Source organism: Benincasa hispida, chromosome 5 (assembly GCF_009727055.1).
Source record: "Benincasa hispida cultivar B227 chromosome 5, ASM972705v1, whole genome shotgun sequence".
NCBI lineage: Eukaryota > Viridiplantae > Streptophyta > Magnoliopsida > Cucurbitales > Cucurbitaceae > Benincasa > Benincasa hispida.
The window spans coordinates 16260055-16332143 of NC_052353.1; the positions used below are offsets into that span (position 1 = coordinate 16260055).

At 35.0% G+C, this 72089-nt stretch overlaps 3 protein-coding genes across 4 annotated transcripts; 1 reads left to right on the forward strand and 2 right to left on the reverse strand.

Moving 5' to 3' along the window:
- Positions 1–21494: 21494 nt before the first annotated feature.
- On the reverse strand, positions 21495–26857 carry LOC120078333 (low-temperature-induced 65 kDa protein). Of its 2 annotated transcripts, none has more exons than XM_039032574.1 (6): positions 26736–26857; positions 25841–26047; positions 25201–25509; positions 23233–23859; positions 21778–23141; positions 21495–21654 (listed from the first exon to the last, which is right to left on the reverse strand). In XM_039032574.1, the coding sequence occupies exons 1-5, from the start codon at positions 26791–26793 to the stop codon at positions 23032–23034; spliced, it is 1311 nt and encodes a 436-aa protein (XP_038888502.1). In that variant the 5' UTR covers positions 26794–26857; the 3' UTR covers positions 21495–21654; positions 21778–23031. The 2 variants fall into 2 exon arrangements, with proteins under 2 accessions (XP_038888502.1, XP_038888501.1); XM_039032573.1 differs by having other exon boundaries at positions 25201–25518.
- A 27257-nt stretch (positions 26858–54114) lies between these two features.
- On the forward strand, positions 54115–64819 carry LOC120077491 (protein SHORTAGE IN CHIASMATA 1). The gene is made up of 9 exons (XM_039031392.1): positions 54115–54474; positions 56078–56164; positions 56252–56335; positions 56431–56502; positions 57553–59552; positions 60353–60560; positions 60720–61214; positions 62021–63676; positions 63760–64819. Exons 1-9 carry the CDS (start codon positions 54157–54159, stop codon positions 63862–63864), a joined length of 5025 nt encoding a protein of 1674 aa, XP_038887320.1. The 5' UTR covers positions 54115–54156; the 3' UTR covers positions 63865–64819.
- A 148-nt stretch (positions 64820–64967) lies between these two features.
- LOC120077492 (myosin-1) lies at positions 64968–70535 on the reverse strand. Its single transcript, XM_039031393.1, has 8 exons — positions 70116–70535; positions 69711–69911; positions 69485–69607; positions 69336–69373; positions 69129–69228; positions 66730–68940; positions 65585–65670; positions 64968–65354 (listed from the first exon to the last, which is right to left on the reverse strand). The coding sequence occupies exons 1-8, from the start codon at positions 70182–70184 to the stop codon at positions 65105–65107; spliced, it is 3078 nt and encodes a 1025-aa protein (XP_038887321.1). The 5' UTR covers positions 70185–70535; the 3' UTR covers positions 64968–65104.
- Positions 70536–72089: the final 1554 nt, after the last annotated feature.

Here is a 72089-nt window from a genome sequence, read left to right on the forward strand (position 1 = left end):
TGATGCTTAGATGCTTCTGTAGTATGCATTCGTGTAGTGTGCACGTGTCACAAGTTTTCTTACGCTGAAACCAAGTATAATTACAACACAAGTTTCTCAGAGTGATCTAATGTCGAACACTAGGATTGTGATGATTAATGCGATACTGACGTGATATATGTGATCGGTAAACAAAAAGAATAATGAATTGATTTGAAAAATAAAATGTGGTAAAAGTAAAATGTGATAAAGAATAGAATGCGATGATAAATAAAGTGCGATAATAAAATGCAGTGGTAAGTAAATTTCGGTGATAAAATAAAGTGCGGTAAAGTAAATTGCGGTGATAAATAAAGTGCGGTAATAAACAAATGAATAAACAATTAAATATACAAAGTGATGACTGGCTGTGAAGATGTGCAAAAGTATCTGATGAATGCGGTGGCAAGTCTTGTGAAGTGTGTCAGAAAGAGAATGGGTTGAGGGAAAGGACATCGCAAGTTCGTCAATCTTGTTGAGGGCGCAACTAAGGTTTCTCTTTCCCTTTGCTTACACCTTTTAGTGATCGGCCACGTTCCCATACGTCTATGGTGAAACAGGAATGAACGTGGGGAATGCAAGGTTGTTTCTATCTCTAGAAATACTTCTCGCTTTAGTTAACGCATTCTTCTAACCTTCTTTTGAGAGGCAGAATAACATCTTCACTTCTACTCTCACAGGTGAAGATTCCGTTGAGCATGCTTTAGCTAAACTCAGTCGATTTATTCAACAAGGATTAACTTACTCACTTAATCCTTCCCTTTTACCCTGGGGGATTAGTTACACATGGTGAAAGAAATGGATGATGAATGTATGGTGAAGAACAGAGAGATGATGATGAATACAATAATGACATTGAAATCTAAATATAAGCGTTTGTTACAGATAATGAATGAAAGATTAGAGATGAACACAGTAAATGAATAGAAAATGAGAACAAATACGAAAAGAGTGTCAATGTCTTGACACGGATCCCGATCGGAAACGATTTACTTGCCCGCGTGTGGTAGGAATGGAGTGGAGAACTTCCCTCTCAGGCTTGTTTTCCAAGTAGAAGTGACCTTTTGCACAGAGCTTCTTCTTCGAGAATGGAAATAATTGCTTGCTCCAGAGACTTACCTTTTGGTCTTGTCTCGTCTTTCTCCCTAGATTTTCTCTAAGTTGTCTCTTTAAACCAACCTCCTTTCTTTTAATTTGATGAAGCTATTTATAGACCTTGGCACCTTCTGCATCAGTGGTCCCGCTCTAAAAAGCTGATTTTTCTTGCCATGGCTTAGTGGAAATGTCCGCTCTGCTCCACATTCAATTTTTCAGAATCATACAATAGAAAAGCTGTACAATTTTAGAAGTCCTTGCGAATGCGTCGCTCTTTACATCTACGATCGATCACTGCATGCGGTGTAATTGTTTTGATCTTTTATCGATTGCTGCATGCAGTACAAATGCGTTGATCGTTTGAGTCCATGATCGATCGTCGCATGCGCTGCAATTGCGTTGTTCTTTTTCGTTCTCGATTGCTTGCCGCATGCAGTGTGAATGCATTGTTCATTTTTGTCCTCGAGTAGTTGTTGCATGTAGTGACCTGTTTCCTGCAAAACAAAGACTTGGACATTCCATTTTGCCATCGCAATGGGGTTAGCGGGTGTGTTTATGACACTTTACAATTTTTGCATTTCTAAGCAATTTCTATACGGTCGACGCAAATTTTCCTTCTTTTTTCCGCATAATCTAAATAAAATGAGTGCTACGTTTTGGTAGAAAAGGAAAACTAAGTTCGAGATATATAGGACTGTATGAAATCTTGGAATGCATAGGACCATCAACTTACCATTTCGCATTGCCAATGAAGCTTTCCAGGATACATGATGTGTTCCATATATCGATGTTATGTAAATATATTCCAAACCCATCACAACCACTACAACTTAAGAAAAATCTTTCCTCTTAGGAAAAACTTATACAGATCTTAGACAAGAAAGAACAGGTTTTGAGAAACAAGAAGATTCCTCTAGTAAAAGTTTTGTGGAGAAATCATTCAGTGGAAGAAGCAACCTGGGAAAGTGAAGAACAAATGAGAGCCAAATAGTTATTCTCCTCATAACTTCTAACTGAATTTCGAGGAAAAAATTCACAAAGAGAGGGTACTGACTTGTAAGCCCTTGTTCTTTTTCCTCTTTTTTATGCTTAGGATTAGCCTAAATAAATGAGCTTAGAATGTACTTAAATGAATAACTTAGATTATATGACCTAAGAAAGTTTTGATGCTAAGTGTTGAAATTAAAAGTTGGAAATTACTTAACAAATGCAAGTTTTTTTTAGAAACTTATTAATATTTGTTATTGTTGGAGTAATTTATCATGATTGGGCACTTGAATAATGAATGTGAGTTGTAATTGGCTAAGTGTTACAAGGAAAGAAAGAACAAAATTTTGTAGGACATACAAGTTGGCTGAGAGAGGTGTTGGACTTGTTTGGTTTGGAAAATCATTTTTGGATTAATTTCTTAAAATATAAAATTAATTTAACTTGATAAATCATCTAAAACTACAAAGGATAAGGAAAAATGAATAAAAGCCACGTATAGGTCAAGAAAGCAGCTGGTTGGATGGTTTTGATTGGAGGAAAAAATGAGTATCTTCACCTAGAAAATTGGGGTCTGAAGAAGACTATGGTTCTCTCAAACCACTCGTGCAAAAACTGCCATTTTTTAACATAATTAAAGCTTACAAATTGATTAAAGTGAATTCAGGGTTTTCTCAAACATGCCACCCATCTTGCATGCTCATCAGTGCCCCTGCCACCCACCTTGCACGCCTAGTGTCATGGTCATACTTCTCCAACTCTACGGCATAATGATTCACCCGTGATCATGGTTAGCCTTAAGAGATGCTTAAGTCCCAATTCACTTTTTGTTCAACTCTTTGAAGTTTTGCCAGACCTTAGGCAAGGTTATTCCATTCTCAATCGAACTGAACTCATGCGAAATTGAACTTCATTCGGCCATACACATCGCCCGTACGTGTATTTTCCCTCATATGTGACTGCAGCCGACTTGCCTCTACTTTAGGCCAAGTCTTGAGCCTCAACCTTGCCCATATATGAGGCTAAGGTCATCATAATGCAACGCGCATCTCTCTTCGTCATCTTGGTTCCTAACAACACATCCTCCACACTTCTACATCGCTTCGAAAAATTTCACCTAGATGATTTCTGAGCCTTCGCTAGGCCAAAACAGGCTTATAACCTTTTATTGTGGCTTACCGGGTGATACAAAAACTTATCGATGTTTTTTGAGACATAATAATGCTTATTGGGCTCCGACCTACTTCAACGCCTATCGGGCTTTTACCGGCCTAGTGATCGCCTATCAGGCTTTACCAGGCCATTACAATACTTATCGAGTGTCGAGATGTCATCAGTTTTCTCTCTCTTATTCAGGCACGCTTATTAAGAACCATCATCAACCGACCCATGGGCAAAAATCCAACTCGAAACTTCTCGGACATCCATCCATCCAGATATAATTGAGACTTAGACCCTTCCAAGTTCCTTGTCGAATCAAAATGGCATACTAAGTGCTACGTCGAACCTCTGGCCCATGGGAAGGGGCGCAATGCCAGCACACTCGTGTCGTCTGACACTGTACATGAGATCCCATTCTCGATGGAAGACGTCCAGGACACTTATTTTGTAACGTTCGCCCACCCCATGACACGCATGTGCCATGGGGTAGCTCACTTAGGCAATAGGGCACAGGGGTGGTAGAGAGTTGACACCATGCCTCCCCCTATAGTGCATTTTGAACATTTCCCTCTTCGCCTTCCATGCATATGAAATGTGGCGAACAGTCACTCACCAACGTAGAGCACCCATCTGAACTCCGATTGACATGAAATTCGACATGCTTGCATATCTTATCAATATGCATCTAACTCTAGATTCGTTCGTCAACTCGCAATGGAACCCATCTTCCGAGGTCACAGGCTGGGGCCGCATCTGGCCCCCACTAAGTTTGTCATTGACACCACCGATGACATGGTTGCTTGTCTTTCTACTTAGTATTCAACATGGCATGCTTGCCCACTTATGTTGGTGTGTTGGATGATGCACTGTTGACATAAAAGAATGAATTTGTTGATGATGATATGCGATACTACTTCTAGATGTATGTGTTATTAATGAAATGCTTGTAGTATGCTATGCGTTGTCACAAGTTTCCTTGCATTGAAACCAAGTATAATTTCACTGCAAGTTTCTCGGAATGAACCGAGGTCGAACACAGGGATTGCGTAAATAATGTGTTATGTTCATGTTATATGCGACCGGGGGTTTTTCAATTAATAAAAGATTGGTTTATACAGGTATCTAAAATTGCGGTAAAGTAAAATATGCGGTAAAGTAAAGTTTTGGTAATAAAATAAAATGCGACAAAAGTAAACCTAAGCTATTACGATACAAGATACAGGATACTAAGATTGAGACTGACAGCAAAGATTATACAAATGTCATGGTATGCGGTGGAAAGTCTTTATGTATGAAACAGAGATAGAGAGGATAATTAATATAAACATCGCAAGTTCATTAATTGCATTGAAGATATAACTACGGTTCTGCTTTCCCTTGGCATACACCTCTCGGTGATTGACCGTGTTCCCACATCTCTATGGTCAAACAGGGATGAACGTAATGAAAGCAAGGTTTCTTCCATCTCTGGAAGTACTTCTCGCTTTAGTTAATGCATTCTTCTAACCTTCTCTCGACAGGCAAAATGACATCTTCACTTCTGTTCTCACAGGTGAGGATTCCGTCTAGCATGCTTTAGCTAAATATATTTATTTCCTTAGCACGGATTAATTTACTTGTTTAATTCATTCTAATTACCAACGGATTAAGAAAACATCATGGAGAAAACGATTAGTGGAGAAACGAAAATAGATAGAAAGATGGAGATGAAAATGATCATGACATTCAATACTAATATTTAGCGTCTGATACAAGGTGGGAATGATAGAGATTAAGAAGATGAATACAATTGATGATAAGAGATAGAAAAAAATACAGAAAAGTGCCAACGTCTTGACACAGATCTGGACGGTGGATTTGCTTGCCGGTGAGCGGAGTGAATGGAAGGAAGAGCTTCCCTCTTACGCTTGCTCGTCTGATAGGAGTGACCTTCGTATAGAGCTTGATAGCGGAGATTGAAAGGATTTGCCCTGAGACTCATCTCTTGGCCTTGTCTCTTAAATCGTCTCGGATCTTCTCCGATCAGCACTCAGACCAGTTTCTCTCTCAATATACAAATATCAAAATATGCCCGTATCAAGTATATCTTCCAATAGAATTTCAGAGGCTATTTATAGGCTCGACTTTTTGACTCTCTTTAGTATGGACCCCACTTTATTATTAAGACAATTCCAGAAATGGTGGAGTGAATATTCCTTTTGGTACGCGATCAATCCTATCAGAAATGCACAACAGTCAGCTGTACACGTGTTTCAATCCTCCGCAATTGCATTGCTCTTTTGCATCTTCGATCGTTTGCCCGCATGCGGTGTTGTTTTTTATTACCATATGCGGTTGAAGTTACGTTGATCACAAAGCTCTTAATCGATTGTCGCACGTGCCATCATTATGTTGATCGTCTATTCATTCCTGAATGATGGTCACAATGCGACGTAGATGCATTGATCTTTTCTCTTGAGCCATGAACGCATACGGTGACTTGATTTCCTGCAAAACAGACTTGAAATATTCTCTTCTACCATCGCAATGGTGTCAGTGGGTGTATTGGCAACAACTTATAATTCTTGTATTTCTTAGCTAATTTCTCTACAATTGACGCAACTTTTCTCTCTTTTAACCGCAATATCTAAATAAAGCAGTATAAATAACTTGTATTTCTACAAGTTATCATGCACCGTCCTCCACGGTCGCATCATGGCACTTCTCTTGGCCCTCTATCTTTGCCAGATGTGTCGACACTCACTTATCATCATTTCACTGTTTGCACAAATACGTTCACAATCTACTATATCAAAGTTAGATTGTGAAACTCTCCCCCCACTTAAACTGTCATCGTCCGTATTGACAAACTTGGGAGTGCAATCCAGTTTCATTCTCATTGGATTGCAACACTCTCCCCCACTTAAACTCGGCATCGTCCCTATGACGATCTAAACTTGGGTTTGCTGCATAACGGACCCGCTGAAAGGATGTGTGCCAGAACGAATATGGAAACTGCACACTACTTATGAGTTATCCCACCAACAGACCTACCTTGGCCAACTTTAAGACTCGGTCCCAAAACTCGCAACATACACACGACAAAAAGGCTAATGGTTGTGGGCTCGCCCCTCAAGGACCTTTTTGCACCCAACCCTAGGACTTATCTCGGGGCTCACCAAACAAACCATGGCAACGCTTCGGCACACTCTTACCTTGGCAATAGGGTTTTGCCCCACCCCACTGGGGCTTCAGCCTACTCAACGGCCATAACGCATATTCTCTGAGCAACACGTAATGGTGCACCTCTCTAGGTAAGGCTCGCAAGCCTACCACGAAATTGTCTCATCGTGACACCTACCCACACAATTGAAAGTCTGAAAGCGAGAACACAACCCTCTTCTTGTTGGCCCTACCCTTTAGGCAAATAACTAGCCACCTCATGTGGCGACGTTACGAAGATGCTTTTCTTTCTCTTGATGCAGCTTATTCTCTTTCTCTAAACTACCAGACTGTTGGTCATCTCCAACACACACTGGCCCCAAGAACTATAAAGCCACCCCACTTAGGCATGTGGAATAACATAAGGGACACACTTGCTCCATATAAAGGGAGAATTCTCATGAGACAACAACCCATTCTTGCGAGTTGCTTCCCAAGCACTTCGCTCTACTAGCCATGATGTTCGTCCATACAGATTCTTGATGCACAAAAACACTTGACCGATGTTTGGAGCTAAGTAGGTGTCGTTAGTTCTACCTAACTTAAAACAAATAATATTTGTAAAGCTCGAACAACAACCTACACTAACTCGTAGTTAAAGTGGAAGTAAGAGGTCGATCCATAGAGAAATGTTATTTAATCTTTCCTTAACCAAGTTTAACTATGAAAACTATAAAATGTGGGTTTTTATTAAGACAAGAAACATGCTAAAAATCAAAAAACAAAGGATAGTTGTAACCAAACTTAGAACAAACTTGCTTCTAATACAAGTTAGACGTTCAATGCAATTCTTATCATTGAATTCTGAAAATTTAATTCACAATTGAATTAAGTTCGTAAATACTTACTTAAGTAGATTAAATAAGTCTCTACAAAGGCGAACAACTAGTATAACCTAGTCAAGAAAGTGTCCTAATCAACAGTTAAGTAGGATAGCCCTAACCCTAATCAATCTACATGCTTCTACCTCTATTGGGTTCGATAGCAGCCATATAGAAGAGAAAACACACGCATTAAGTTCTAGGATTCAATTGAACCGATTAATTGTTAAGATAGCTTATTCAATTAACTGAATTTTCTTCAAATCTAGTAATTAGTGCATCCTAGGATAGCCATTAAACATACAATTACTATTGCCTCTTGTAGATCTTGGCTAGACATTCTATCGAACACATTAAAAGCAATGCATTCAATCATGAGTGTGACAAAACCAAGCATCTAGACTAAACATGTTCAAGATATAGATCATTCAACATGCTTCAAGAATTAAAAATGGATTCAAGAATGCTAAAATCATCTTGCAAATGATAAAGACAAGTAGAAAATTCAAAAGAATTTTCAAGAACTCTTAGAATAGAAACAAGATTCAATACTTCACAAATCCATAGACAAATTCATGAAGAATTACAAGTTATTGATTACAATTCAAATAGAAATCAAAATCTAAACTCAGTACGAAACAAAATTGCCATAGAGACTAATTGATACAAAGAAAAATTTCAGCCTCCATTGAGTGCTTCCTCCATCAGCAAAAATGAAAAAAAAACTATTTATACTTGTAGGGTTGTGTCGCAATGCTAAGGCTCATGTTTCAATGCTAAATTGAAAAAATCCAAGAAACATTGCACTTGAGACGTAACGCTGGCCTTGACGCTACATTGCGTGAGGCGCACACATGCAAACAATCGCGTCAAAATCTGGAGTGTTATAACGCTGCACTGTTTTGCAGCAAAAGTGAGCTTTTTGTCTTCAAGCATTGCTTGACACTTTTCCTAGGGACATGGTGTTGAAGCTCGATGGCATTTTGTTAAATTATCTTATTCTCTTCAATTTTGCTTACTTTCTTGGTTATTATTATTTTTTTTTTATCTTGTTGGCCTAATTTTCTCGGAATGACTCCTAATCGCCTTGGGGACTGTTTTAACTACAAAATGAGCATTAAAAGCAAATAATCAACACAATTTTTGGGGAATTAACATAGAAAATATATGTCTTTTAAGGACCCAACAACCGAAGCATGTCTCCCTGACCCTCAGTTCTTCTGCTTGCAACCATTAGCACTATTCCTCTGGTGGTAATGGTTCTTTCAAAGGAACCCTACCTAGTACACCTTCCACTTCTTCTTGCCAATAAAACGCCCATATTCTTGGCAAATGAGCTTGGTTCTTACTTCCTGACAGGACAGATTTCCCTCAATGAAGAAATCTGGCTTCAACCCACACACTATCTCTAATAATGACTCACATCTGCCCTACCAAACTGGCACTCTTTACTCAACTATGAATTTTTCAATTCACCCTCGAGTTTCTTTCTCTATGTCTTGTCCAACTCCACTAAAAAAGAGTGGCTCTAATAACAACTATCATGGTCATACTTCTCCAACCGTGCGGCACCATGATTCACCCATGATCATGGTCAGCCTTAAGGGATGCTTGTAAGGATACAAATGGAGTGTTATACTGTGTTATGTTTTGTATCGCTTATACACATTACTGATGGATGAATGTGATACATACAAGCTCATGTTTCCATAAACTTGATGAATAAATTTTATAATATTTATCTTTATCCAACTGTAACTCAGGGCTTGTGACTAAAATGAATGATGTGCTATATGCATTCAAGTGATTTGCGATAAAGACATTTTATGCGATACTACGTTCTAAGTGTATGCGTTGATAGTGATATACTCATAGTATGTGATGAAGTAGTGCGTGTCACAAGTTTTCTTGCAGTGAAACCAAGTATAATTCCAACGCAGATTTCTCATAATGATCCGAGGTCGAATACGGGGATTGTTGTCATTAAATGCGATACTTATGTGATACATGCGACCAATTTTAGTAATGAATAAAGAATTTTGGTTTGTACAGAAATGTAAATTGCATTGAAGTAAAAATGTGTTGATAAAGTAAAATGCGTTGTAAAGTAAAAATGCGTTGATAAAGTAGATTCCTAAACTACTATGATACATGATACATGATACGTGATGCGTTGATGGCAAGTCTTATGGATGAAGCAGAAAGAGAAAGAGTAAAAAGTAAAAATATTGCAAGTTCGTCAATCGCGTTAAGGACGTAACTAAGGTTTCACTTTCCCTTGGCTTACACCTCTCGGTGATCGGTCGCATTCCCATATGTCTATGGTGAAACAGAGATGAACCTGATGAACGCAAGGTTGTTTCCATCTCTGGAAATACTTCTTACTTTAGTTAACGCATTCTTCCAACCTTCTCTCGATAGGCGAAATAACATCTTCACTTCTGCTCTCGCAGATGAAGATGCCGTCGAGCATGCTTTAGCTAAACTTAATTGATTCCTTGACACAGATTAACTCACTCACTTAATTCTTGCTATTTACCCTTGGGATTTGAATACATCATGGAGAAAATGGATGATAAATGTATGGAAAGAGATCGAGATGATAATGATGACGATGATAACATTTAATTCTAAAATTAAGCATTTGATACATGTTTATGAATGAGAGATTAAAGAAGATGAACACAGAAGATGAATTAGATAATAGAAACAAATACGGAAAGAGTGTCAATGTCTTAACACAGATCCCGATCGGAGACTTATGCTTGCTGGCGTATGGATGTGGTGGAGAGGAAAGCTTCCCTCTCAGGCTTTCTTTCCCGATAGAATTGATCTTTTGCATAGAGCTTCAGCTTCGGGAATCGAAAGAATTCTTTGCTCGGAGACTCACCTCTTGGCCTTGTCTCGTCATTCTCCCAGATTTACTATGTAAGTCGATTCAGACCAGCCTCTCTCTCCTTTCAGTATATCTCTGTATGTATATATCTCAGAATCTATATCTGTATATGTATCATGGAGTTTAAGGAAGCTATTTATAGGCAAGACCTTGGCTCTTTGAATTTGTGGTCCCCACTGTCTAATTATGGTAGTTCCTGCAATGGCGGAATGGAAAATTCCTTTTTGTTTCACGATCAATCCTTCAGAATTGCACAACTAAAAGCTGTACAATTGTCAGAATCGCCCGCGAATGCATTGCTCTTCACATCTTCGATCTATCACCGCATGCAGTGTTGTTTTTTATTACCACATGTGTTGAAATGCATTGATTGCTAAAGCTCTTGATCGATTATCGCATGCGTCGTCATTGCGTTAATCATCTCTTCGTTCTTGATTGATGGGCGCATGCGATGTAGATGCGTTGTACATTTTGTCTTCGAGCCATTAACGCATGTGGTGACCTATTTCCTACAAAACAGAGACTGAACTATTCTATTTCGCCATCGCAATGGTGTTAGTGGGTGTGTTTACGACATTTCATAATTTTCGTATTTCTTAGTCAATTCTTATACTATTGACACAACTTTCCTTTCTTTTTGCCGCAATGTCTAAATAAAACAGCATAAATAACTTGTATTTCTACAAGTTAGTTATCAATGCTCAAGTCTAAATTCCCTTTTTTCTCGACTCTTTGAAACTTTGTTAGACCTTAGGCGAGGTTATTCTATCCTCAACCGAGTAGAACTCATGCGAAATTGAACTTTATTCAGCCATACACATTGCCCCTACGTGTATTTTCCCTGATGTGCGACTCTAGCGGACTTGCCTCTACTCTAGGCTAAGTCTTGAGGCTCGACCTTGCCCATATATGAGGCTAAGGTCATCACAATGCAATGTCGCATCTCTCTTCGTCATCTTGGTTTCCAACAACATGTCCATCATACTTCTACATCGCTTTGAAACTTCATCGGGATGAGTTTTGACCCTTCGTTGGGCCAAAACAGGCTTTACCGTGGCTTACTAGGTGATTCGAACACTTATCAAGGCTTTCTAAGACATAATAATGCCTTTCGGGCTCTATCGGCCTACTTTGGCGCGTACCAGACTTCTACCAAGCTAATGGTTGCCTATCAGGCTTTATCGAACCATTACAATGTTTATCAGGACAACTTATACAAGTATCGGGCCAACTGGGAACTATCGAGTCCCACTGATGCTTTAGGATGTCATCCCGAAGTGTCGGGATGTCATCAACTTTCTCTCTCCTATTCTCACTTACCGCAGGAATCTGAACGTAGTCCCACATTTAGTAGCATTAAACCCACAAACCAATAAACTAACATCTAAGGTTATCTTCTATAGCTTAAACATGTATGTAGAGACACATAGGTGGATCATGTTTAATTGATAACCTAAATGGTCTATAGTAGATGGATAAGGTTGGATACCTTATCCTGGTGACACTACGAGTATGACCCGCTTTATAGATGTTACAATTGTTGTAAAGTGCTTCAAATGATATGATCCTGATAATTCATGTGAAGACATGTGAGCAGGAGTATTTATACAACAGAGTTTGTATAAGATCAGACCACGAAATGACTAGTCTCATTATATAACATTGTTCATAATAGAGACTTACATTTCACCAAGATGACCATATGTGACATGACCTGAATCTTGAGTGAGTAGTAAACTCCTTCTGCCAATGAGGGTCGTCCTTTGATTTTTATGGGTGAGAGTTGCTAGATCGATGACTCAATAAAACCTACCATTTTAGGGATTCGTCTGATTAAAGAGCTGGGAACATAGCTATACAAGAGGGAATTCACTCCTTCTCCAAGGTCGGGGTAAGTAGATAATTTCTCTCTTAAGAGCTGATTCTAGGGCTTGAATAATGTGGCCCCACACACTTTCCTGGCTTGAGAGGGGTTTGGTCATAGTTGGATTATGATTTATTGTTCATTAGACGAATAAATGATACTTAAGAAGTTAGATAAACTACAAGGGAAAAACAGTAATTTTGGCCTAGCTATACTTACGAACAGTTTGTGAAAGATCATCAAATTGTTGACTGGTTATATCCAATGGACACAAAAATATATCTATAATGCGAAGAGTGTTAACTGTCGTTCTTTAGTGGAGTTCCCGACAATTAATGGATGTTGAATAATATAATTAAAGAAGTTTAATTAACTATTCAAGTGTCATTGGAGTTTGAAGCTACAAGTCCATGAGGTCCCCTCTGTAGACCAATGAGGATTAAATGAGAATCAATTTTGGATTAATTTGAAATTTTCAAATTAATTGAGGGAATTAATTATATATGATATAATTGCTATAATGTATTTGATACATTATAATATAATGTTTATTTGAGAGGAAATAAATATTTGAACATGATTCAAATATTAATTATGTGAATTTGATTCATACAATTAAATTTAATATAAATGAGAGTTATATTAAATATCGTTGATGAGGGAATTAAAACTGTAGGTTATATTGTATGTGATACAATATTAAACCATAGGTTATATGTTACATATGACATAATATATATTAAAATTAAATTTATTTTTTATTTTAATATTTGAAATTAAGTGAGGGAAATAACTTCCCTCCCATATTCTCTCTCAACCCACGTATTGTATGGGTGGTTGGATGAGGGAGATTTTCTTCTTCTTCGTTTTGGTAGAGGGAGTATTACAGAAAGGTTCTAAAATCTTAGTCTTCCTAATCTTCTCTCCTTTCATCTCTAATTCTCATTCCCTCTTCGAAATCACAGAGCCCACAAAATTCCTGGATTCTCATCCCAGAGATTACAAAGTAAACCAAGTAGTGGTGGCCATTTAGGGTCTTGAGCACGTTGCAGTTCATGACAATTTTGGAGAAAAGGATTCATAGGAAGAAGATTTGATCTACAAGGGTTAGTTTTCCTTCTCCTTCTCCTTATTCTCTTTTCTCTTATTTTATAGCATGCTGTAACTTTTATTTTCAGATGCATAATGGTTTTGTATATTTTCTGTAAAATTGGAAATTTTGTAAAACTTGGGATTTGGGTCCGATCCCCGTTTCCGCTCAAAGACCTTCATCAATTCCTTCACCTACAGATTAGAAACTCCAATGAAATGAGACTAATTAATTAAACTAATCAACTTTCATTAACTGTGAATCACTTCACTAAAGACCCACAACTCTTTACTCGTCGATATATTTATTTGTCTATGGATATAACTAATCGATAGTAAGTCAACTCTTCACAAATTGCTTATAACTACAACTATGTCAAATTATCGTTTTACCCCTATAATTACATCTAACTCCTTAAGTACCATTGATCCCTCTAATGAACAAACAGTTTATAGCCCAACTATAAACTAACCTTTTTTGAGCCAATGAGAGAGTGAGACCTTATTGTTCAAGACACAGAATCGACTATTAAGGGAGTAATTTATCTACTTTTCCTAAAGATGGAAAGAAGTGAGTTCCATCTTGTGGAAATACGTTCCCAGCCCCCTACTCGGACAAATCCCCAAAACAGTAGGCTTATTGAGTTGGAAAAACTGGCCACTCTCACCCATACAGATCAAAGGATTGCTCTCATAGGCTGGAGTTCACAACTCACTCAGGAATAAGACGAAGTCACCTATAGTCATCTTAGTGAAATGTTAGTCTCTTCAAATAATGACGTTATAAAGAGAAATCAATCATTTCACAGTTCGGTCTTATACAAACTCTTTATAGGATACCCCCACTCACATGTCTCCACATGAATGGTACGAATCAAATTGTTTGTAATGCTTATAAAGTGGGTCGTTACCACAGTATCACCAAGATAAGGTACCTAAACTTATCCATATACTGCAGACATTTTAAGTTATTACTTGAACACGATCCACTTGTATGTCTATTACATACAGTTCAAGCTACTTTGAATAACCTTGCAATCTAAATGTCGAATAAAATACTTCTTATTTTATTAAATAGATAATTTATATTTACAAATTAAAACTACAAGATCCACGAGATTGAAGACACTAAATCAAATAGCTACACCCTAAAGTGATTGTTATATAAATATTTGCACCACAAAGTTGTGTCACCAACTCGATTTTTATATAAAGATTTTTAGCCTCTTAGGGTTAGAAAAAAAATTTTAGCCTCTTCGGGTTAGAAGTTCTGATTGCAACCGATTTTCTACATTTTTTAAAAAATTTTCACCACAAAATCGTGTCACCAGCTTAATTTTTTTATAAAGATTTTTAGCTGCCTAAGGTTAGAAGTTCCGATTACAACCGGTTTTCTACACTTCTCTCTTTTTTTTCTTCTGCTGAGCATGAATGTATCTGTTGGGCTTGAGAAGGAAAAATGGGCTGAATATACACACTGCACATAATCTTTTTTGGGCTTAATAAAACTCAGGCCCTATTCTGAATACCGCTTACCACCTTTGATAATCACACAAACACAAAATAATGTACTAAAAGCACAATCCGTTTGATAATCTCCACCCTACACCTTGATGGCTGAGATTAGAGAAGGGCATTGTTGTTGATTGTAGAACTCTAATGTCTATTCTTATCTTTTCTTTGTTGCAGAGAAAATAGAGAGAAAAGAAAAGAGAGAACCGGAGGGAAATGCTATCGGAAATTGCCTGGACGATGAGGCTGCAATCGTCTAGCCGATTGGAGGTAAAGCAGGAAGTCGTCTAGACGATGAAGGCTTTACTGAAGATCGTCTAGACAATGGGGTTCAAGACGACGACGGTCTACATGATAAGAGTGCCGAGGTAAATGATCGATGGTTAAAAGCTTCACGATCGTTGGTTAAATGCTACACGATCGATAGCTCAAAGGAATATGATAGAACAAGACAATCGGAGAAGAACATGAACACGATGGTTTACGTGGTTCGGCCAAGGATAGCCTACGTCCACAGAGAAGCTAGCGGGAGTTTTTATTAGGGAATATTACAAGATCACTACAAGATAAATCTCAAGCATTCTTGCACACTCTGTACAATATTTCTCTCTTACTCTTACAATTAGTTACAAAGTGTATATAAAGGTAGCTTGAATGTAATAGATTTGTAACAACTTTGAAGTTTTTTTCACCTTTTTGTATTAACAATCTCCACCTTGAAATAAACTTCAAGTTTTCTTTAGATTCTCTGATCTGACTGTCTTCTTCTTTAACTTTTGTCTCTCAGCTCAAACCCTATAATATCAAGGCACTTCTGAAGTTTGAGCTGAGTGACTGTCTTTGTCAACATGTCGGAGGCATTCTCTGAGGTATGTACTTTCAGAACTTCAATCTGTTTTGCTTCTATCTGCTCTCGAATGAAATGTATTTAACATCAATATGTTTAGTTCTGTTATGGTATTGAGGATGCTTAGATAAATGTATGGTGCTCTGATTGTCACAAAATATCTTCACTGTATTCTGTTTGATTCTGAAGTCACATAGGAGACCCTTTAGCCATAGGCCTTCCATTACTTCCTCTGAAAGGGCAATAAACTCTGCTTCAGTAGTAGAAAGGGCTACTACTGATTGTAAAGTAGCCTTCTAGCTTAGGACACACCTTCCATATAGGAAGATATACCCTGATAATGATCTTCTCTTGTCTAGATCTCCGGCATAATCTGAGTCAACATACCCAATCAGCTCCGGTTCACTGTCTGGAAGCTGTTGGTACATAAGTTTAGCATTAGAAGTACCCTTAAGATACCTCATTATCCATTTTGTTGCCTCCTAGTGCCTCTTACCCGGATTATTCATATATCAACTCACCAGGCTAGTAGCATAGGCAATGTCAGGTCTTCTAGACACCATTAGATAAATTAAGCTTCCCGCAACTTGGGAATAGGGGACTGTTGACATTATCTTCTGATGATCAATATTTGATTCTTTGGGTGAATTCTCTGTTGAGAGTTTGAAATAGTTAGCTATAAGAGTAGATACTTATTTGGCCTTTTTCATTTGATACTTCTTTAACAATTTATTGCAATATTGTAACTGATCAATGCTTAAAATACTAGTTTTTTTTTTTTTTTCTAATAATGTCAATGCCTAGTATTCTTGTTGCATTACTCATGTCTTTCATTTCGAACTCTGACTTGAGTAAATCTTTTACTTTATTAACTCTTTCATAGTTTCTCCTGATAAAAGCATGTCATCCACATATAGTAACAAGTAGATAGGATGAGTGTAAGAATCTATGTTTATGTAAACACAACTATCATAGGATCTTTTATAAAAGCCATTATTTTGTACAAAATCACTAAACCTTTTGTTCCAGCATCTAGGGGACTGTTTGAGGCCGTAGATAGACCTTTTAAGTAGGCATACATAGTCTTCTTTCCTTCTGACCTTATACCCCTTAGGTTGGCTCATATAGATAACTTCCTCTAGGAAGCCAAGTAGAAAAGCTGTTTTAACATCTAGTTACTCCAGCTTTAGGTTATTTTGAGCCACAATAGACAACAACAATCTGATAGAAGTCTGGTTGACCACTGGAGAAAAAATCTCATTGAAGTCAACACTCGGCCTCTGTGTAAAACCTTTAGCTACAAACCTAGCTTTATATCTAGGTCCTTGATTATTAGGGAAACCCTCCTTCAACTTGTACACCCGTTTTGATGCAACTGGCTTGCATCCTTTTGGCAAAGGGGTCAACTCCCAAGTGTTGTTTCTCACTAGTGAATCAATCTTTTCATTCATTGCTTCTATCCACATCTTAGCTTTAGGACAACTCACTGCTTCTTCAAAAGGTTGAGGGTTCTAAATCATTAGATAAATCAAAAGCATTCAAAGCTAAGTAGTCTTCATACCTTGAAGGTGGCACAATGGTTCTTCTCTGCCAATCTCTAACTAGGTTGTACCCTCTCAAATCTGGTTCTTCTTGCTCGGGATCAGTAGTGACATCTTCTACTTCTTCTTCTAGATGAGGTAGTTGATCAAAAAATGATTCAGAGCTTGAAGGATCAGAAGTAGGGACTAGAACTTGCTCCACCTCAATTTTATCATTCTTCATTTGAGGTGCTGAAACATTAGGATTAGATCTTTGCATATATATTTCATCTTCTCTAAAAACAACATCTTTGCTGGTGATACATCTCTTCTCAGTAGGGTGCCACATTCTAAAGCCCTTAACATCTTATGTGAAGCCCAAAAACATACACTTCACAGCTCTCGCATCCAATTTCCCTTTACTCTGATGAACAAAACAAGGGCAACCAAACACCCTTAGGTTATTCAGGTTAGAAGGTTGTTTGGTCCACCATTCTTCAGGGGTTAGAAGGTTAAGAGATGCGTGAGGGCATCTGTTCAGTGTATAGATAGTGTATGAGGTTGCTTCTGCCCAAAATTTTTCAGGAAGTATTGCATCAGACAATAGGCTTCTTACTCTCTCCATTATTGTTCTGTTCAATCTCTCTGCCACCCCATTTTGCCGAGGTGTATACCTAACTGTCTTGTGTCTAGGTATACCATGTTGTCTATAAAAAACATTAAACTCTTTTGCATAGTACTCAAGCCCATTTTTAGTTCTTAGACACTTAATTTGACAATTAGACAATTTTTCAACCATGATCTTCCATTCTTTGAACTTTTCAAAAACTAAATCCTTAGATTTAAGGAAATAGATCCAACTTTTTCTAGAATAGTCATCAACAAAGGTTAAGAAATACCTGGCTCCACTTAAGGACTGAAAAGGTGAAAGACCCCATTAGTCCGAATGCACATAGTCAAGGATGGCCTTGGTTGTGTGTTGAGTCTTCACAAAACTCTGCCTAGTAGCCTTCCCTTCACACAATGTTTACAAAAGGATAGGCTCTGATGAACTCCCTTAGGTAGAATTCCTTGGTTGGCAAGAGCTTGTAGACCTTTGGCACTAATGTGTGAGAGTCTTTTGTGCCAAAGATCTCCTTCAGTAGGCTGCTTCTGAGTCACAATAAAAGCTAAGTGAACTTTATGAACTCCTTGAATAACATACACTCCATTAATCTTCACCCCTCTATGGATAGGCTTACTGTTCTTCAAGACTTCACATTAACCTTTCTTGCCTCTATATTCACAACCAATAGAATCAAGCATGCCTAGTGAAATTAGATTTCTTTTCAGCTTAGCCACATGTCTGACATTCCTCAATAGCTTGATTATTCCATCTTCAAGTTTTAGTGAGAATGAGCCAATCTCAACCACTGGACATGAGTTATTGTTTCCCATTTAGACAGATCCTCCATCCAACTCTCTGCAGTTACTAAACCAGTCTTTATGAGGTGTCATGTGGAAAGAACACCCTGAATCTAGAACACAATCTAGGTTCTTATTAGCTTCTTCTTCTGCCTTACAATTAGAGGTAGCCAAAGCATCTGAATAGAAGTAAAAGTCCTCACAAACTGAGGCTTCACCTGACTGATTACGTTGGACTTTCGGTTGTGTGTCTGATTGCTTGTTTTTCTGCTAATTCTTCCACTTCAAAGTTCTGCAATCCTTGATTAGATGTCCAAGTTTTTTACAATATTTACATTTAACATTGGACTTTTCTTTTCCTTCTTCAGTTGAGCTTTGTTTTCCTTTTTCCTTATTGTTTTGTTTTGGCTTGTCCTTTACAAATAAGCCCTCTACACTAGGTTTGTCTTCCTTGCTAATTATAAGCTCAATTTCTCTGATTTTGAGAGCAGAAATAATGATGTTAGTAGTTAGGGAATTTCTCTCATATTTTAGGGCAGTCTTCACATCTTTATAGGAATCCGACAATGAGTTGAGAAGCACAAAAGCTTCATTATCTACCCTAGTCTCTTCTCCTTGAGTCTTGAATTCAATTGTTATCCTCTTGAAATCATCTAGATTCTCTGTTAAGGATTTAGAAGCACTCATCTTGAAGGTAAAGAACCTTTCCCTTAGGAAAAATTTGTTGGGCAGATTTTTAGTCTTATATAGCTCATTCAATTTGCTCCACATCTTAAGAGTTCTCTTAATCGATCACTTGTCTTAGGACACTATCAGACAAGTTTAAAACCAGTGTTCCATGAGCAATTAGCTCCATGTTTTCTTTTTCTTCTTTTGTTGCAGTGCTTGGCAGCTTGGCTAGATCCTCTAGGGCCTTATGTGCCCTTTGTTATCCCAAGATAGCCTTGATTTTGGCTTTCCACAAACCAAAATCGCCTCTCCCATAAAATTTTTCAATGTCATACCTTGCTATTGCCATATCTGTTTCAAATTTTAACTGAAAAGCTCCAAGATTTTGCTTCTTTAGAATCTTGACTAATCTTGAAGCTTTCTTGCAAGCTCTGATACCACTTGTTGGGCTTGAGAAGGAAAAATGGGTTGAATATACACACTACACTTGATCGTTTTTTGACATAATAAAACTCAGACCCTATTCTGAATACCGGATACCACCTTTGATAATCACACAAACACAAAACAATGTGCTAAAAGCACAATCCGTGTGATGAGAAATCTCCACCCTACACCTTGATGGCTGAGATTAGAGAAGAGCACTGCTGTTGATTGTAGAACTCTAATGTCTATTCTTTTCTTTTCTTTTTTGCAGAGAAAATAGAGAAAAAAGAAAAGAGAGAACCAGAGGGAAATGCTGTAGGAAATCGCCTAGACAATGAGGCTGCAATCTTCTAGCGGATTGGTGGTAAAGCAGGAAGTCGTCTAGACGATAAGGGAAGAGTCGTCTAGACGATGAAGGCTTTACTGAAGATCGTCTAGACGATGGGGTTCAAGACGACAACAGTCTACACGATAGGAGTGTCGATGTAAATGATCGATGGCTAAAAACTACACGATCGTTGGCTAAATGCTACACGATCAATGGCTCAAAGGTACACAATAGAACAAGATGATCGGAGAAGAAGATGAACACGATGGTTTACGTGGTTCGGCCAAGGATAGCCTACCTCCACGGAAAAGCTGACGGGAGTTTTTATCAGAGAATATTACAAGATCACTACAAGATAAGTCTCAAGCTTTCTTGCACACTCTGTACAATATTTCTCTCTTATTCTTACAATTAGTTACGAAGTGTATATAAAAGTAGCTTTAATGTAACAGATTTGTAACAACTTTGAAGTTGTTTTCATCTTTCTGTATTAACAATATCTATATCCTACCTCACTAGTCTCCATGAAGTCGATTTATTTATATTTGTTGATTTCAATTCTGATTTAACATAATTATCATGATTGTCAATTGTATGATTACCAAATGTAATTATATGTCAATTTGCAAGACACAATAGATTAGATTAACCTGTAAATAACGATAAACATTGCTGATTAAATTTAACGAATATTTAACTAAACACTTGCAAATTGAATACTCAACTTAACATTGTCTTAGATCTTAATGTGATTTAGACGATTTAAATTCACATGCTTTTTATCAACTATTGAGTGCAAACAAATACAATTGGAAAAAGTCGTTGAACGAATAAACTTAATAGAAAAATTCCAGAATAACCTAAGCTAGATCTTTTTCATTGATTATCACAACTTTCCAATCACTCTCTTCCTTTTATGCCTTTAAATTTACTTACAATTAATCTCAATTCCCAGTTACCACGGACTGTGTTTAATAGAGACATTCAACAGGTTCGAACTATAGAAACAATTAATCGAAATTAGGACAAAATTCCATCACTACAAGAAATAACATATACGATAGCTAACGAAAAAAGCTATAATAGACTTTTTATAGCCTTTTTCGAAAGTCCTGACAGTCCGTGTTATTAAAAGTCTGAGACTTTTTATAGCGTTTTTCTAAAGCTATAATGGATGTTCTTATAAAATATGAAGATACAGCTTATATACGATGCTATAAAAATATATGATAGCACTTTTTATTAAAGCTATAATATGTTTATATAGCTAAAATAATGTGCTATCTTTAACAAATAATAGCCTTTTTCCAATGCTATAGTATAGTATTTATAGTTGTAATTGTATGCTATAGTAATGTTATTTAATCCTTTCCAATTATTATAATTATTATAATAACCTTTTAATAACATTTCATTTTTTTAATATAAATCTTTCTATAGCTTTAACTCATGGCTATAAAAGAGGTAATTTGTTTTTTTCAAAAATAATTTTTTAATTAATTAGATTTTGATTAATTTTAGCTCAAGTACTCAATTTTAGTTAAAATTTACGCACATAATATACTTCTTAACATAATAAATACTAATAACTTCCATTCATAATCTCTTAACATTACAAAATAAAATATTCGATAATTTTCTAGAATAAAGTGGTGTCTAAATGATACAAGCTAGATAAAGAATTTAGTAACCACACAAACAACATAAGTTAGCTCTCAAAATGCAAAGTGTTCAAAATTCACCAAGTGTTCAAAATATGTAGTTGAGCTATCATTGTTGGTTCTCTTTTCCTCTGGTAAGGCATCATTTCATTCACCTACGTAAATTTATAAAATCTATATCAATGTACGATTTTGTATACACCAACAATAGTGAATATTAAATTAATATAAAATATCTTTTAATAAATGTAGATAAATAAGCTTAGAAAATAGCATACCAATAATCACTTTATCAGATGACCATGCAACTGTACTGCCCAAAGCTTCTTCAATACATGTCATCTCAAATGAAGGCCTCCATAAATATGCATCGAGTTTCTTTGATACATCAACTCATACTCTAACTGCATGTGGACCAATAGGAATGTGATGAACAAGAGCAGCTAGATCATTAGAAAACCATCATCCTTCTGCAATAATCTCTCCTGAGTCATACCAATCTAATAACTTGAGATAAATCAAGAAGTCGAAGTCGAGTGCAAAAAGTCGAAAAATCGATCAAGAAGAGTCTGAGCGAGGAAACTAGATGTCGATCGAGGAAACTCTAAACGAGAACTCGATGGAGGTTGATCAAGGATAGTCTAAGCGAGGAGAACTCAATGTCGATTAAGAAGAATCTGAACGAGAAGAACTCGATCGAAGAGAACCCGATATCTAAGCACGGGGAGAACTCGAAGGTCTTGAGTGAGGAAAACTCGATAACTGAACGAAGAGAACTCGATTGAGAGTCTGAGCAAGAGAAATGGAGCCGAGACAACAGAGGCAGAAAGCTTGGACCGTGAAGTGCTTCAGAATCAAAGAAGATTAATAAATATGTAAATTTGGGAGAAAAACCAGAATAGTAGAGAAATGAAAAAAAAAAATTATATTTTAAACCCTAAATGACACTTTCTAAAATTAAATTTGAAGCTCGCGTCTTGCACCTTTTTCCTTTTTAATGAATTTTGATCTTCTACCTTTTTCCTCCTTTTTTTTAATAGCTGTTTTCGTAGCGAAATTGTTATGCATCCCACTTGACCTCCCATTCCAATGAATGGGGTATGCATCCTAAGAAGAGGAGTTTGAGCCAAATGATGCCAAAACTAACCAGTTTGGCTGAGGCAGAGCATGTTAAAGTGTTTCCCAACTCATTTGAGTTATGAGTCAAATTAATCTAGAATGATCTAGAATGCTCTAAAAATGATGACTTTGAACCAAGTTAACGACTCATATCGGCTAAATTATTCAACTACGACAATTTAGCACTTAATTATCTAATTATAATTTACTATTTGATAGACTTTTTTACTTCTTCCTTTTACCTTTTTATTACAAAAACCAAAGACGTACCAAAAGTTACCACGAAAAAACCATCTTCAAAACAAAGTACCGAATTAACATTTAAAAAAAAAAAAAAAAAGTAAAAAACAAAAAAAAACTTTCGACTTTGTGGCTGTGTCGTAAGAACATGCTGAAATCTGTGTGCAACTGCTTTAATTCGCTGAATCCTGAAGTATCCGAACGTCTGGCTCCGTCCCAGCATGCTCCTGCTGGCGCCGTCTCCCTTCCCCAACTGATGAAGAATCCACAAAACCCTCCACACCTTTTCAAATTCCAACAAATAAAATAACACAAATAAAACCAAAACCTCCATAAATCAACAGTTATAACCCTTAATTGGACACTCAATTTACCTTGTGAAATACCAAGGGATTGTTGCGACGGCGCTGATTGCTCTCCAGCTTTTCCCAGCCACGACCCCACCGTGTCTTTCACCATACCCACCACACTCCTCCCTGTCGCTGCCGTTGCACCCGCAACAGAGGATTTCTCCGTCGCTTCCTTATCCTCTTTCCCAAGCCGTCGTGTCAGCTCCTCCGACTCCGTCACCTCCCCTTTGGACAACAGGGACTGATGTCGTCCAAAAGCACTTTCTCCAACTTTGACTAACTCGTATTTCCTTCTGCTCAAAGCCTCTGAAATTACTTCTGACAGTGCTTTGTCTTCTTCCCCTGGCTTTAACTTCTCTGTCACTGTTAATGCTATCTTCTTTCCGTACTCTAATGGCGAAGACGAATTGTTGATAGTTTCCTCTGTTGTTTCCACATACCCAAGCTTTGATGCCACAAAATCCTTCGCTGCCACTGCTTTTTCACTCACTGCCGAACCAACGGCTGAGACTTTCTGCCCATAATTGGTTTGATCTTCTCCTCCTCGGTCTATTCTACTAGCTAAACTGGGTCGATTCGGTTCGTATTCATCGTTGACTTTCATTTTTGCAAATGAATCGAAAACTTGAGACTTCCCTGCTTCTTCACTCCCTGTTGCAGGCGGAATAATGAGAAAAAACGCTCAAAAAATTACAATATTTCGAAATGTGCCTCAACTTTTACCTTCTTTTTTAATATTGAAAAAATAGACAAATATTCATTTATACCCCCTTACCCTTAGTTGGATTGTTTCATAAATATATCTATTTAAATCCTAAATAAGATTTAAATTGATAGGATTACGGAACTAACCGAGATTTAAATTAAATGTTCAAAATTTAAATTAATTGTTAGTATAAATTGATATTGATTAAAAAAATTATAAATTGATACTATGATTATGAAACTTCAAGATTTAATTAAGATTTAAATTAAATGTTCAAAGTTTAAATTAATAATTATTTAAGTGTCGAAAGTTTAAATTATTATCAATTTGAATTGATTGTATAAATTGATATTGATTAAAAAATTATTGATACAATTATGAAACTTCGAGATTTAATCAAGATTTAAATTAAATGTTCAAAGTAAAAATTAATAATTATTTAAGTGTCGAAAGTTTAAATTATTATTAATTTGAACTCATAGTATAAATTGATATTGATTTTAAAAAAAATTAAATTAATAATTATCAATTTGTTATTTAAGTTAAATCAAGTGTCCAAAGTTTAAATTAATAATTATCAATTTGAATTGATAGTATAAATTGCTATTTGCTTAAAAAAAAATTATTAATTTAATAAATCTTAAATTAAATCTCTCTCTAATAAAAGTTGCCTGTTTTTACCTTCTGTACTTTTAAGAAATTTTAAATTAATATTATTTATTGAAAGAATAGATATTAAAATTAAATAAACTTCAAAATATAATGACATAAATAAACGTGACTCGAATTTTTAGGTTAAAGATGAATGTTTAAGTTAATCATAAAAGTCAAATTAATTTGTCCTATACATTCATCCTTTCTTTTTTAAGGATACATTCATCTAATTTTATACCAACCTCGATCTTCAAATTTTATTATGTTTTTAGAAAATTATTTATATTTATTTTTAAACTGATATATTTTGTAAGGTTATATGTATTATTTCTAAGATTAGTAGTAAATTTAATGGAAATTAAAAATAGGTCAAAATTCGCAACTGATGTTTATTTGATAAGCTGTAAAAGATAGGTTTCATTGGAAATTGAAAGACACTTGCTTTGAGAAGGCTTTAAAACATTAGAAAAATGTCTATATAATCTACACATAATTTCATGTTCTCTCTTTTTTTTTTGGGTTAAAAAAAAGTTGAAAAATTATTACCTCATGACAATTTTTAATTAAGTAGTTGTGTGTTAAAAGTTTAAAATAATAATGTGAAGAAAAATTTAATCTATGAATTAAATTACCTCTGTTAGCAGGGTCGTGAACTTTGACCTGGGAATTATGAGGAGTGTGAGGGCCATGAGGATCCTCCTCCAATTTCCATGGAGACAGAGACATGGTCGTGTTTGGGGCAACAGCGGAGTCCTCTACTTTATCCGCTCCTTTATTTGTTGTTGGATTATCAACGGATGTAAAGCCAGTGTCAAAAGCAGAGGGACGACTTGTCGTTTCTCTTGGACCTCGGGAAGGCTCATTGTGCATCCCTGTCGTCATTCCAATTCCGACATCTTGATGCTGCCCTTGTCCAGCTACCGCGCTCCTCATTGCAGCACCTTCATATACTGCCATTTCATTTGTATCAACTTCTTTTTTTTTTTTTTTTTCTAATTTTTCATGTATTCAAACAGATGTATTTACATTTTTCAGATGGGTGTTACATATTTGATTAGAAAAGTAAGAATTTAGTCTCGAATTGAATGAATTTAGTCCATATGAACTAAATTTTAGTTTGGAAACAAACTGAGGATGTATTTGTATTTAAATACAAGTGTTCAATTTAAAAAATGAATTATTTCAGAATAAAACAGTCCTAGATATTATCTAGGAAGAATCTTCTAATTTAAGCGATTTTTGTTTTATAATTATGAAATAGGGAGTATATACATGGAGCTCCCTGGATTTCAGGGTCTTCTATGACTTCATCATCCTCATCTTCATCATCCTCATCTTCATAGTCATGATGATCATGATCATGGCCATGGCCATGCTTTGTAATAGTGTCTTTAATCTTCTTAGCTTTTGCCTTCACTTTCTTCAGCACTGATTTCTTCTCATGAAGCTGCCCATCTTCTTCTTCTTTTCCTTCAACACCTACAAAGCTAAGTCCCTTATTTTCTTGTACACACAAACAAAATCTTTGAAGTTTCGTACATAATTTTTCTTAATCTAATAAATAAAGTAAATAAAAGGTGAGGCAAGCCTACACCAACCATACTCAAAAGACTTGTAGGGAAAAATGTATATATATATATATATATATACTATAATGTTTTGAATAATTTAAAAAAAGTTATCCATTACCTTTTTCATATAATTTTTAAAAAACATATATTACACAGCAAAATTAAATTAGTTTTCCAAAATTTATTTTTGTTTTTGAGAAGAAAATAGATCTAATTTTAAAAATCGAAATAAGATACGAAAGGGTTATGAAAGATAGTCTAAATTGTTAATTATTTAGGAAAAAAAAAGGTAAAAAGGTAAAAATCTGAAGAGCTGAACCCTCGGTAAAGAGTTGATAAGATTTGATGGTTTTTGTCTTGGGACACATATCCTTTCATGATGTTCGATAATCATATCCTAATTAATAAAAATAACCAAAACTATTAAGACTAAATTTGAATTACAAATATCAAGATTAAATTCTAATTATAAACTATATCTAAAATGAATAATAAACTATAATCAGACTAAATGCTAAATTTCTCTAAAGTTATACTAAAATTTAAATTTAGGAGTACATAAATAAAAATAAAATGGAGTAAAAAAAGAGACATACTTTGATGAAGGGCAAGGGGGTGATGCAGATGGTGATGAGGGGCGATTTGTGAGTCCATGATGAAAGGAAAATGGACGAAATTGGTGAGAGAGAGAGAGAGACTTGGAATGTTATAAGATAAGTATGAGACAAAAAGAAGAGTTTAGGATTGAATGATAATTATAGGAAACGAAGAGGGTTATTGGGCAGCTTTGCATGGATATGTGGCCCTTCAAGAAGAATACACGAAAATAACTACTTAAGGATAATGCACACGTATAATACAACGTGGCATTTCAGGATTTTTACCAACCCAAATACCTTCTTTTATTTTGGTGACAATATTCTCCATTTCAGTATTTAAAGTACTTTTTTTTTTTTTTTTTTTTTTTTCTCACCCTTTTTTGTAATGAATTTTGAATATAAAAATCATTTTTTAATTGATCCAGGAAACCTATCATTGAACTGATCGTAAAAAGTACTAAGATATCTAATGATGCCATAAAACTTTAATAAACAACATCAATTTATACTTTTAGGTTATCAATTTATATCCTTTATTATATGTTCCATCTCAAAATACATTTGTGGGATTTTATAATTGGATCAATTAAGTTTACTATACTTTCATAGGTAATTCTTGCGTCATTTTTACACCAGGAAGATTTGCAAGTGAAATGTTAAGTTATGATATAGTGATTGAATTCGAGTTATTGTCTACCAGATTGAACCATTAATTTAATTAATTCTACTATTGTTAAGGGGAGGCAATAATTGGAGAATATTGAAAGAAAAAAAAAACAAAATTATTTAAGTGATGGAGCTTTTTATTGAAGAGAGAAAGAATAAAATATGGACACTAATACTCAATCTTCTATTGATTTCTTTTTCAACATTGTATTGGCAAAGATTACAATACCACTATATATAATGTGTCTCCCTAAATTTCTTCAATAAATCACTAATAAAAGCAAATGAAAGAGATTACAATAATTAAGACAGAATTTCAAAAGTTACAGTAATTCTTGACCCTTTATTACTTAAACTGTCATAACTTTTCATAGAAAACATCAGAAAGTACACATTCGGGGCATCAAAATTTATAGGTCACAAATTTAATTCGGACATCATTTGACCTTCCAAATGCCTGCTAAAAACTACCCAAAAACCCGACAATTTGAGTTGAATGTTCCACAAATATTTTAAAAATTTTAATGCAATGAAATACCAATTGACCAATTAAATAACTCAAATTTACCATGCAATCAAATCATAAGTACTCAAAAAGGTAAAAGTATTTAAAAGGCTCGCTCGAGCACAATTGATTCTTATACGTAGAGTTAGAACCCAGCTAACGACCTTTAAATAAAACTAGTAAAACTAGGAAAATTTTTATCCAAATCTCGAAATCGGCCTCAAAACTCTGATGGGTAAAATTTTTTGTTCCCCCCTCCTCCCATTTCAACGAAATTTTGAGAAATTTTTTTATTTTGTTTTCTCATTTCAACGAAATTTCAAGAAAATTTTCGATTTTTTTAAATTAGCTAAGTTAGCTCAGTTCAATTTTTTCAGCTTTATAGTTATGATTATACACACAATTGTATAGTTTCACTTGTCGAAGGACGAAGCTTTTTCAATGTGCTACTTTTTTTAATTTCCAACTTTTCTCATTTTTCAACTTTATTTACAATTTGAAACTTTTATTTTCAAAGAAATTGAATTTTAAAAAATCACAAAAAGTGATTATATTTATTTTTAAGCTCATTCGAACTTTTTCTATTAAATTTTTATATAATTTCACCTCAAAATTGAATTTATGTGAGTTTTTTCTTTTACCATCCAAAACTTTCATTTTCACACTATGTCACATCAATGATTTTTCCATTTCTCTTTTTCAAATTTTTTTCTCTCGTATTGATATTTACACAGATATTTACAATATATATCTTACTCTTGTTTTATTTTTTAGAAATGAAGATTAAAAATGATCACGTACAGCTAGTTAAACAGCAATCAAAGTTTCATTGATTAATTATAACAATTTCCATAAATCCCAAAATTTCTATTGATATCAATATATTGCCATAAAAACGGGACCTCAATATTTCCATGGGCATTGATATTTTGAACTTTGCATATAGTTGTTGTAGAAATAAAGGTTATCTAACACACAACGAAACTTGTTACACACGATGCTACATTAATTTCAAGAACATCAAAGATAAACACAGAATAATACAGCAAAAACAAAACACAAAGTTTTGTAACCTAGTTTGATGCAATACAAAGTTAATTGATTATAATATTGTATTTATCTGTAAATGAACGACAATTATAGTGATACATGAATAGCCTAACTTAGTGTATGATCACTTATGCTCCCCCTAAATGTGAGACTCCCTCTCAATGAATCTTAAATTCTCCCTAATTAAAGCGTGAGACTCCCTCTCACTGAGAAATTTTATCTTTCCGCCTTTCAAATGAAGACGACTCCACTTGATGAACTTATATTCCCCTTAAGTTCCCAAGTCGATAGATGTAAATTCAAAGGAAATAATTTGAATTGGATTACCTTTTGATCGAGAAGCAAGAGATAAGAAGAACTAGTTCCCTACTCCAAGTTTGAACACTCCACAAGAAAGATGATCAGATTTACTTGAATTTTCATGGCATGCAACCCTGTCTCAAGAATTGCAAAAGGATGATGACGAGACTTTGTCATTTACCAGAGAATTTTCATTTAAGAAAAACTCTAAAAACTCAAAACATATAAAAAAAATGACGTACTTTTTCCCCTTCTGTAAGCCCTTGAACTCTTCCATTTAAGAAATATTGAAACTCAAGAAAAAAAATTCCTAAGTGTCGAGATCATGTCATTGAGATTAAACACAAAGTGTTGTGTACAAATAGTGAAGGAAAGTTGGGAGCATAGTAGGTTGAAGCTAAAATTTTGACTAAGTATGTAAACTATGCTAACTCATAGCATAGTAAAGAATGAAGAATTTTGACTAAGTGTTCAAACATTTCTATGAGAAACCATGTGTTGAGTGAATGTACCATGCATTGAGCTGAGGCTGTCTATGCGTTGAGTGAGGGTTGTCTATGCGTTGAACTGATGTACCATGCATTGAGTTGAGGTTGTCTATGTATTAAGTTGACGCTGTCTATGTGTTGGGAAGAAGTTGCCCTACGTCCACAACTGTTTTTGCTAATCCAAAGGTTTAATTTCAGTCTTTTAGGGTTGGTAAGCTAGGTTTAGGGTTAAGGAGATATTCTATGATTATTTTTAATCTTAAACATGGGATTTTAAATTGATTATTGGATTAATATAGGCTTGGGATTCATGAGGAAAAAAGAAACCAGGGAACTTGAAAAACCCTTACCGGTGTGAAGGATCTCTTATCAAAGAGAACCCATGAGCAGAAGCAAGATCATTCCAAATTCATTGTGACAGAATTACAAGCATTCACAAACATACAAAATAGTTATGCATATTTTAACAAATTATGACATGCTTTAGAAATTAAAAACAAAAGACACGAGAGACATACCTTTGAAGAACTTTTCTTCCACCGACCTCTCGCTCTCATGAAGACTTTGGACAGCAAAATCTCGCTCTCACCTTGATCGTCTACCCAGTCGTCCGGTAGTCACGAATAAATTTCTCCACGAACAAGTAACCTTTCGGACACCACCACTTAGTAACCTTGGTATTCTCAGAGTGAGAATCTAGGAGGTGTGGGCTCTGTTGGATTTTGTAGAGGGAAGGAGGAAACAACGATCACATTATATGACCAAGCAAGTGGGAGAAGGATGTTGTCTATCATATAGACTGTAGTGCTTGATCGTTTAGTAAAGGTACATGATTGTTTAGTAAAACAGGTTTGATCGTTTACACGATCATTTAAAGAAACTCGCTAGCCACGCGATCGTTTGTAAAATGCTACACGATCTTGGCATGTGTACATGATCGTTTAGATAATGGCACATGTACACGATCGTTTAGACAAATACTTGAAGCTATCGTCTAGTCTCTCATGAGCTAAACAATTGGTAGTATACTTAATGAAGCGATTCAACGATACCCTTCCAAATTGAAAACATTTTTCATTTTATCTTTCAATTATGAAAACTGAAATAAAACCTCCCACTTTCACACACGGTTAAAGGAAAAACCACCCACAATTATCTCATAATTGTTTTAAATATAAATAAATATAATAACTAACTTATCATATTATATTTATAACCTATAGTTTTAATATCACATCATATGTAACATTTAAACCATAGTCCTTTTCTCTTTTACTTAATATAAATCATATTTATATCATTTTTCTCCAATTAATGTATCTCATACATCATGTCAACTATATCATATATAATTGAACCAGTTTAATCATATCATATATAATCAAACTCCCTCTTGTCAATTTAAACATTTCAAACTGACCCAAAAACTGATTCTCAACTTGAATACATTGAGCTACCAAGGGGACCTTATGGACCTGTAGCTTGAAGCTCCAACTGTACGTGAATAGTTGACTAAACTCTTTAGTCAAGAGATCCACCATCCGTTAACTACTGGGCATTCTACTAAAGACCGACAACTGCACTCTTCTCACCATATATATATTTCTATGTCCATTGGATATAATCAGTCAATAGTACGATAACCCTTCACAAATCTCATAAGTACAGTTGGGCCAATTTACCATTTTCCCCCTGTAGTTACATCTAACTCTTTAAATACCATTGATCCCTCTAATGAACAATATATCATAGTCCTACTATGAGTGGACATCTCTCGGGCCATGAGAAGATGTATGGTGCCACATCGTTCAAGCCCCAGAATCAACCCTTAAGGGAGCAATCTATCTACTTACACCCATGCTTCGGGGAAGGAGTGAATTCCATCTTGTGTAGTTGAGTTCCCAACTCCCCAATAAAACGAATCCTCAAAGTGGTAGGTTTGAGTCGGCAATCTGGCAACTTGCACCCATGTAAATCAAAGAACCGCCCTCAAAGGCAAGAGTTCCCAACTCACTCAAGATTAAGGTCATGTTACCTATGGTCATCCTAGTGAAATGAAGTATCTTCATGAACAACGTTATATAACAAAACTATACCCTTCGTGGTTTGATCTTATACAAACTTCTTTGTATAGGACACCCCCGCTCGCATTTCTCCACATGAATGATCAGGATCAAACCATCTGTAGCACGTCACAACACTTGTAACTATCTACAAAGCGAGCCACATTCGTAGTGTCACCCGGATAAGGTTTCCCTCCTATATCCATATACTACAAATCATTTTGGTTATCACTTAAGGCATGATCCACTTTTATGTCTCCACATATATGCTTAAGTTACAACGACAACCAGGGATCTTAGTTTATTGGTTTGTGGTAAATGCAAATAAAACATCTCATATTTCATAAAGAACAGCGAATAAAATATCTCATATTATTACATCACAAACGTTTGTTCAATACAAGTGTTTACAAACTACAGGACGTAAAGAGAGTTTAGGGCATCAACCCCAACACGGTGAACTGTTAGTGGTTTGTTTTCAAATGTTTTGGTTAAATTTACATACAGATATGATAGTATATATATATGTATGGTTTGGAAATTTTGGCATGATCAGAAAATGTGATCTCTTGGAAATTAATTACTGGTTTTCTATTGTTTTAATTGAATGACTGTTTTGACCATAGATTTTCTTAGAAGCATGTATTATTTGATTTTTCTAGAAACTAGAATTGTAACATGAAAATGTTAGCAGATCTCGAGGACATTTGACTGAGATTGTCAATATGATTTGGCTGGAATTGTCAACGTACCTGAGTATATCTAGTAGGAATTGTCGACATGTGCACATTAGATAGGTTATTTTGGATACTAGGATTGTTTCCTTGGACCTATATCTGATTAAGAAGGATTTGAATTGCCTATGTAAAATTTTTGTTATTTTGAAAGTTATATTGTATTATGTTTGAATGATTGATTGCTACTAAATGCTTTCAAAATGAATTTCAAAAACCAAAAGTATGTTTTATAAAAGATCTCACTCATTGGAATTCCCAGCTCATGTTTTCCAAATGTTTTGCTCCCCCAGGTAGCAGAAAAAATCGTTCCAGGAACACCATCTATCATCAAGGTCTATCACATCAGTAGCATTAGCTTTAAGTCTCTTCTTGTAGATAGTTTCAAGTTGTAATTGTAATAAACCCAGAGGAGCATAAACGGAATTTTGTTAAACAATATTAAAAATAATTATTTTCCAGTTAATTGTTATATCTATATAAAATTGCTCAATATGAAATGTTGAACGGGCAGTAGGCATCACAAAAGAGTGATATTTGTTGTCTTCACGCTATCTTTCTGGGTGAATGAGGAAAAGCTCGGGAGGGGGTGTGACAAGTTTGTGTAAGAGCAAAGGTTCTAAAAACCCTAGAAAGTATGTTAGGAAAATTAATAGGCTCAGGAAGCTTAAAGATTTGGATTCAGGAAAACTTGAGGGTTGTACGATAAAAAGTCAAGTCTATAGAGTTAGGAAAAATCCTAAGAAGTCTGAAAGAGCAAAGGTTTACATAAAATCAGAAAAGGATAGGAATGATTGAGTTAAGGATTTGTGGAAACCTGAAAGAATTTAGTAAGGTTAGACTCAAAGGGGTTGTTGAAACATGAATGTGGAAAGTAGTACGAATTCTGGGTTCCTTGGAACTAAGATAAGTGATTGTCATAATCTCAAGCTGATTTTATTATAGGAAACATGTATCTCAGTGGCAGACTAGGGTGGCAACCTTAAACTGGAACAAGTAATGCTACCTTTGCCATGACAGCTAGAGAAACCAAAGAAAACACGGGAATCAACTGTTTCTATATAGATCATAATTTAAGGGATTAGTTCAGACGTTTAGTCTTGTAGCCTGAGTGTCCAGAATGTGTTGAAGATCATAGAGGTCCTTACTTAATGAAATCAGGAACCTATTACGAATGTGGTCAAGAAGGCCACCTTATGAAAAATTGTGGTTATTTCGAACGAAAAGCTAAAGCTAAATAGGTATCTAGAACCCGTCAGTTACAAAAGGATACATCTTTGAGTAGCAGTTACGACAAGTTCTAGATTGAGGAAATGCCTAGTGGAAGTATGGAAAGGATGCATACATCATAAAGCTCTAGTCGTTCGAAGGATACCGTTAAACTGTTAAATGTTGATGCTCTTTATAAAATAAATACCGAAGATAATAGGAAAATTTCACACGAAGAAGATACTAAAACTTTCGAAAAAATTTTGTTTCTTTTGTCTATAGCAAGGAATTACCTAGAAGAGTGTCCTTGGAAATCAGAGAAAGAATCTAACTAATCGTAAAAGAAAAAGAAAAGGATTGGAAGATGACAAGAAATGTGAATTTGTAAACAAAAAAAAAAAACTAAGAATAATCTCTAACGTAAATTACTCGAGAAACTTGCCTTATAAATAAATAACAAAGATTTGTAAAAGGTTGTTTGTTGAATGATGAAATTTATAGTGCTTGACATGTATCGTGATTACTTGTAGAATCATGTTCAAAAGTGGTAGATGAAGGAATCAGTCCAGCATATACAGGTCAGGTGAAGGAAGTGATGATGAACTAAATTATCCTCAAGAATAGATTATGATGGAAGACAATACTTAGACAGATTTTTCCAGCGGCTAACCGAGAGTCTAGAAACAACAGTTAAACCTTTAGAAGAAATTTGGAATCGAACGACTCAAGTCATTAGAAGCAATTACTTTTAAAGGAACTACAAATCTAGCCGATGTTGAAACTTGGATCAACCAAATCGAAAAATGCTTTAAAATAATTAGATGTCCGAAAGACTAGAAGGTAATTCTTGAGACTTTCATGTTGCAAAGAAAGGCAAAGGATTGGTGAAGAGTAGTAGAAAGTAAGAGAATGGAAGGAAATGAATTAACGTGGAAATAATTTTGAGAAACTTTTTATGAGAAATTCTATCCACGATCATTTCGTGATTCAAAACGGAATGTATTCCTGCAACTCGTACAAGGGAACATGACGGTAGCAGAATATGAACAAAAATATACCAAACTTTCAAGATACACCCTAAACATTATTGAGGACAAGATCAAGCGCTACAGGAGGTTTAAGGTTGGATTAAGGCAAGAGATCCGAATCCCCGTGACAACTAGTGCTGCGTGAGTGGGAGGAATTTTTGAAATTGGTAGAAGCAGTTATGGGAGTAGAAATGAGTCTGATAACTAAAGGACAAAGGAAGGAACGTAGTCCATCAACAGAACAAAAGAGTAAAGAAGGAAGTGGAAGGTTTGTTCCTAAAGTAAATAAAGGATCATTTAAGTATAAGAGTACCTCAAAAGCTAGGGGAGTAGGTCAACCAAAAAGATCTCATGGGAAACGCTACTCAGAATATCCAAGAGAATCGGTTGCTAGCTATAATAGTAGACCCTGGTGCCCAAGCTGTAACGGGTATCATTGGGGTAACAAATATTCTGAGAAGGTAAATACCTATTATAATGGTGAAAAAGTTGGAGATTTTAAAAGAGAATGCCCATAATTAACATCTAGAGATGGAAGAACCACTTCCCAAAAAATTAGTCATGGAATAGGACCATCAGCTATAGGTGGAGGACGACGAAGCGGGTTAAAACAAAAGAGGGTAGTAGAATAAGCTCGACATCTAGGGAGACTGTATGCCATGACTCAACTGGGGGAAGAACCAGGAAATGAGTATAACCATAGAAATGTATTACTTAAGCATGTGTATCAAATAATGCTAAGAAATTTGTATTTTTATCAATAAAATCGATTCGCTTGAGTTGTAAAAGTTTTGGTTATAGATGGAATTTTGAGGATGAAATTCTTTAAGGGGGTAGTAATTTGTAAACCCTCGAACTCTTCCATTCAAGAAATATGGAAACTCGAGGAAAAAAATCCTAAGTGTCGAGATCATGTGGTTGAGATTAGCGGGACAAAGTGTTGTGTACAAATAGTGAAGGAAAAGTTGGGAGCATAGTAGGTTGAAGCTAAAATTTTGACTAAGTATGTAAATTGTTGGGTAATGAATTGTTTTTTTAATTGTCATGTGTTGATGGTCATGCATTCATATGAAGAATATGCACTATGCATTAATCTTGTATGCGATGACCATGCATCCTGTTACAAGTTTTCTTACTCTCTCATCAAGTATAACGAGATCGCAAGTTTCTCAGGATGATCCGAGGTCGAACACAGGGATATGCAACTAAATGATATTTGTGAAGTCATGTGTTTGAGGCGGTGAAAAAAAAATAAAAAGAAAGAAGTTGATTACTATGCGCTACTCCTACTCCTAACTAAACAGATTGAGCACTGGAAGTTCGACAATGAGAATTGGTAGAGATGCGGAAACTGTTAACACGTAATAAGATGCATGGAGAAGTAGAATCGTGGAGAGGATAAATTTAACCAAGTTATTAAGTTTGGTTGCAAGGGTAATCCCAGCTCGCCACACTAACACAATGCACACCTCTTAGTGGTCAGCCACATGCTTATATCTCTATAACGCATGGATGCGTTGAGCATAAGATTATTCCTATCTCTAGGAACACTGCTTACTTTGCTTAGTGAATTCCACTACTTACCCTCTCGGGTAGTTGGTTATAGCCACTTAGCTCATAGACAAGTATTGCAATAGTCTCGCACTAAGCAAAGAAGATTGGTTCACTATACTCGCATAACACACATCTCTTGGTGGTTTGCTACATGCGTCATATCTCTATACTGCATGATCGAGTATGCGATAACTTTTGCAATCAACACTTAACTAATAGCGATGAAAACGAAAGATGATAAAAAAGAAGAAGATGATGAAAATGGTGTTGAAAGAGCTAACGAGATGTATTGATTACAAAATGTATTAATGTCTTAAACCAAAATGTAATACAATATAGAGTTGAGAAGAGAGGTGGAAAGATAGATGTAGGCAATCTCTTGCTTCCATCAGATGTGTGTCAAGGATGTCGGTGATGCCATGGATGGGTGGTGGAGTAGTCCCTCTTGAGTTCTATCTCCGACGAAGCTCCGATCATCACTCAAAAAGGGTTGTGAAAATGAAGAACTCTCAAAGACTGTCTGCTATGCTCTCATCTGTGATCACAAGAATCTGCCTAAGGCAGAGACTCGGATGCCTTGAATTTGGACTTCAAAGCTCTATTTATAGAGCTCAAACGCCGATAACATTAGTAGTTCCGCTCTGATCAGCTACCATCACTGATGTGGTAGGTGAGAATGTCAGCATTGCATCATGGTCAACAATTAGGAAGCACATTAGAATATCTACTGTAAGATTTCAGAAATCTCGAGGCACGCGTTCATATTCGTTTCTCATGAAGGATCAATGCATTCTACCCACTATTTGAGATCATACTTCTATCATGATTATCACTCTGTAATTGCGGAATGTCATGCGACGAACTTATCTTCATGAAGATCAGTGCATGCTCTCGATTCCTGTGATAACTACAAAAATAGACATTTGACGCAAAATAACGCATGATATAGGGTTAGCGAGAATTTTTAGTACTGATCGACGCAATCTCATTATTCCACATGAATCCTTAGTAATATTAACGCATACTTTGCTCATCAACCCTCATAATTCTAAGTAAAAGACTACAATAGGTTGTATTTCTACAAGCTATCATAAACTATGCTATGAACTCACAACATAGTAAAGAATGAAGAAATTTGACTAAGTGTTCAAATCATGCTATAAGAAACCATGCGTTAAGCTAGTGTACCATGCATTGAGCTGAGGCTATCTATGCTTGAGCTGAGGCTGTCTATGCATTGAGCCGGTGTACCATGCATTAAGTTTAGGCTGTCTATACATTGAGAAGAAGCTGCTATGCATCCATAACTATTTTTGCTAATCTAAAGGTTTAGTTTAGGCTTTTTATGGTTGGTAAGAAAGGTTTAGGGTTAAGGAGATATTCTAAGATTATTTTTAACCGTAAACATGGGATTCTAAATTGATTACTAGATTAATACAGGCTCGGGGTTCAGGAGGAAACAAAAAACCAAGGAACCTGGAAAACCCTTACGGGTAAACTGTTAGTGGTTTATTTTCAAATGTTTTGGTTAAATCTATATACTTATATAATATTATATATATGTATTGTCACACTCCTTCCAAGAATCCATTTCTATCCTAGGAGAAGATATGAAGATAGCAGATGTAAACCCTCTTATGACATCTACGGCCTATCTTAACTCTCATAACCTGTTCTTTATAGCCTTAAGCACCTGATGATAAATTATAAACATTCATTTTCTCAGACATTACACAACCAAAATAAATAAAATAGGTGCATAAGCTTATACATACATAACAAGATATTTACACAGATATAAAACAGTAGGTCCCATCTCTAAACTACCTTTAGTCCCTAATATGTACATGATGAACAACTTTTAAGCAAGACAAACTTAACAACCTAATTTTCTCTTCCTCTTGCTTTCACTTGAAACTCGCACTTTGAGTGGCAGACTAGCAGAACAACTATCCTTTGGGGAGTTGACCACTACCTGGGGGAAAAGGAAATATTGAAAAGAGTGAGCTACTAACCTAGTGAGTGACTTACCTTTAAAACATTCTTATTAAGCATTAAATAGAACATCAACTTCATAAATACATGCATCTCTAAAATTCAGGGTTTAGAAACAATTGAAATCATAAGTATGTAAAACATGTAAAATATTTCAAACTCTGAAAACTCAAACATCAACATTTTCCTTGAAAATCATCATCATCTAGCCTTAGTTGAGAGAGAACTGCTTTTGTTGGATCCCTCAACATGGAATTCTTGGCTGATGTAGAGTAATCTCAATACAATCAGGATCAATAGTATAGTACCTACGTGCACATGGTAATGCCTTGCGTACTGTCATACCTTTGGTATCAGGGGACCTAGATACCTTCATAACTTCAGTATCGGGTTTCCTCATTACATCATCATAAAACTTCATTTGGATAAGAAACTCAACTCTGAAACATTAAGCATTCTAGTAAAAATAAGTCATAAGCATATTCATCATGATAAAATAGCATAACTTAAGGAATGCTAGCTAACGCATGCTTGCAATCATCAAAACTCAAGTATGCTTCGTAAATCTCAATGCTTTGGAAAATATTGGACTATGCATCCACACATCAACCCTCAAACTAAAGCATGCGTTGGAGTAATACTTACAGAAATCATGCTTCACAATGGAAAACTCATCGCAAGGCTAATAGCTCATGCGTGGAACATTGTTAAGAAAGCATCATTAAAATTATGAATTCACTTATAAATCATGTTGTGAAACCACTTAAAAGAAAACATTTATAAACTTTGTCATTCACTGTCTTAGGCTACTTCCTCAAAGGATGGTAGGTTATTTGCGTTTGTCCTGTGACATCAATAAACATCTTTGGTTAATGCCACTAGCTCCCTTTTGAGCTTAACTTTAACATTTAAGTTTAACATCAAACTTAAACATCCTTCACAACTCATCATCGCATAGCCTATCTCAACGCATCATCGCACTTAGTCAAAATTTTATCTTACACTCAATTGGTAAGTGACAGCACGTTCACAATGCTCAATTAGGCCTAAGACACACCCATCATATCTATGCGTCGAGCACTTGCCTACGCTTCCCTTAGCGCGCCTCAACCAATGGCCTCTTTCTCCCTGCAACCTTGGACTCACCTCATGCGTACATCACAGCCAGCACTTGCGCTTATCCACACATGTCCTTGCGCATTCGTCCACGCACAGCCTCAACCGTGCTTGCTTGTCTCTTGGATACAGCTGCCTACTTATTCATTCATCAAATTTCAAGATTCAACTTCCAGCCTAAATAACTTAAATTCTAGGCATTATCTCATAATATTTCCTTCTAATAACTTGCTTCTAATCATCTTAACTCTTTTACCTTAAAATTTAAGCCTCTAATTCCACTTAACAAGCTCATATTTTTCAATCTTTGTAATCTGCCCGAGCAACCTGAGAGCTTGTAACACTTAGGAAAATCTTCAATTTCCAACTCAAAATTCATGGGAATTTCTTCTTGGCAGCCTAAGATCGTCCTTAGCACTGATCAACCTTAATTTTTGCAACAGCTCCTCCTAATTAGCATGAGTGAAAATGGCAAACCGAGTGCTTCTTCTTAAACTTCCTTTATACTAGTGTATGCATGATTAGATGGCTTATTAGGGTGACACCTAGGCCATTAATTATTGCTACATGGGCCACTAACCCAATAATTAAGCTGAGCACTTCTACCTCACACTAACGCATAGGTTAAATACCAATGCATAGGTTGGTACTCATTGCATAGACCCCACTCTCTCGGCCATTGCCTTACCAACCATCGTCTCCTGCGTCGTGCCTTGGGCACTTGCATTGAGACTTGCCACTCGTCAATGCCTCCAATAACCTCTATGGCACACTTCACTGCCCCTCAAGCCAATGCCTATTCCTTTGGTCATCTTCATCAACCTGACCTCCATGTCCTCATTCAGTGCATACCTTGTGCCCTGTGGCCCGCCTAGCCTTTACCTCAACGCCTCTCATGCGCTCATCTAGGCAAGTTTGGTTGTACACACGCCACTTGCCTTGGCCTTTACTAACCTCTGGTGAGGCCAACATATCCTTGACAGCCAATCCCTTAGTAGGCTTAGCTAACCTCTTTACAGCCCTCAATGCAAGCCTCACATTTAGCCATTTTTCCTTTTTGAAACCTTGGTCGCATGGCATAGAAAGACTATTCCAAAGTTCTTTTATTCCTTTTAAGTACCAATCATACATTCTTCACTCGAGAGCCTAAATTCCTATACTTAAGAAATTTACCTCACACTTAAATCTAGTTCATGCATAGGTTCCTTCTTGCTTCTTCTCCCAAAATCTCACTAAGTATGGTTATTCACTCTTCCTACCCGAGATCACTCTTTCCCATACTTAGAGTAATTTTTTTTCAAAACTCTTAAGCCCTTTTTATCTACAAACAACATACATACAATTAAATTAGTCATACAAACATCATATTACCACCTAACCCAGAAAGAGGTGTGAAGATGCTAAACATCACCTTCTCCGATGACATTTAGCATCCAACTAACCAACTCAACCTATACTTGAACCTGAACAGTTACACAATGATCATTACATTTAATCTTCATTTGACATAATCCATAACATGACATGTACAACCAGATTGCATGGCTTTCCACCTCCTGTTATATACAAACATCAACAAGTATATGTACAACATAACACTTTTTATGACTATACAATCAAACAACTATCTTTGTCCCACACTCCTAAAACTCAAATACATATGGTTCATTATGCAATCTATTTACAGTAGGACTTTAAAAAATGTAAACCTACCATGTAGTAGGAGACCCTCGTCATGTGGTAGTAGACAACTCAGCTTGGATCCAGAACTTACTCGCTACCTGGGGGGAAACATAAAATATGGAAAACGTAAACTAAAGCCTAGTGAGTGGTAATTTAATATGAACATATTCTTTCTCTTTAGAAAATCATCAATGAAAATCAATAAAAAATTTAAAACATTAATAGGTTTTCATGTCAACAGTCATTCAGTAATGTCATAAACATAGAACTCATTCATGAACCCATCATCAACACATAACACAGTAAACAACATTTTGATCATCATTGACCCTTGAAACATATAAACTTTTATAGTGGTACAATCTATACATCTCAACATAATAACTAGTCAACCAACACATGCCACTTACTAATAGTCACATCCAATCTATCCTTATATATTTTATCCTCTATTAAGTCATACGTGCACATAGAGTTTCTCACGATTTGTAGATTAAGCCATATTTTAGCCCTAGAACCCAACATATCAAACTGACTCCAAGTTAAGCCATCTTTCAGCCTCGGAGCAACATTACGACCTCTTGGTTAAGCCGTATTTCAGCTCTAGAGAAAGGTTGTGTCTTCTGGGTTAATCCATATTTCAGCCTCAAAATGTAATAGACATCCGACTCCGAGTTAAGCCATATTTCAGCCCCAGAGCCCTATCATTCCCTCTCCCTCTCCGAGTTAAGCCATCTTTCAGGCTCGGATCAGAAGATATGTCTAACTTCGAGTGAAGCCATCTTTCAGCCTCAAAGTTAGACCTCTCTCCAAGATAAGTCACCTTTCAACCTTGGAGTTTCATCAATCAAATAAAGATGTTCTTAATTCTAGTAAGTCAGTGAAATGCATAGGAAACATTCATACACAACTCATCACCTCAAGCTTAGATTCCTTTCTAGCCACACTAGCTCATGGAGATCCCTTACTAGCCAGGTCTAGGGTTTTTAACCTTTTTCCACAAACTTGTACAAATCAAGAAAGCATTTCACACATTTCTCATTATTTTATCAAATTCAATGACAATAGGGTCATTTATAAACCATTACCCTCAATCACCACATCCTGTGGTGCAAAACCACATTTCCAGCAATCATTGCAACATCTTTCTCTCACAACACACATTTTATTCTATATTCTTTATCAAGTTCAATATTAAAACTATGTTTAAATTGATAAGCGCCCGTGATGCTTGTTGGATGCAAAGCTAGAGGTCCTTCTAGGATCCTTGCAAACACTCATGAAGAAAGCTACTTAGATGAACTTAGAATCTATGATGGTCATTTTTAGATCCTAAGACAACTCACTCCAGAATTAGCTTGATTAAGACTAATCTAATGAATTGATTTAAATATCAAATCTAAAGCAAGATTTGAAAGAAAAAGACAACACCAAAGGGTTGAATAAGCACAAGCTTTTTACATCAATAATCTGAGTTTTGAAGAAAATTAAAAGCCATTTTATAGGACAAATGGTCGTGGATAGACTAAGAAACTCAAAAGTCATTCAAATACAGTTAATTGCAAATTGTAGAAAATAACACCTAAAAACTTGAAACTTAATTGTATACTAAATTATAAGTCAAAATTCAAAACTAGGAATGTTGAAAGTCTTCAAATTACCTTAAATATCTCCTCTAGAAGGCGGCAAAGTAGATATGCATGTTTGACAAGGTTTGACATCACATTTTCCCATGCAGTGCACACTTGACAGCATTTTCTTCATAAAATCGGCACACTTTTTTTTGGTCACCGTGTCATCTTCCAAACTATAGGACTTTTCCCATGCCATCTTCATACCATTCTCTTCTTGACTCATTGAACTAACATTATATAAAACTTTGGTCTCAAAATTATTTGTCGGTTCTTGTGAATTTGCTAGTTTTTTAAGATGTAGTGTGAATGCCTCTTGAATCTTCTTTGCCTTGCTTCTTGTAATTGATCCTTTAGGTACATACAATGGTTCAATGGTTGAATTCACATCATCCCCCCTTTCTTTAAAAGGATTTTTCTGCAAATCAGAGCCAGCCATCCTTAGTAGAACCACCAATAAGGGAATTGAAGACCCTGTCGAATCACCTAAAGTACGCATTTTTAGGGCAGAATGAGAAGTTGTCAGTCATTATTTCCTCTGAACTTAATGAAGACCAGGAGAATGCGCTGATGAGCATTCTGAGGAAACATGTGCGAGCAATTGGCTGGACGCTCGTAGACATTCAAGGAATTAGCCCAGCATACTGTATGCACCGAATTCGTCTCGAAGAAAACCACAAGGCAATGATCGAACATTAGTGCAGGCTCAACCCTGCGATGAAAGAGGTCGTTAAAAAGGAGATCATTAAGTGGTTAGATTCGGGCATTATTTATCCGATAGCAGATAGCACGTGGGTCGGCCCCGTGTAGTGCGTGCCAAAAAAGGGCAACATGACGGTAGTCCCCAATAAAAATAATGAGTTGATACCCCAAAGGACCGTCACGGGGTGGCGTATTTGCATGGACTAACACAAGCTGAATGTGGCAACGAAGAAAGATCATTTCTCTCTATCGTTCATCGACCAAAGGCTAGATCGTCTAGCCGGAAATGACTTTTACTACTTTTTGGATGGGTATGCCGGCTATAATCAAATTATGATTGCTCCAGAAGATCAGGACAAGACCACATTCACTTGCCCATATGGGACTTTTGCTTTTCGCGCTTGCCGTTCAGCCTCTGCAATGCGCCGAGCACATTCCAACAGTTCATGATGGCCATCATCTCAGAATATCTTGAGGACTCTGTTGAAATCTTCATGGACAATTTTTCTGTCTATGGGCATACCTATGAAGTCTGTCTGGCCAACCTGGAGAAGATACTGTAAAAAATGCGAGGAGACGAATCTCATTCTTAACTGGGAAAAATGTCATTTTATGGTGAAGGAGGGCATTGTGTTGGGGCACAAGGTATCGTGGGATAGGTTGGAGGTGGATAAAGAAAAAATAGAAGCAATCGAAAAACTCCAACCTCCAACAAGTGTAAAGGTTGTACGGAGTTTCTTGGGGCATGCTAGATTCTACATACACTTTGTCAAAGACTTTTCGAAAATAGCATGACCACTGAATGCGTTGATGGAGGCTGACAGAAAATTTGATATTGACGACAATTGCCTCACGCATTCAGGATTTTGAAGGATGCACTAACTACCACACCCGTGTTAATCGCACCTGATTGGACACTTCCTGTTGAATTAATGTGCGATGCAAGCGAGTATGCGATGGGAGCGACTCTGGCATAGAAGAGAAAAACAATATTGCATCCCATCGCATATGCGAGTAAGACGTTGAATCCTGCTCAGACTAACTACACCACCACAGAAAAAGAGCTTATTGCGGTAATTTTTATGTTGGAAAAATTTAGAGCATATTTGCTAGGAACAAAAGTATTCATCCATATTGATCATTCGGCAATAAAGTATTTAATGACAAAGAAAGATGCGAAGCTGAGGTTGATCAGATTGGTTCTCCTCCTCCAAGAATTTGACATAGAAATAATTGATTGCAAGGGGACAGAGAACCAAGTTGCGGATTACTTGTCCAGATTAGAAAATCCTGAGGTTGACCGCAACGAGTCAGAAGTGAGTGCGGTATTCCCAAACTAGCAGCTGTTTCAAATTGAAGAATTGCCTTGGTATGCTGACATAGTCAATTATCTGGTTTGCAAGCAATTCCCAAAAAATTATACTGACCACCAGAAGAGGAGGCTCAAGTACGAATGCAGATCATATTTTTGGGATGAGCTGAATTTGTATAAAAGGGGGCAGACCAGGTTCTGCGACCAGGTTCTCAAACTCATTAATCAAATATGTTTGTACAAAAATAAACAAATAGGCAATCGTTGGTTTGATAGATTTATGAAAAAAAATCCGTCTCATAGCTCATAACATATAATAAAATGAACAATATTCACCTATCTAAATTATTTGACAATATAATCCTAGTATTCAACTACACTAATGGTGCCTTAGTGCCCTTCAAGACCAAAAAATAAAGCATATATACTACAACAAAGAGCATAACACTAGTGAATGGAAAAATTTTGTATCCAAACCTAAAGAGAAATATCTACATAAAAGACATGTTTCTAGGAAGAGTCACTAACAAAACTTTTAACCAACAACATGAAGAAGAAAAAAAAAAAAAAAAAAAAAAAAAACTACCATTCATCATGTAATCTTATCACAAGAATTAGTACAAATCATCTTACAACTAATTGTTTTCCAAATATACAAATTACCAATCAAGGGATGATTAGATCACTTACTGACATAAATCTTCTTTCTAGTGGACAAAAATGAAAGCCACAAATTTTATCTAAACCAGAATGATATTTCACTGCATATGTATGTGCAATTTGAAAGATTGAAATCCATCAAACCTATCAAAAAATGCAAGAAACTGTGTGGCTAAACTTTCCAGCAACCAACTTTGACAGTACTTATTTCTTTTATTGCAACTCATTTTGTACCTTTCAATTCCATGTTTATTACACATCATTTCAAAAACCCAAACTCAATTTGAACCACCCCTTCAATAAAATCCAAAAAACTCCAAACAAAAAACATGTTTAAGTCCAAAAGCTACACAATTGCACTCATGTCCAAAAAAACGTGTTAATATTTAATTTTACACTTTTAAATACAATTTTCGTATCATCAAAATTAGCTTTGAATGATTAAAAGCATGTTTAAGAACAATTCTTAAGTGATTTTAAGTATTTTAGAATCTCTCTCAAATATGTCATTCCTAAAGCTCAATAAAAGAACAAAAGAATTGTTGTAAATTAAAGATCGTATGGGTGCAAACATCAATGTGAAAGAAAATGAATGTGCCACTTGGAAGCAACGTTGACAATGAGCAGGACTTTACCCTAAGGTAGATATCATATTTTCCTTTCAATATCCACAAATCTTCCCAAATGCTTGTCCTCATTGGTGATGCAAATTCATGAACGCCACAATTGAGGAACGTTTCTTTCATAAGCCCTTACCTACAAAAGTGGTGTGGGAAAAAATGCCCAAAAACACCTCTAGACTCTCCAATCTCAAACTTTTTAAACGTATCCATCACCTCCATTGGGAATTAAAAAAAAAATTGTACACAAATATATGTCATTTACTTCTACATATGTTTTAAAACTAGATAGAGCATTAAACAACTATAGGGAATGAACAATCAAATTTAATATGTTTTTCCCATTAGTGTACTTTAGCAAAATCCTAACAAGAACCTTCACAAATGGAGCCCCTAATGCACTAATTACCAAACCATATCAAGAACAAACAACTTTAAGAATAATCTACAAAAACAGAGAACGAGAACATGTTCTAAAATCTAGATAATTGTTCTCAATTAATAAAAATAAGTGTAATGGTTAATAAAACCATCATAGATAACCTTCCTATCAAACTGTTCAAGCCTACCAAGGAGTATGTCACCTACATACATGGTCACTGCATCACACAGTACTTCATCCGTGTATCTCCCTATGGCAAAAGGAATCTTCACCTGCTTATTGACCATGAGTTTCCCACAATCATTAAGCCATTATAGTTTGTATGGTCATGGATAGGGTGTATCCAAGCTTAATCGTGAGATCAAACTAGAATTGACAACATTCGTATAACTCCCATTATCGATCACTACATTACATATTATAGTTTGTACAAAGCAACATGTATGAAAAATATTATCTCTCTGATGTTCCAAATCATCCTCCTTCATATGTGCACTTAAGGCCCTCCTAGTGACTATGATAACTGTGCAGTATCTTCCACTTCTTCCTCCTCCTCTTGGTCACTAATTAGCCTTTCAGTTTTTGGATAATCTCACTCACATCAATATTTGTCTCTCCTTCTCTAATGATCATTGTCCTTCTATTAAGGCATTCTCGACTTATGTGTCCTACTCCTTGACATTTTCAACATTTAAGGTCTCTATTTCTACTTGTAAGTGCCTTGACCTTTAGGTTTTCTTTTGATGAGAACTCCACCTTATCTTTAGGTTTAACACATTCTACCTTGGCTTTAAATTTAGATTCTACAGGTTTGTTACTCTGTCTCCAAAAGTTGAATTAGAAAAATTTTTAGAAGTGTACCTTGATTTGTGCCTCTAAAGTTGCTTCTTTCACTACCAGGTGCACGAGCTAACCTTCATATCCTCATACACTTGAAATTCAACACATTAAGTCACATCAATATTTAAGTCAGGAAGAAATCTCGCCAAAGCTTTATTTTCTTTGTGAACTTCTATTGGCAAGGAGAATATAAAGCCATGTTTGTGATGTGAATTCTCCAAAGAAAGTGTGGAACACACTTGAGAGGTTTTTCACTCAGAAGAACATAACGAGATTACAGTGTTTGGAGAATGAACTAGATGGAATTACTCAAGATAATTTTTTGGTTTCAGAATATTTTCTGCAAAATTAAGATTTTGTGTTCTGAAATTTCAGAATTAGACAAAGAGAATATTATTAGCAATGCTTGTTTACATTGTTATCTTATTCTTGGGCTATGGAAGGAGTTTATGCCATTTATTTCTTTGATACAAGATTGAGTAAATCAACCTTCTATCGTTGAGTTGGAAAATTTAATCTCAAAGCATTGATGAAACAAATGTTTGGAATCAACAAGCAATCTTATCTCAATGTGGAAGGTGTTCTTGATGCAAAAAACAAGGGAAGAGTAAATTATTCTTCAAATCATTATTCAAAATGAGAGCAATGATTCCAAGATTGAAGGACAGTCCAAGGACAAAATGAAAGGATGTTTTAGGTGCGACAAGTCGGGACACATCAAGCTTGATTATGGGTGAAAGTGGTGTGTCATCGTTGTAAAAAATTAGATCATATTTGACCTAATTCTTATATGGATCTCAAATACGCAAAAAGTAAATGTTTAAAGGTTCAAAGTAACAAATTTTAGCAGATTAAATCAGAACATTGCTTCAATTGAAGCTACTGATCAACCCATTAATTTGAATGCTAATGTTTTACAAATCTCAATACATATTGGATTATTGATTTCGGTTTTTCTCATCGTGCAACTAGAAATGTTTCTCTTCTCTTTGATGTATGTGCTCACCAAGGTGGAAGAGTAACTGTGACAGCTGACAATTATTTACATCTTTTTATTGAAGAAAGGCACGTTAATGTTGAAAATGGTAGTGTTTCTCTTATAGATGTTTATCATATTCCAGGTTTAAAAAAGAATTTGATTTCAATCTCTTAAATTGCTGACTCAGGGAGGTATGTTCCTTTTGGTCTAATTAATGTAAAAATTATTTCTGATATTAAGAAATTTGAAGGTGATGTTTTGTTCATTAGAAAGAGGAAAGATTCTCTCTATGTTTTGTCTACAAGTGATGTGTATGTCTAAAAGACAGATCAGAATGAATGTGTAACACTTTGGCATGCTCAGCTAGGTCATGTTGGTTACCAGTTATTGGAAAGAATTTTTACGAAGAAGCTTTTTTATGGTATTCCCCTCTTTAAAGAAATACACCATGATGTGGTTTGTCATGATTGTCAATTTGAGAATCTCGTCATTTTCCTTTCCTAAATTCAAATAACAGATCTACTGGTACATTGCAGTTAGTTCATTTAGATTTGATTGGACCAACTAAAACACCTAGCTATTTTGGTTATCGTTATGTTATGGTCATTGTGGACGATTTTTCTCATTCACTTGGATGTATTTTTTAGAAGCTAAAAGTGAGACTTTCTCCAAGTTTATCTAGTTCAAGGAGCAAGTGGAGAAGGAAGTTACGTTGCCAATAAAGTGTCTTTACACAAATAATGGGGGAGAATATATATGTCTGATCAGTTTTAGAATTACTACAAAGGGCATGAGATTTAGTGCCAAATAACGTGTCCTGTCACTCCACAACAGAATGGAGTTGCTAAATAATCTTCCAAGGGAACTATGATCATAAACTATTTAGTCAGCTTGTCATGTCATAAATCGCTTACCTCCATAGGTAGAGTTGAATCTATCTCCTTTTAAGGTACTATATCATCATAAATCCAATGTGAGTTATCTTCGAGTTTTTGGGTCAATTTTTTATGTTCATATTTCAAAGAGTAAATGTACTATTAGATACAAATGATAAACGTTGTCTTTTTGTTGGATATGATACTCACAAGAAAAGATGGAAATGTATGAATCTAAAGACAAGAGAAGTTTTTTGTTTCTCGAGATGTAGTGTTTGAAGAAGTTTTGTCATACTAAATGGATGCAAATTCAAAGAAAGAAGACATTGTTGATGTATCACTTTTCTTTACTAATGATATATCGAATGAAAAGGGGATTAACGTTAATCCTGGAGAAAATCTTGAGGTAGATGAAGATACTGGAATTGTTTTTCATGAAAGGGTTGAATACTGCAGCAAAAGCGAGTGATCGTTTTGCTTTCAATTTTATTTAGAATTTTCAATATAGCATAGAAAACACAACATGCATTCATAATGCAGTAAAGGTTAAGCATGAAATAAAAAGTTAATTTTTACAGAGAAGAAGAAAGAACTCACCTTTGAAGAACCTTTTCTTCAAAAAAAAATTTGCATATTAATGAACCAATCTTCCACAAACAAAATCACGATGCCACCATTGGGTCTTCCCTGCTATTCTCTTAGCAAGGATCAGTTTGTGGGAACCGACTTTTTTGAAAGAGATAAAAGGGAATTGAATTTTAGAGATCTTCTACAATAACCAAATCTCTAAGAAAAAAAGCTTTTCCATTCTCCCTTTATTTAAAATATGAAGCGAGATTAAAACGTAACTCTCACTTCCTATTATTTAATTTAAACTAAAATGAAATACAATTCATTAACCTAAATTAACCAATATTTTAATTAATGATCTCATATTTAATTAAATGTACATTTGAATCACATTCAAATGCACATCTCTCTCATAACATATAGTTTTAATATGAATCTCATTCATATTAAATTTTAACCTATAGTTTTAATATGAATCTAATTCATATTATTTTAATATTTGAATCATATTCAAATATATTAAATCTCTCTTTATTATAAGGTTTAATTTTGAATCTTTTCAAACTTAACTTTATATTATAATGTACCTATATACATTATATTAATTGTATCATATACAATTGATATTATTCCCTTTAATAATTTGAACAATTCAAATTCTTCTAAAACTATTAGTCCCTGTTTATCTATTGTGAGCTAGCAGGAGGACCATATAGACCTAAAAATTAGAAGCTCCAATAATTCAAAATTAGCTAATTAAACTCTTTAATTATGATAATCAACATTCATTAACTATGGGTAATTTCACTAAAGACCCATAACTGCACTCTTCGCTTTGTAGAACATTTTGTGCCCATGAATTTAAACATTACAATTATATCGATCCTTCACGAGTTGTTTGTTATTACAATGGGGTCAAATTATCGTGTTACCCTTGTAATTATCTTTTACTTCTTAAGTACCATTGATCTTCTAATGAACAATCTATTTATGATCCTACCATTAACCAAGTCCCTCACGGGCCATTGAGATGGCAGGTACCCTTTCTTCAAGACCCGTAATCAACACTTAAGGGAACAACTCATATACTTACACTAAAGGCGGGAAAAAGTGAATTCTATCTTGTGTAACTATGTTCCCAGCTCCTTACTTCGATATGTTCCCAAAATGGTAGATTTATTAAGTCAGTGGCCTAGACCACTTTCACCATACAAATCAAAGAACAACCCTCATACACAGGAGTCCATAACTCACTCAGGATTGAGATCGAGTTACATGGTTATCCTATAAAATATTAATTCCTTCAGTCAATGGTGTTACAAAGAGAGATTAAGTATTTCGTGGTCTGGTTTTATACAATCTCATTATATAGGATACCTCAACTCGCATGTCTCCACATGAATGATTTGAATCATATCGTTTGTAACACTTATAACATTTGTAAATACTTACAAAATGGGTCGTGTCCATATTGTTACAAGGATAAGAACCCAACCTTATCCATATACTATAGACCCTTTAAGTTATTACTTGAACATGATCCACCTATATGTTCACTACATACTGTTCAATTTCTCATGAAATAACCATGGATTTTTCCCATATGGATAACTCATTGTTGCATATTTAAAATAATCAACTATTATATATATAAAAAAATTAACTACGAGGCTTTAGGGCATTAATCCCAACAGCTCGTAGGTCTTCTAGACCGAGAACACGACCTAGTTATTCTTCTGATTATGAGGTAAGCTAAATAACTGTTCATTTGTATCTTGTCTTTTAATTAGTCGTATTTTTTAAGATGAACCCCAGTCTTATAACGAAGTTAAAGGCGTTATTGAATGGGAAGAAGCAACGAAGGAGGAAATCTTGGCTCTAAACAAGAATGACACATGGGAACTTGTTCCAAAGCCAAAGAATGTCCAGTTAGTTACATGTAAATGGGTTTACAAGTTAAAGAAAAAGCCCGATGGTACTATTGACAAGTATAAAGCTCATCTTGTAACTCGTGGTTTGTCACAGCAATATGGTTTAGACTATGAAGAGACATTCATTGTCTATTGCTAAAATGGTAACTATCAGGACAATTATTTCATTAGTTTTTTGCATATATTGGAAACTATGTCAGTTCGATGTGAAAGAATGCTTTCCTATATGGAGAGTTGGATCGAGACATTTTCATGGAACAACCTCATAGTTTTATTTCTAAGGAGTTTTCTAATTTTGTGTGTCGACTCAAGAAGGCTTTGTATGTCTTAAGCTAGCTCCTCGTACTTGGTATGGTAAGATTGCTCAGTATCTTGAATTTTGTGGGTTGATTCAAGTCTATTTATTAAAAAGACAACTTCATGATGTACAATGCTACTACTCTATGTTGATGACAAGATCATAACAGTGATGATAAAGTTGAAATTAATTGTCTTTGAGATGTTTTGTCTATTCGTTTTGAAATGAAAAGTTTGGGTGAAGCAAGATGTTTTCCTGGCTTGGAGGCTAAAAGTTTAGATGGATACTTTGGTATGCAGTGAGTTTATTAGATTGTTTTGACATGAGTCAGTCAAAACCAATGACTACTCCTAAGGAGCCATCCTTGAAGTTAATTAAGGAATAAGGAAAACAATTAGCTGATGCAACACTATTTCGACAACTTGTTGGCAGTTTAATTTATTTAACTATCAAGACCTGTCATTTCTTACTATTTTGGTATTGTTACTCAGTTTATGGATAAACCATGTGAAGCTAATTTAATTGCAGCAAAGAAGATTCTACAATATGTGTAGTGCACCCTATGTTTTGAATTGTTGTATAAATAAATTACATCTTTTGTTTTAAGTGGTTTTGTTGATACAGATTGGGCTGGTAATTTAAATGAAAAACGTTCCATAACAAGGTACTATTTCAATATAGGTTCAGGAGCTATTTCATGGTGCTATAAGAAACAATCTTTTGTTGCTCTTTCAAGTTGTGAAGCAGAATATGTAGCAGCTACTATGGCTACCAAGGAGTATATTTGGCTGAAAAGGCTTATGGGAGAAATCTTTCTAGTTTAAACTACATGGTTTCCTTTTTCTTTTTTTTTTTTTTTTGTGATGATGAAATTGTAATCAAGCTTGCAGGAAATCCATTATTTCATGCTCGTACAAAGTACATTGAAACACATTTTCACTTTATTCAAGAAAAAGTCTTGACGCAAAACATCCAATTGGAGAAGATACATCCAAAGGAGCAAATTTGTTGATGTATTTACCAAGGCTCTTGGTAAAATCAAGTTTCCATTTTCTCTTTCTTCGCACCTTAATTTCAATCCTCGCTTCTAATGTAAGTTAGAATTGAAGGTTATTGTCTTTTTGTAATTTGGCAGGTGCACATTATGAAGAATAATTTATAATTATTTTGGGTAATTATTTTAAATGACAAAACAACTTAAAATATTTTTAAATATAACAAATGTATCTGTCTATCAGTAATAGACAGTAATAAGCATTGACATACTGCTATATTTATAAATAAATTGACTCATTTTATTATATTTGAAAAAAAATCCCATTTTGTATTCAAATATTCTACGATGCAAATTAATTTTGTAATTATAAATATTTGATATTATTTTATAATTATTTTTCCATTTATTTTTTAAATTTCTGTTGCATTGACATTTATACAAACATTTACAATATACATCCAAATGTTATCTTATTTTATAGAAATGATGATTAAAAATGGTCATTTAGAGTCTAATTAAGCCACAATGAAGTTTTATTGACTAATTATACATTTTTCATCCATTTTCATTCATTTCTATAAAGTTTTCTGAAATTTATCATTACTATCAATATTTCCATAAAATCAAGACTTCGATATTTCGAACGTTATGTATAACTAACCAATCTATCAAATATAAAATACATAAGTGGTCTGATATATAGTATAAAATATATCAATTGATTCACCAAACCTAAAGTATTTTAGATATATTATTAAAATACATATAGATACACAAAAGAGGGTAAAATTGGAAAAATACAAAAAAAATAAAGTTATAATATATATGTATGTCTGTGTATATGTGTGTGTATGTATGTTGAAAAACCTATCACTAAATAATGTTTTTATTTTTGCTTTTTTTAAGGAGTTTAAATTTTTGAAAAATTATTTTAAATGACAAAACTATTGAAAATATTTATAAATAATGGAAAAATATCATCCTTTATCTACCTAACTATGTCTATCATAATAATCTATCGTACTTTATCGCAAACGGACAATAAAATTTTACTATATTTATAAATATTTTGATTTAGTTTTTTATATTTGAAACCAACACTTTATTTTTGCTATGACCCAATTTAAAATTGGGAATATATAACACCACCATTTGAAGCGCCAAATTCAGTTTATCGTCACTGTGACCGTTGTCTCTCTTTCTATCATCTCTCGTTCTCAGTCGCTGAAAATGCGAACTCGGTTTCTCGACATTGATTACTTCGCTCCAGAAAACGATTCCTTCCACCGTTTCCCTGTCCCTCACGTTGCTTCGAAGCCACTTTCCACCGTCGGCGACCTCCTACACTTCGATTTTGTCCCTCAAGTCTCTCTTGGAATCGATAGGTTAACAATCGACTCTGCTCTCACCAAGTTCTTTGACGACGTTATTCCTCGGAGAATCGACGATGATAATGATTATCGCGATGCTTGTGATTGGTCTTCGAGACTCCATGGTTCCAGGGACAGGATTTTCTCTTCGGGAAGTGTTGAAACTCGATTTCTGGAGGTAAAATTTTTTGCTCAATCAATGTTATTCGATTTCATTTCAGATCTCGAGTTAATGCAGTTTACTGTTTGCGGCTGTTAATTTTTTTCTGTTCATAGGAGTTTGTATGAAGTTTGTGTTTAATAACACTGCAAACTAAGCTTGATTAAGTCGAGGAGTACTCTTTAGCTCAATTTCTGCGATTTTTAAGGTTATCAAAGATAATATTCTTCAGAGGTCCTAATTTCTGCCTTAATTAATTATATAATTATTTTTACGTGAAGCCAGAGCGGTGATCGAACTCAAGAATCACATCATTGTTAGGGAAAATTTGTGATCTGGAGGTTTTTTAATTAAGAACATGAAACGATTTCCTATAAACACTTTTATTCATGCTTTTCATGTATATCCAATTCGAGAGTTTTTTGGATGAACCGTTTTTGATATATATATATATATATATATTTCTGTCTTCCAGTCTAACTTTTTCATGGAAATGCATCTTCAAAGTGAAATATAATCTATAAAGTACAAAATAACTGCTAGAGAAGATTTCTCATAGGGAATCACAAAGCTTGGTGTCTAGGAGAATGACTTCTTCCTTCCTCCCATAGTTATTTGAAGTTGATTCGAATGCAAAATAGCACGCATGCTGACTAGGAAGTAATAATTAAAATTTCTGTTGTCTGCAGCTTCTCTATATTTAACGAACCTAACCTATCAATATTGTGACTAGTTGAACTGGGACCAAATAACTCTTATAGTAATAGTTGATTCTTAAAGTACATTTTGATTCTATTGTTTCTTTATTTAACAAATATGAAAATAATAATATACAAAGATGAAAATATATTAATCTTTATCATGATTATTAACATTTTCTTTTCTTCTTCTTCAATAATAATAATAATACAATTTATATTTATTATAGATTTCTCAGCAATGCTATTCAAATGCCTCATCTTTGGAAAACCTTTAAAATTACAATCTTACATCTGAAAACACCGCTACTATCCTAATACAATTTTTTAAAAATATATAATTAAGTTTGATTAGAATTGTAATTAACAAGCCCTTAAGACAATCTTTAAAATTAGTACAACATTGGTTTAGAAATAACAGCTCTTGAGGTTCTCATATTGATTTACCTATAATGGGTATTCAGATTATGGGAACTCTTCAGTGTATTCTTTTGATTCTCAAAGGTATATCTTGGAAGTTCTCGTAATTTATGCTTTGTTTGGTCATACAAATGTTTCTCCATCGAAGGAAAATGCAGTTAATGATTTAATAGTCGGGTATAGATTAGATTAAGCTAGATAGAGTAATGTCGCAGAACACCTGTCATTCTAACTAAGGAACTAACCTTAATGATTTATTTTGCAACCTGCAATAGGAGAACTAGCTAGAATGAATCATGACATATTATTTTAAACCATTTCTTTTTTTACCTTCTTTGGGCAAGTCTTCGTTTGTGTGTTTCCCCAAATAAAAGAATCGTGATTATGCTTTTCAATTCTTCTTGAACTTTTAGATACTTTCTTTAGTACATTCTAGGTTGAACTTCCATCACTTTTTCAGGATTTCCTCTTTCCTTTGAGTAATTCATCTCTATGGATTGCAGGAAGAAGCCAAGGGTAAATACGAAGAAAATATGGAGGGGGGCTGGAAGAATTTTGGTTCTGAAACTTCAGAGATTGAATTTGTAAAAGTGCAGTTCTGGCTATCTTGAGCTAAGTTACTTTGTTGCATTTGTTATGGTATGATGACGATTTGAATGTTAAAATATTTATGGCAGAAGGATATTGGGACTGATACAAGGAATAGAAACCTTGCATATGATATGATCCAATTTGAAACGCCTCAGCTTGATGCATCCGTGGTAGGGTGTATGCCTATTGGAAGTGAAGATTTTAAAGGAATTCTTGTTTATTCTACTTGACTGATTCTTATTTATTGTTTTTCTGATATCTGCAGGAAAATGCTTTCTTGTTTGAGAAGGAGGAGGTACAAATTCTTACGGTATTGTCAGAGGTCGAATTTGATCTTGTAAGTGGAATATCCTTGTAAACAATTTCCATAATTGATGGGAAGAGCCAGAGTTTCTTTCATCTTAATATGCATAAACATAACAGGAATAAGCAATGTTTCATCTTAATATGAAAATCCTCACTTCCGACATTTTGCCATATCTTACGATTCTGATGGACAATGGAATATGCAATGATGAAATCTGGTTTAGAAGAAATTGTTTAAGTACAAGGAAAATGATCAAGTTACTATAATTGTGGAGTAAGCAGTTACAGATGCTGGTTTAGGCGGCTTATTTTAGAACAAGGAAGATGATAAAGTGATTGTAATATAGATAATGGAATCAGAAGTAAGGAAATCTAGTTTGGAAGACATTATCTTAGAATAAAGAAGACAATAAAATTATTATAATTAGACAGGTGCAAAATTTTCTGCAAGTCTTTGCACCTTATCTGAAGTGAGGATTTTGCTTGGAAGAAGATAATGATTTCTCTCTCTCTCTGAGATTTTAGAGGATTGAAAACTTAAAACTTAGAAATAATGATTAATTCATTTAGCTATCTGTTACTAACATTATTGGAGGTACATTGAAAATCACACTAAGAGTATGAGTTACTCACTTTATTTTCAGTTTCCTATAACTCAATCTGCATAATGGATTAAATATTTGTGGGTTATGGAGAAAATATACGTTTGCAACAGAATAATAAAATTATGGTTTTTCCTTAAATTTGAATAATGTATTATGTCCTCTAGTCAGCTTTTTATATTCTGCACTCATTTTTCTGAAGTCATTTTCTTCAAATATCCTGTAAATCCTTCCAAAATTGTATATATGTTTACTAATGCTAGTGATGATACTTTAAACCTAACTGTCGTTAGGTTTTCTTGTAACCAACTCTTTCTATTCAAGATCTCACTGCTATTTCTTTCACATGCATGAATTTTATATTTTTCCAACTTCCGTTTCTTCTTGTAGAACTTTATTTTATTTTATTTTTATTGTGTTTTTTTTTTCAAGGTTTCTAGTTATGGATAAAATGATGATAATCTGAGTAGTTCTTGCAGAAGACACTGAATCAAGGCCTTCTTAAGTACTCTTCGGAGGTGAAGGAATCAGTTTATGCTGTTGAAGGCATTACCTCAGAATATCTCTTGGACCAAAGATCTTTCTCGTTTGAAGACGATTTTTCTCAGGACCGGAGCCTATCGAATCAATTGACTTTTCCCTTCTTAGAAGTAGACGAGATGGTTCTTGAAACTTTGGCATTCTTATCCTTGCAGGATGAACTTTTTTATATTCTTGATAATACTGAACCTCACAGGATACAAGATGATAATTTACTTGTCAGCAATGAAGAATATTTGTGCTCCATGAAGTGTGACATTGAAGAGTTTCTTTCGGATCATATTTTAAGGCCATGTGCAGTTTCTGAGATGGTATCTCTTGACATTTTGGGAGGATCAGAGTTAATGAGCTTGATAGAAACTTTGGAGATTCCAGCAAGCTCTGCAGTTCACACAAAATCAAGTTTTGATTTTCCTTTAGGACCTGCTAGTTTTGAAGAATTCCAGCTGTTGGACATATACTTGGATCAACCTTTTGGAATCTTCTTTGATTTGGAATTATCAGCCTTGTCAGAAATTGGCGACTGTATATCCATGGAAAGCACGAATTTCAAGAGTTTCAATGAATTGATTGTTTGTCATGAACTTGCTCTTGTAGATGACACGTTCAAGTCATTACCTGTACCTATCCTATCTAGTCAGGGATCTGAAAGACCACTGCTTGCCTTCATAGAGGATGTATTAGCAAACCTAAATGCACAATCATTATCTGCTTCTGATGACATATATTTGGATTGGTATCTATTGGAGGAAAATAGCTGCAGCTCTGGAATTTATTCGTCGTATCAGAATATTTTGGAAGAAATTAATTTGAAACCCATAGAATTTGATCAGGAACCTTGTGGAAATGATAGTACATTCTATACATATGTTTTCTCAGATGAAGCTTTAGTCAGAGAAACAACAGGAGACAAGGATGAATTAAAGGAGTCTTTTCCTGATGGTATTTCTATGCCTCCTAGTGAAACCGTTTTTGTTGCTTCAAGAAAATTGTTGAATGATAGATGTCATCAAAAAGGAAGGCAAGATCTTGCAGCTGATGGAAATACCAAGAAGGCTTTATCGTCATGGAAATCAAAATCAGAGTCCAACGATCCCAACTTGTTCTTGAATTCTCAGAAACCTGCTGGTGTGGGAAAAAATGAATCTGTATTTAGTGCAATTAACACCAATATTATGTTCCCCAAGGTTCCATGTGATGGAAAATTGAGTAATGAGCCTTCTGTGTCCAGTGTTGATTGTAGTCTGAAACAATTGTCCACTGCTGATGGTAGACTGAAACAACTGAATGTTGTATTACATCAAGTTTTTCTGTCTGATAACATTCTACATCTCATCAACAACTCTGAGAAAACATATCTAGCTATTTTGCAGAATGAGACAGAGCTGAGGAAGACATATCTTCCGTATGTAGCTGATGATTATTCTTTAATGCTCAGCCTTCAGAAACAGAAGTTGATAGACTGTGTTGAAAAAATATGCTTGCAAGGAACCAGTACCTACTGGGAAGAAAAAATAATGACATTAGCCACGTTATATGCCACTAAACAGATAGCTTGGTATTTGTGTTACTATGGTATCTACCCAGCTCATCTATATCTAAAGAAGTTATGTCAGAGCATGGATTGTTTAAAATCGAGGTTGGGTTTCTTGGTGTCCTTGATTGAGGAGGCAGGAAAAAAGGTTGACAGAGAAATTACCTTATCACATCCGGCACTTACTACTATCCAGGATATATTATGCTCAAAGACTTCTACTAGTACTCTCAAAGTTCTGGTTGTAGCAAACCGAATCTTTTGGTGGTCATTGAAAAAACTACTCGGGTCCTTGGGCTTATCTTTTGAAGAGCTAAATTATGGGAGTCCTACGGATGATCAAGTGTCTAATGCAACCATTATGGTGGATGGCCTTGTTTCCAATTGTTTATTGGTATCCCAAGAGTAAGTTCTAGCTTTACTATGTAAACATTTCACAAGCTAATTGCAGGTATATATTTTATATGTTTAACAAAACTGGTAACTTAACATGTAATGAACAATGAGGGATGTTGGCATGGATAATTAAACATTCACTTCTTCGTTATCAGTTGGTTGGCTTTCACTGCAGGTAATATGCAGCAACAGATGAATTCATTTTATGAGTTTCATGAGATTTTAACTTTATTTCTGCAATTCTGGTTTTTTTAGTGCATAATAGATTTATTTTCTCTAAACCTATAATTTAATTTGTTATTCAATGTTTATCTAATTTTATACCTTGGTTTTTAATTTATGAAAAGAATACCTTCCTCGTTGATCTTCATCTAACCAATTTGACTTGTAGATGCTTATTGCAGTACTTTTATTTTTATATTTTCTCCTTAAACTTAGTGTCCTAGCTGTCTTAGGATTTTTTTTTTTTTTTTTTTTTTGAATATTATGTTCGTAGTTTTCCTTTTAGTACTCAAAAGCAACTGGCCGATGCTCTGGAAATTGAAATTCAAGTGTTGAGGTAAATTTACTATTTTAACAATTGTGAACTGTGACATGGTGTTCCATGCTTCTTGTATCAGTAAAAACAATATTAAAATTGAAACGTATGGAATTAAAATGCAATTCTCCTGGTATGGAAACTTCCAAATTTTCAGTTTCATCTAATTTTTGGCCTTTTGATATTGCGTTGAATTCTCAATTATTAGTATGGCACATTCTAATTCAATAATGTGCTTTGAAGAACTAAAACTAGTTGTTCTTCTTTCAAGGTACGTATCCGGGAGTTTTCCATTCAACAGATTTAGCATTATCTTGGAATATGGAGGTCCGAATGGTTCTTCTCAGATCGCCACTTATTTTTCAAAATTAATCGACATGCCTCATATACACTTTGTAATATTGGGGCTGGATAAGGGTGGAAATTGCGAAGCATTTTGTGAAGGTGTTGATCTGCCTCAACATAATGAATTGACAATCGTAAGTTTGTTTCTCATGCAAGTTTGCTGATAATAAAATCTATTGATATTACGTAATGCCAATGATTATTATGGGATTAGATGCTTCTATTGAGTTGACAAAAATATTTTAACATATGTATCCATAACTTTACATTTGATTAATTCTATATGTTCTTAGGAAGAGAAGTCTTTGGTGGAGAATCAGACCAGGTTGTTAATAAAATTGTTGAACATTTTACCTGTTGAGGAAAAGTGTACATTGGCATCTTCAGAGGAAACAATTGAAGCAGGGGATCGCAGCATGCCTCTACGAATGCCAGCAGTACCAGTCTTAGATAAACCTCAACATATTGACCTCGTGTCATTTCCTGAAGCAATTATTATTGTTAACACTCAGAAATTCGAAAAGGAAATGATTGTATGTAGAAGAAGTTCGTATCAAAGGATTCTTACATTGGAGAAAGAAGGTGTGCAGGTTGTGGAACGAGATATGAGTTTGCCTGTGGATCTAATAATTACTTCTGGAATTTGCTTAATATGGTATGACTGCACAAATATTCTCAGGAAAGCCGGTACTTCAAATGAAGCTTCTTCATGCTTGAATTCATGCATAGACAATATTGCAACGGATGTTTTGACATCTCTAAGTCTAGCTTTTCGGGGTTGCGTTCTGGTAACTTTTCTACCCTGTGAAGGCTTCCTATTTATTCTTATTATTTATAAGAGACTACCTTCCATTACCTTCTTTTCTTTCCTTCTTGACTCTCTTCCTATGCATTTGACATCATTGTCACAATTTTATAACCGAACTGCTTGAGCATACCGTTGTGTTCTTCCTGAGGATGCTAGATTTATCCAATTTTAGGAGGTGCCAAAAAAAGGTGGTTTGCTAATAAATACCACAGGAGGTAGAACCAAACCAGTCAACTCAACAGCTTGTTTTCAAGTCTTAGGTAGAAGCATTTAATCAAAACCCAAGAAATTTGACTGGAGCAATATTTTAGATATAAAAATCTGCTTCTGTGAACTTGTCCCTTCCCCCAAAAACACATCCCCTGGTTCATGGTTCGTTCGTGGAAAGAGTCCTTAATTTCCTGGAGTTTGCAAACAGGCTTGCATAATACTGTTCTTCATTTTCTTTAAGCATTCAAAACTTGGTTCTATTAACTTATTTCTGATATTGCAATTATGAAAAGTGACGAACAAATTTGTGCATAAACGGAAAAGAAAATTTAGTAAAGTGATTACAATGTATGCATGATAAATGTCATTGTCTCTAGGATCTTACATTCATTATTAGCTGTTCTACAATTCCTACATTTGCTAGATGGACATGGAAATTCTTCCATCATTGTGCAGGAATTAATTGGTAGACTGAAAATTGATTGTTATTGTCGGTATATTCTAACCAGCAATGGGTGCATAATCCCTGATATTGGTTATTTTATCTATTGATACAAATAGTAGATCTCTCTTCAGGTCTTTGAGGGAGAAATCGGTTCCCTTTCCATCGTAATGGAATCATCAGATGGACTTTATGCAGCAGCAGCAAGTTTAGAGATTGATTTTCAGCTCTTCTGCTCCTATTCATCTGAATTGACGGATGAAATTATCCTGGGCTGCATTGAGAACTTTTCTAAGTTCACGGCTAGGTGCCTATACCCCAAGATGTCTGAATCAGAAACTCTTGCAGAATCATTTCTTACGAGTTTCCCTTCAATTAATCCTTTGGCAGCTCACGGGATACTTTCTTCAGAAAGCATTCTTGCTGACTTTCTAGAGTGGCCACATGAGCACAGGCTCCAAGCAATTAGAAAATATCGTATTCCTGATGAAAGTGTCTCTCTATTTAGTGCTCTGTGCAAATATGGTGAGCGGGAGGATTCAAAATCCGTGATGACAGACTGCTCATCTTCTGTATCCTCTGGTCCTGATTCAGAAATGTGTCACTTTAGTGGTAATTCTGAGAGAAAGAAAAGAAACTTCAACGGTGTTACACAATGCATTGATAAAAATATGGAGTTTTTGAATTCCTATACGCTGAAACCGTTCACTACTGACACTGCAGAAACTTTAGCAGCATCCAAGTCATTTGGTTCTCAAATGTTTGAAGATCCCGAAATCTTTTGTGATCTCAAAGGGTTTTCTTCATCTGTAAATAATTTGTTTAATCAAAACCATAATCTAGAGTCTTTTGATGCATCTATATCGATGGATCCTACCGGGGTCTGTAAGCCACGTGATTCTTGGATCTCCACAGCTCCTGAAATATCCGATGAGATTAGAGGGCGTTGCTCATCATTTGTTCAAAATCAAGGATCAGACCGAAATAAAAAGAAAGTACAAAACTTTCATAATATGAATAAGTCTGAGAATCAGCATGAGGAGCTTATAGGTGAAGTAGTTAACCTGATTGATAACACCGTATTAAAAGATCACTTTGCACCTATGGCTCCTATGACTTTCTTGCCTTCGATGCTTGATAATGAAAAAGATTCATCAAGAAAGTCCAAAATTCAAAGACGATTGTCTTGTGGACAAAGCGATCACCCTTTCTGTGCAGTTGATATTGGGAACAACTCAAATTCAGATTTTTGGAGTTCTATCAATTTGCATGGGCAGAATTTGCGAGGATTGGACAATCAGTTTCCCGATCCTAGTTTCGAACCCAGTATTATGCCTCTTCGGTACAAGGATGATCACTCAGATGAGGGTTTAGTACAAAATCCTGTAAGAGATTCAAAACTATTATTTTCACTCTCACAAAAGGACACATCACATTCAGATGTAACCCCGTTGTCCATTGCCCTCCGTTCGAAACATCTTCAAGAAAGTTCACCTTGGACTATTGAATTTCTTAACCGAATTAGGGAAAAAAGCAAAAACCGTCGGCATTCTGCTCCACGTGGCTCATCTTCACCTTTTCCTGAGAATTTGAGTAATGTTAAAAAAACTGTCAAAAGAAGAAGTCCCTCCATTCTTGAATTTTTCAAGTACCAAGGGGGCAGCACTCTGAAGAAACCGGATCAAAAGAGGCAGAAGAAATCATTGCAATCATCAAACTCGTCCAAGAATGTATTAGCTTCAAATAATAAATTTTCTTCATGGACGCCTATTGATAAAAGATCAAGACAGGTTTGTATGTGCTTATTTCTGATATCATATGTTAGACAGTATTCTACATTCTTTTTCAAATTTTTCTCTGAAATCAATTTCAGACTTTATCTTTTGCAACTGATGGCAATGGGAGCCAAACTAAGCTGGTCTGGAGCAATGACAATTATGGTTCAGGAAAAAGCTCACAGAAACTTGGTAATAAATGATGCAATAGAACACTGGATATACTGGCAAACTAACAGGTCATTCTTGAAGTCTTTCTTCTTTAATATCATATCTTTGAAGTTATAAATACCAGTAATTATGCTTAATACGCAGATTTTCAACAGTGGACTATTCTAGTACAACTCAAATGATTGATACTACAACTTACTCGCAAAAGTGATATCCTTGATATTTCACTAGTAAGGTTTATTGAAGCTACAGCTACATCTTCCTTTAGTAATAACTTAGAAGCATAGAATTCTCATATTGACATTATCCTATCAACTACACATGATTAGTGTCATAATCAATACCAGCCTGCTGATGAAACTCTTATTTCTAATTTGCGTAAAGATGTACACTTTTACTTTAAAAACCTTTCTCCAGAAAAATTAAACGAAGCAATTTCTTCAAGCGATACCAATCTATAAAGTTCCCAAAGCCGACTGTAACTAGAACGCAGTGTTAATTTCTAGGAATTGCTTTTATAAAAATTTTGAAAGTGGTGATTTGGTGATTTATGTTTTGTTATTTCAAAACCTGTAACTTGCAAGGAGCAGCACTGTGTGATTTCATGACTCGTGAGTCGTGACCATGGCAGAGAACCAAAGCACTGGAACATTCTCAGTTGTGTTTAAACATCTTATGGCGACAAGCGTAGAATTTATTTTCATACTCAAATGCCATTTTACATAATTTAACCATGGAAGAAAGATTGTGTCCCATGTTTGAGAGCTCATCATTCAAAATTCCAGTCAAATGCACTTCATTGAATTTTTTTCCCATGTGTCAATATGAATTGCTGACTTAAAAGTGACAGTTTTTCTCTTCATAGAACTGTATTCGAATCATGATTTTGATCAACTTAATAAAGCCCTTATCTAGAATGGATGGCTTAAGGACAAATGTGTCAACTATGATTATACCCTTCATCAAATTGTTACCAATAAATTTTTGAACCCTGCGTATTGCAAGCTAGTTGGGAGCAAACTCAAAAAAAATTCTGGAATATAAGCCCCCCCGAGTCCCAGTTTGGTGCTGAAGCTTGAGGGTTAAGGAGAAAAAAGGGCCTGTTCCCCAACAGAAATAAAAACAGAGGGAATAATTTTCTGACAGCACATATCTATACTTTTGTAATTTTCAATGAATTGGTTGTACCAAGTTTTCTGTATAATCAATCAATATTTTCCTGCTAGAGCCATGAATATTCTCAAATGACTTGATCAAGGACCTGATAAAATACTAAATTCTTTTACTATTTTTAAGGTTTCGCACAGTCATTACAAGTTGTTGTCTTTCACCTTCTACTTCTGCAAATTTGAGACTTATTTCTGAATATCTCTCCTCCATTTCTTTCAGCTCTCTTTCCATAGTTTGATTCCTCTCCTTTAGAGAAGACATTTCAGTAAGGAGGTCAATATAACGGTCCTCATTATTTTTACCAGAAGTTGACGATTTGAGTTCCTTATATGATGACTTAGAGTCCACTTTCCTGCAAATCAGAATTAACAATTATATATATAATAAAAGAGCTATTATAAGAACCAAAAAGTATTAAGTAAAAAAACGAAATGTACATGCTTCTGATTGTTGACTTTTCTGGGAGTATATATTCCCAATTACCCACGGTTGCTTGGATTTGATAACATTTTAATGCATGGAGATGTTTATTATTCTGACAAAAAAGATAGTGTTGAAAATTAATCGATTGACTGCTTGTACCTTCCGTGAAGTGCTTCATGAACATTGTTCTGGTCCACTTTCGCTTCTTTATTACTTGGCATGGTGTTACCAGAACGGTTGATGTCCTATATTTCAAAGACATCTACTGTGTTAGCACAGAGTAGAACATGGATAAAGTGATATAAATGAAACACAAAATAAAATATAACAATTATAGAAGTTTTGTACAAGGCCAATGAATAAACAAATTTCAACTTAAATGGTTGCATACCAAAGTATCATTACGATAGGAATGCTACTAGGAAATAATTAGGGTATTAAGACCATCGCTAGTAATTAATTAGAGAAGTTGTTATGGTAGTTTATTATAAACAGGGGGAGTGGAGAAGGAGAAAGACGAGAAATATTGGAGAATGAATTAGGTTTTGAAGGTGAATCTCAATATTGGGAGGGTTCAAGCATTTTGAACACTTAGTTCATCTTGTAGTTTGGTTATATTCATATTTCAATATTTTCGGGTTATATCACAAAATATTAGTCTAGTAAGGGGAAAATTTAATTCATTTTCTATTATTGATATCTTCTTAATTTTTTCAGAAAACTATGATATCTAAACTAAGTGCTTGAAATTCTTTTCATATGCTTCATTCATGATCTGGAATTTATGTAGATGGAGACTGGAGTCACCTTGATGAAGTATCCTGAATGTCTATAATTACTGATAATACTTCACAGTAGAAAAACAATACATTAGGTTGCTAAGTTAATATAGTTTTGTACTTGCCGAAGAGCTTTGACCATTTAGACTAATTCTGAACATAAACTTGTTCTCATATTGTAGTGTTGAGAATTTTCTCTAGAATAAAGATATTTTTGAGTTTACCATAGTTATTATCAGCTTCATTACCTGTCATTTCATACAATGAAAGTAGGTATTATCTTTCTTTCTTCTACCTCTTCATACAACAGGTGTTGTACTGTGAGATTAGTAGAGGTTCGCACAAGCTGACTCGGACCCTCACAGATATTAAATAAATAAATAAATAAATAAAAGAAACTATCTTTCTAATTTTTGGCACTTTCGAACTAATATCAATGGTGGGGAGTAATTTGAAAACATCAAATTTTTCGGAGTTGTGTCTAATTTTGTATCTGGATATTTAGTTAAAGGGCTCGAGAAGTACCTGAAGCAACTGCATCCTCTCTTCTGAAGTTGAAAGCTCCTGTATGGTATGAGGAAGCATTTGAGATACATTATGAATTGATTCCGAGTTTAGATTTAAAGCTGAAATTTCTCGAGTTTCCAACTTCATGTTTGACATGCTGGAAGCTCTCTCCTTATTTTGTAGTTCACTCTTCAGATCGAATACCTGTTTTCTTAGGTTTTCTTTCTCAGATCTTTCTGTCTGTGATTCCTTCTTCAACTCATTAATTTGTGCTCTAAGGTTTTCCATTTCAGCTAGCAGATTGTCAATTAATGTATCTTGCTCGTGCTTGGAAGCTTTCATTCTAGTAAGCTCTTCCTGTGCCTTTTCTGCTTCTCTCTTCGAAAAAGCCATCTCTCTTTCTAAAATTTCCCTCTCTTTCCTTCTTTCTTCCAATGCTTGCATTTCAGAAATCGAACATTGAAGTTGTTCACTCTCTGTCTGCTTTGCAATGTGCCTTTCTGCATTTACTGTTTCTATATTTGATTTCAGCATTTGGATTTCCTCCTGTTGATAGTTTTCATGCTTTTTCGCATCTTCAAGTTGTCTGGACTTATTATCTAGCTCCATTGACATGTTATGCATTTCATTTGTTTTTAACTCTAGCTGGAAAGAAAGGTCATGCATTTTTTCTTCGCACTTTTCTCTATTTCGCCTTGACTCTTCATTAGATTTCTGGAGCATTTCTTTCAGTACTATTTTCTGCAAACGCAATTCATTGATTTCTTTGACAGCTTTAGTGATTCTCTTTTCATTATCATTTAACTTGGAAGCCATTTCCATTGAAAACCTTTTACTTCTCTTCTGAAGACAGACGGCTTTTATGGCATTTTTCCATCTTGTCTTACTCAATACTTCCTTTGCTTCTATAGCCATTTTTTCCAACTGAACATTGGCATGCTTGATGGCATTGAGTTCGTCATGATATTCGTGTGTCTGCTTTTCCAATTCTCTCTCCAAACGCTTGATCTGACCTTCAAGCTCATTGATTGAAATCAACGATTCTGAAAACTCCTCAGTTTGTATTTGGAGTTTTTCTTCTAGTCTTTCTATTTCAGATTCCAGTTCTTTTATAACAGCCAGAGAACCTGAGTATTCATTCTGTTTTCGGAGATATTCTGTTTTGTTTCTCTCGAATTTTGCAGAGATGTCTTTGTTTTCTTGCTTAAGAATTTCATTGTCTAACATGAGTTGTTCTAAATGCATCTCTAACTCTTCTATGTTCTTCAAGTGCATTTCTATTTCTCCATTCAAATCTTTGATCTCCCGTTTCAACATGTCCACTTCCTTGACATTGTCATACTCATGAATCGATTCTTTACGTTTTGGGTTTTCATCATTATTCTCTTTACAATCATAAACAATTTTCGGTTCTCTATCACTCTCCGAGGATTCTAAACTTCTTGAAAGATCAGATATTACCCGGTTTTTTAGCTCAACCATTTCTTCAAGATCTCTCACAGCAAGAACTAAATCAGAGTTGGACTCTTGTGTTTTCTGCAGTTGTAGCTGAAGATCAGTACGTAACTCCTTTTCCTGCTTAAGCTCTTCCCCTATTGCTGCCAGCTGAATCCTTGCTTCCTTTATCTCAGACTTTAAAGTTTTTGAGTCTTCTACCTCATCATTACATTTCTTCAAGAACTTGAGTTGTTTACACTCTGTTTTGAGTGCATCTCTTTCCTCAGTAAGGCAAATGATTTGTCGTGATAGATTTTGCCCTTGTATAGTCTCCTTTGTGACCTGTTTACGAAGAGACTGCAACTCCAGTTCTGTTACTTCTAACTTTCTGATGAGCATAACATTCTCATTTTTTACTGTTTCAATCGAATTATTTGGCACGTGGTGCATCTTTTCTCTTGAAGTGTTTTCTTCAATACTATTTCCTGAGTCACCAAAACTTCCGTCTGAAACTGAACCCAACGACCATTCTGTATTTGATCGTTTATGTGCTTGGCTTTTCACTCTAGCACTGTCCACCGTTGCCTTCTTAGGCATGGAGTTCTGTCTAAGGGGTGATAAGAGGGTAGGACTTTGGATAGCATTCTTCATTGATCTGGAATCCCGTTGAGTATTTCTTTCAACGTTATTACCATCCCAGTATGATGCAAATTTAGCAGAATTGGAGCCAAGGGACACTCTAGAGTTGCCATTTTGTTCTGCATCCTCATGTAATGTATGTATATTACCATTCTGCAATCCAACCAATATAATTTGGATCAAGCGCATGGGTTAAGCTATCCTTAGTAATTATGAAGTTGTTTATTGGAAAAGAAAGAAAAATCTATCTTCAATCAAATTGGTTTCAAGGAAAAGTATTCTTCATTAAAATGTGTCTTGCAAAATTCTAAATGAATTGGAAAATTGGAATGACACCTTACTTCTGTGGGATAATGGTTTCCTTCTGTACTAGAAAAGCTAAGCTGGCTATTAAAGCTGTTCTCATGTTGAAGTGTTGCAACTCCATTCTCTTCATAATCTCTGTCAATTGGAAACTAAAATTTCATAAGGTGACGGCAGGTGGAAGACAAAAAAAGGAAAACAAGTCACACTGTCAATTAAAATGAATCTCAGATTCTTATTACCACCTTTGGTCATTATCCCCCTCCATCTTGTGAATAGTCACCTGTTAAACCAATAGCCATGAATTTCAGGAACATTCACATATATAAACTTCAAATTAGACGTCAAATTGCTAAGTAGAGCTCAAAGTGGATGAGAAATATAGAGAACCAACATGTAATATGGCGCCGGAGTTTGCAAACTTAAGAGGAAGGGAAACTGTCATGGGTTCAGTTTCGGCCTCAAAATCTGCAAAATCGATTGAAGCTTCGCCAACAAAGCCAGATTTTGATGAGCCCTGCATAGACGCACACATACAATGAGAATTTTACAAGTTGCTCCACCAGATGCCTAAGTTACAAAGTGGAGAAATTTTGGAAGTCTCTGTTGCTATGCCTTACAGTTGCAACAACAAAATGGTAAATTTTCTCATTGATTTTTCCTGTTTTTATCTCCCTAACAAGCTTGACTGTTTCATAAACAGGATTCTCCCAGTAACAAGTTCCATCTTGAATAGCAGCTTTCTCCAGCTTCACTGTCGGCTTTCCCACATCATCTGGCACCAAAGATATCATCAAAACCGGTTTCTTCAACTTCGGCACCTGAATGAAGATCAACAATACAGAGTAAGACCTTGTTCCTTACAAAATTGAGATAGAAAAGTTCAAACTCCAAATTACTGAAATTTTATAATTAATTAACATGAAAATTAAAATAAATAAACAAAAAAATCAGTAAAAATTTCCGACATTTTTTGGAGAGTACAAAAAAATGTAGCAAATTTCTCTGGCTTGAAAAATCATTACCTGTGTTGCCTGGAACTGCAATTTGAATACAGCTTTGATCTTCTGCTTCTTGCTCCATGATTTGAACATTCTCCCAGTTCTGCTTCAGATCTCCAGAAAAAGAATCTAGTTCTTGAGATGAAAACCCACCGACTTTTATCGAATATACAATGTTGTTTAGAACTTAAAGTCGGTTTGATGACTTATTCTGGTTAGAATCGGCATTAATTCTTTCCTCCCTGGTCGCTGCAATATAGGAAAATCCAGGAAGCAGAAATAAAAGCTGGGGACCTGTAAAAATTAAATTTTGTGGCCAAAGTTACATCAGCTTTGATGGAGGTTGAAACTTGAAAGAATGAGGAGAAACAAGTAAGGAAATAGTTATGGTGGGATGGGAAGGACAACTCTGAAGTTTCTCTCCCATGGCAATCAGACAAACAGTAATGCAGTATTGGAAGGAACGACGCACAAGTGCATTATGATTTACTTTTGGCTGCAAAAGGCAGTGGTGCAATGCTACAGTGCTTTTTTCAAAATGACAAATATGACCCTCTACTTTAATGATACCTCTCCATCAACTAAAAGAAAACTTTATTTCAACGTTGGGAACAATGAGGGTCATCATCTTTTGCCCATCCACGTTATTCCAAGGTTGGTAAATTTTATTTTTTCACAATTTAAGTGCCCCCATTATTCTTATTTTTTAAAAATTTTCTAATATTACCTTTAGTTTTCCATAAACACTCTTAATTTAATAATATATTAGAATTTATATAGAAATTGAGATTTGAAATAGGTGGAATGGGTTGGAATGTCCATTCTTGTTCTAGAGTCCTCTTCTATTTTTCTAGTTTTTAATGTTCTTCCAAAATTCTAATATATTTCTAGTTTTGAAGCATATATGACAGGTCAAGATAATGGTGTAACTTTTGAAAGATTAGGGTATTTATGAAATAAAAGCAAAGTCTAAGGATACATTTGTAATTTAGCCTTATTTATATCAACACTTATGTAGCCTTATTTATATTCTTGTTAACGCTTATGTAGGCTTATTGTCTTCATTAAGTTGCAATTTTGGTGCCTTGTTGACTTCAGCTTGTTTCATATTAATTTTATATAATTTTCAATGGCAGTTTAGAGTTCGCTTTTACAGGCACAGTGGTCCTTCACTGTTGAAGTGTAATAACAACCATATTTTTATGTCAAGGTACGATTTCAAATGACATGCTATTCAACTATTGATTACTGATTCAGATCTATAGCATTTATGTCTCAACCAATTAAATTAAGTTATCATTCAATCGGCTATTTAAAATCTAATTCTTAATTTCATCTCATTTGAAAAAGAAAAAAAAAATTACCGTAAAGAACCTGCTTTGAATAGCCCTATTGTGAAAATTTATTTGCTAAGTGATTAATAAGTTAATAACCTCTTGTCTTTTTTCTCTATAATTATTTGGATTCAGTGTGACATACAAGTGTCTTTTCTGTTTTCTATTTTTTATTCTTTTAGGTTAAGATTTTCACTCTTTTGTTTTTCCTTTTATTTTCGGAGTCTATAATGTAGGTGCCTTTTATTCTACTTCTTTGTTTATTTATTTGTTTAAGATGATTTGATGTAGATCTCCACTATTATTAACATTAATACATTACTTTGTTTTAACTTATATTATCGTTGATGCGTATGTTCCATCGGTTCCTTCAAACCACTCTTATATAAATTATAAAAAATGTTTCTCAACTTTCAATTTCTCATCGACTTTTAAAAGTTTTTAAAATATCTTTAAATATAGAAAAAAAAATAAAAAATACTCATTTCATTAGTTTTGAATTTGTTAAAATGTCATGACTTTCCTTCCTAGAAGTTAAAGGTTTGATCTCTCCTCCTACTATTATAGTACTAAAAAAAAAAAAAAAAAAAAGAGAAACTAATAATCATTTGTTGCAAAATATTAACGGTTTTTGTTCATATGCTAATATTTAGAGTATTTCTTC

What these genes read in the sequence shown, in the direction of transcription:
- LOC120078333 (XM_039032573.1), bottom strand. Translation starts at nt 26,793, where the DNA reads ATGGACTCACAAATCGCCCCTCATCACCATCTGCATCACCCCCTTGCC. An exon ending in TGAAATCCAGGGAGCTCCAT is followed by an intron (nt 25,519 to 25,840) that starts GTATATACTCCC and finishes ATGAAATGGCAG; the next exon opens with TATATGAAGGTGCTGCAATG. An exon ending in TCACGACCCTGCTAACAGAG is followed by an intron (nt 23,860 to 25,200) that starts GTAATTTAATTC and finishes CGCCTGCAACAG; the next exon opens with GGAGTGAAGAAGCAGGGAAG.
- LOC120077491 (XM_039031392.1), top strand. Translation starts at nt 54,157, where the DNA reads ATGCGAACTCGGTTTCTCGACATTGATTACTTCGCTCCAGAAAACGAT. An exon ending in CAGAGATTGAATTTGTAAAA is followed by an intron (nt 56,165 to 56,251) that starts GTGCAGTTCTGG and finishes TATTTATGGCAG; the next exon opens with AAGGATATTGGGACTGATAC. An exon ending in CTTTTCGGGGTTGCGTTCTG is followed by an intron (nt 61,215 to 62,020) that starts GTAACTTTTCTA and finishes ATCTCTCTTCAG; the next exon opens with GTCTTTGAGGGAGAAATCGG.
- LOC120077492 (XM_039031393.1), bottom strand. Translation starts at nt 70,184, where the DNA reads ATGTTCAAATCATGGAGCAAGAAGCAGAAGATCAAAGCTGTATTCAAA. An exon ending in ACCATTTTGTTGTTGCAACT is followed by an intron (nt 69,608 to 69,710) that starts GTAAGGCATAGC and finishes GCGTCTATGCAG; the next exon opens with GGCTCATCAAAATCTGGCTT. An exon ending in ACTCCGGCGCCATATTACAT is followed by an intron (nt 69,374 to 69,484) that starts GTTGGTTCTCTA and finishes TTGGTTTAACAG; the next exon opens with GTGACTATTCACAAGATGGA.